The following is a 68,860-nucleotide window of genomic DNA, read 5'->3' as shown; positions in this document are numbered from 1 at the left end:
GCGCCCATCCATTCCTGAAGGGACACAGCTCCTCTACGTCCCACCACCACCCTACTCCCAAGAACAGCAGCATCCGGAGGTGAATGACCGCAGGTGTGGGTTTTAATGGACCCCCTAGAGTCGATGTCCGCGCCCCCACGGAAATCGAATAAAGCATAATAAAATACAAAAAAATCCCCATAAAAATCTATCTCTTTAAGCTAGAGATGGGCTGCGTCTCAATCCACCACATCCGCCGATGTCGTCCACCTGCATCTGCGGTGAAAGGTGGCAGAGCTGCAGCGGTGTTTGTCAGACTATGAGACATCTCGAAAATCGGTCTTCTCACGAACATGTCTGTAACATCCCAACTGTTTGGCCTACAAACTATTATGACCCCTCTATGGAAGGATGACACTCTCATGAACACGATGGTGGTCCCCGATCCCCACAAGCGTCACGTCTGAAGTCGGTACCGCTGAACTGCCAACTTCTGTCTGTAGTGTCCGACTCTCGCAAGTCCGTACGGGAGTCTCAGCGATGGGACAAAACTGAAACTACCAATTTGAATATCACGAAAATTGGGGCAAAAAAGGGGTAAAAAAATAAATCAACAAAATAAAAGAAACATTTATGAAAGTAGTTTAGTGTTTAAAAAAGGGGATAAATATGTGTACAATATACAGTTGAAGTCGGAGGTTTACATACACTTAGGTTGGAGTCATTAAAATTTGTTTTTCAACCACTTCACTAATTTCTTGTTAACAAACTACAGTTTTGGCAAGTCAGTTAGGACATCTACTTTGTGCATGACACAAGTAATATTTCCAACAATTGTTTACAGACAGATTATTATCAGGAGGAATGGGCCAAAATGTACCCAACTCATTGTGGGAAGCTTGTGGAAGGCTATCCGAAATGTTTGACCCAAGTTAACCAATTTAAAGGCAACGCTACCAAATACTAATTGAGTGTATGTAAACTTCTGACCCACTGGGAATGTGATGAAAGAAATAAAAGCTGAAATAAATAATTCTCTCTACTATTATTCTGACATTTCACATTCTTAAAATAAAGTGGTGATCCTAACTGATCTAAGACGAGTAATTTTTTTAACTAGGATTAAATGTCAGGAACATATATATATATATTTTGGGATACCTAAATGAGTCCTAAAATTCTAAATCAAATAGCTAGATCATCCTTGGTATGAGCATCTTAAAACAATTCCATAGGTTAACTTAGTAGAACCCTCCCTCCCGCCCCCCCGGCTTAGACTCTGGTTGGAGGACCAACTTTGGGCCTCCTGCCTCAAACAGAAAGTCACATTGAAGTCATTAAAATTGTAGAATTGTAACCTTTGTATGTGTGTGTGTGTGTGTGTGTGTGTGTGTGTGTGTGTGTGTGTGTGTGTGTGTGTGTGTGTGTGTGTGTGTGAGATGTGAGAGGACATGGCAGGCTATTAAAAGCATGCAGTTCCATATATTTATCCCTTCTCCTTCCGGGCACCGAAGTTGGGCTTGATACAGAGCCTGTCTACCGAAAGTCAAAGGAAAAACAGTCGTGAATTTTACATGCTGCATGCATCGCTCTACTACTGTGTGCCATATTCCTTTGTACAAAAACTGTATGGTCTTTTACTACCCAAATATGGTCATGTCATGAATGGAAAAAAGTAATAAAGAGCTCTCTAAGACCTGACCAGATAATGTTTTGTCATCATTATTTACATGAATATTACTGGTACTCTTGGGAATTACTTCTAGCCTGTTGTCTTATTATTGCACATGACATGAGTCAAAAGAGACTGGAAAGAAATGCATTTCTCAAAAATACAGACTTGGATTTGGAGTTGTCATCTAAAATGTGTTTCTTCCCAAGGCAGTATACTGTATGGAATTCTCCTCCATTATGTTGCCAAGAGTTTACTAAGTACGCAGGCAGGCAAGGTCATGCAGTTTCCCAAGAGTAACTCTAAGGAGAGTAACTCTAAGTAAACATCTACTAACGCAACACCGCTACAAGGTGAACAGAACGTTCGTATTAATATTATGTGATATCTGTGGTTAATAGGATATTTTTAATAAACTCCTTTTGATAGATATTGACTATATGAGCAGACTATAAAGTCCTTTACCAGCCTAGCCCTTTGAGTGTGTAGTGTAGTGTATTTGATGCATGTTTAGCCTGGGCTGCGAGGGGAGCGTGGGAAGAGGAGGGCTGAATCCCAAATGGCACCCTATTCACTTTATAGTGCACTGCCTTTGACCAGAACCCTGGTCAAAAGTAGTGCACTAGAAAGTGAGTAGGGTGTCATTTGGGACACAGAGGAGGAGGGAGATGGGAACCAAGGCAACTCTCAGTAGAGTAGTGTTATTCTAGGTCTATTGCATGGCCTCCACTAAGTGGAGAAGTAGCTGCTGATGTGTAGGCTAGTTTTCGAAAGGAACATTCTACTACTCCTTGTTTACTTTTCCCTCCCATCATTCCTATGGGACAGTAGTAATGTGTTGTACTGAGGAGATGTTGTTAGGGATGGATGAAAATGTACAGAATGGGGCCTCCCGAGTGGCGCAGCGATCTAAGGCACTTCATCGTAGTGCTTGAGGCATCACTACAGACCGAGTTCGATCCCAGGCTGTGTCGCAGCCGGCCGAGACCGGGAGACCCATTTGGCCCAGCGTCGTCCGGGTTAGGGAAGGTCTGGCTGGCCAGGATTTCCTTGTCCCATCGCGCTCTAGTGACTCCTTGTGGCGGGCCGGGCGCATGCACGCTGACTCCAGTCGCCAGTTGTACGGTGTTTCCTCCGACACATTGGTGCTTCTGGGTTAAGCGAGCAGTGCGGCTTGGCAGGGTCGTGTATCAGAGGACGCATGGCTCTTGTCTTTCTGCATCAGTGTTCTAGAGTTAGTTTGTTTTAGGCTATCGATGTGTCCGATGCCGCCCTTCATCTCTGATTCTCTGATTCTGCAGTGTGGTCTCAATGAAATGATCCAATGATGAAATGATCCATAAATCTTGAAGCAGCATCGCGTTTCCCAATCAATGTGAAATGGACAGCTCACGGCGCTGAAAGTAGGCAAGTTTGAATAGGCACAATACATTTAAAACCGTCTTCATTTTAATTCAACTTTACTAAACAACCAGAGGGTTTTGTGTTGGAGCCTACATGTATTTCTTCTTATTTAAGATGGGCCTACCTGTTTAACAGATGATGTTAGGCCATAGGCTGAAATATCCATAGGTTTGTCGTTGATTTCCTCCATCCACCATCCACTCTTTTAAACAGGCTATCTCTGTGTCAGTGAAGGGATGTTAAGTTAAAACCATCGAATTGAGGCAGTATGCGGGGGGGGGGGTATGCCACCTTTTATTGAAAAAAATGGCAAAAAGCACAGCCCTACCCCTTGTTTGCTTAAGATTTTGAAGCAAAGAAAACATCCGATTATATAATAAAATGTATAATAGTTGGATTTTTGCACAATCTGATTGGGTGGGCCTGGCTCCCCAGTGGGTGGGCCTGTATAGACATGCCTACACCCCTGTTATAACAGTACATCGACGGGACAGTAGTGGATAGGGTAGAAAGTTATAAGTTCCTCGGCGTACACATCACGGACAAACCGAATTGGTCCACCCACACACACAGCGTGGTGAAGAAGGCGCAGCAGCGCCTCTTCAACCTCAGGAGGCTGAAGAAATTAAGCTTGTCACCAAAAGCACTCACAAACCTTTACAGATGCACAATCGAGAGCATCCTGTCGGGCTGTATCACCGCCTGGTACGGCAACTGCTCCGCCCACAACTGTAAGGCTCTCCAGAGGGTAGTCAGGTCTGCACAACGCATCACCGGGGGCAAACTACCTGCCCTCCAGGACACCTACACAACCCGATGTCACAGGAAGGCCATAAAGATCATCAAGGACAACAAACACCCGAGCCACTGCCTGTTCACCCCGCTATCATCCAGAAGGCGAGGTCAGTACAGATGCATCAAAGCAGGGAGCGAGAGACTGAAAAACAGCTTCTATCTCAAGGCCATCAGACTGTTAAACAGCCATCCCTAACATTGAGTGGCTGCTGCCAACATACTGTCTCAACTCCAGCCACTTTAATAATGGAAAATTGATGTAAAAAATGTATCACTAGCCACTTTAAACAATGCCACTTAATATAATGTTTACATACCCTACATTACTCATCTCATATGTATATACTGTACTCAATACCATCTACTGCATCTTGCCATCTTTATGTAATACATGCATCACTAGCCACTTTAAACAATGCCACTTTTATGTTTACATACCCTACATTACTCATCTCATATGTATATACTGTACTCGATACCATCTACTGCATCTTGCCTATGCCTTTCTGTACCATCACTCATTCATATATCTTTATGTACATATTCTTCATTCCTTTACACTTGTGTGTGTATAAGGTAATTGTTGTGGAATTGTTAGGTTAGATTACTCGTTGGTTATTACTGCATTGTCGAAACTAGAAGCACAAGCATTTCACTACATCTGATAACCATGTGTATGTGACAAATAACATTTGATTAGATTTACTCTGGTCCACAATGCTGTATTCTAGGAACAAGCTATAAAATACCAGAGAAATACGTTGCTCCGATACATATGGGAATATCATTGTTTAGTTTATTTGACATTCAGAGGCTGAGCTATACAACCTTCTATAGCCGAGGAGACAAAAAATACACTTGGGAAGTAATCTAATTCTGTCACTATCAATTGATTAAGCTATTCCCTTTCTGTACAATAGAAGATATTTAAACCCAAGACAGCTTTTAGGGAAACACTTGTGACCTTCTCTCGTTGGGTTAAGCCACGGAAGAAGAGTAGGCAGCATTTGAAGCGTACATTTTTCTGCGTCGGTAGGCCTACTCAGGCCTGCCCAGACAAACTTTTGAAAGTACCATGCTCAGATTCCTAATGTATAATGTCTCAGATGTAATTATTTGCGAACAGGGACCATTTCGTTGGAAACAAGACATGCCGATTTGGCATCGGAGAAATATGATAAGATGAACACATAGGCCTATCTCTCTGTCTTTTCTTAGCCTGTAATTTCGGTCATTTGTGTGGTAGTTTCTGCTAATATGTCAAATGATATAGATTTTCATGAAATGTTTATAAAAGTAAAAAAAATTCTCGGACCTGCAAGTACGGTGATAGATTCATGCAATGCTTTTACTATCAAGGAGTTTTTCCCACCCTCTACTCTTGTCCATGGTGGTCTGCAAATCCTTAACCATCTGGCCCACAGCCCTGTGCGCTATCAAAAGGATTGTGTTGCCATATAATGCTTGCAGGACGAAGAACAGTTTCTAAAACTGCATACAGTATCTAAGGTTCTGGTCTATACGAGGAGTGAGGCAAAATGGTAGACATGTTCTCTGCTATCCACTTTGTTTTGATTATTACTTTGGGTACAGAGGAGGGTCACTCAGTTTGTTTCAAGCTTTCAGGGGGTGTTAATGTAAATATATATATTGCTGACAGGAGGGCCATCCATTTTCTCCATGCAACCCTTATTATAAATAACGTTCACTTCCTTACTGCTCTTCCCAATATTTCTCTTTACTGTGTACTCATCTAAGATTCATAATGTTTAATGATGGAGGATGAGCATAACTGAGGACTATGGTTTGGCAGAGACAGACTGTTGGCAGTTATTCTGTTGGCACTTCCGAAGAGGAATACAAATTCAAAGCCAGAGGTACACTTCTGTAATGATGGTGTAGAAGGGGGCCCTACCCAGAATTCTTTTAAAATTAAAATAAATATTATTAATGTGAAATGGCAAGCACGATTCCAACATTTTCATTGCCTGTTTGTTTGAAGTCTTTTAAAAAAAATTATTTAAGAAATGTTGAAATTGGTCACAGCCAAATCATTTTTATAGGCTTGTAATGAAGATACTGCAACGTCTAGTCTGGTATTAATTACAGGTTTCTCTCTTTAAAACCTTGTTCATTACAAGCACATAAAAAACCGTGTTGAGCTCATTCAGCAAATGTATTTCCAAAGGGAAAAGTTATGAGCAGGAGACTAACAAAGACCTATTGAACTATTTTAGCTAAGAGACAAATGCAAGAAACATATTTTCTTCTTAGATATCCCTTTATGTGCAGGCCCTATGGTCTGGTGGTCTAGGCACATGTATGCAACCCTGGAGACTGGGATTCAATACCTGTCTCCACCCTTCCTAATCTATCTCCCCTGCTGTTTCTGATCTAAAATGCCCTAAAAATATATATTATCAGAAATCCCTTTATGATTACTGAATTTACTGATGTTTGCTGGGATGACAAGCTGTCCAGCAATGAGAAATATTGCATTGGAGTGCTGTTCTAATATTCATTTGCGATACTAGGCTATTTGTTGCTTTCCATTTTCATTGCTAAACTACCCCCAGTCTCAGATGAAGTAGGAATAGCAAAACTCCTCAGCAAGAGAAGGGGGAAAAGGTCACTTCTTATGTAATAAGGATGAACTAAAGGCATTAAGCCTTATCACCCTATCGCAGTAGACAGAACACCAGGTGAAATGGGATATCTGAGTTGAGAGTTCATTCCATAGACTGAAATATTTGAGTATGAGCAGCCTGGAAGAAGCAACCCTCCCAAAATCATCAAACAGACAGGAATATAAACCACCTATTTACTCCCACAGTCAAGAGGCAATGCCCTCACTATTACCTGCCAGCAGTTGAGTTGACACTGTGTTTTATCACCAGTGAGGCATCACCGTGAAATTATTAACGGCAGCTTCCTAAGGTAACTGACTGTTTTTGCACAGCATGTACAATCAATGTGGATGGTTAAATAACTAGGTGTTTAGAAATTCTATTCTCGCTGAAAAATGTCATTCGTTGCCATGACATCGGAGTAATGGAATGATGAGGGGAAAAGATGGAACCCATTTCCGGCTACCTGATTGGACAAGCCATAATAAGGACGGTACATGAGCTGCGATGGAAAGTGCAAATAAACAAGCTGTCGACAAAGTTATTATAACGAGGATCGTGTAAATCTATCGGGTGTTACTCGGCATGTCCAAGTTGCTAACAGATGTGCTCGTGTACACAAACTGTCACCCATAGACATATCTCAGTCCAACTGTAGATTACTGTCGCTAGATGTGGTCCATGTTATCTAACGGAAGTCTACCTATTGCGTTGTAATCAGTCTCGCATGACGAGAGAAGAAAGAAGGAAACACTTGCAGCACACACTTACCGCTGTTCTATCCATCCAGTGGTGATCCAGTCGCACAACTCACAATGGAACGTTTCTCCCGTGTCTGAGAGATTTGCAGACACACACGTGCATGTGGGTATGTCAGGTCAGCGAGTGCTAGTTGAGTTTTGAACAAAGAAAAAAATATCCTGAGTTGCTGAATTTCCTCTCTTCACTTCAGTTTGCTCCTCAATTCATGCACCTCGGCGAGGTAGCAGCAGAGTTCCCTTCCCTTTGCGCTGTAGGTCCAGGAGGCCCCAGGAGGATCCCAGTCATATCATGGATGAATGGCAGGAGGCAGGAGTCGGCTGATCCACTGATGGCTGAAGAGACCCAGCTGTGTTGGAGCATGCCAGAGAGCAGAGCACACCTGCCTGCCTGTCTGTGGGTCTTCCGCTGCAGTCTTTGTGGAACGGCAATCCCCCTCTATTGGTCTGGGCAGAGAAAAGAACACGAGGCTGGCAGACAAGAGAATCTAGTGGTACTGTAGTAGGCAGGCAGAGGGAGTTTTGAGAGGAGAAAGTGGAGGAGGTGGTGGACCAGGCACTGCCTTCAACAGTTTGTCAGTTCAGAGGAGCTGCTGACAGTGGGCTGTGGTATCTGTGGAGCCCAGCCTCCAGTCCTCCTGCACTCTGCCCCCAGAGATAGATCTAAATTCAGCCATTCCCCATTCCTCTGTCATCCACTCCTTCTTTAATCCACCCACTGCCGAGACCAGCATTTACTTCTTTTCCAACACAGCTTCTCTTCCAAGGCCTTTTTCTTGTGAAGAGTAAGCAGTAGGCACGCTGAAGTGTGTTTCCTCTCTCCTCAAGGCTATCAGGCGGCAGTGTGGCAGTATGTTCAGTGGTGGAGGCTCATGTTGAATTTATGTGTGTGTGTGTGTGTGTGTGTGAAGTAGGCTGTGTTTATGGCCCTTCACAAAAGGTGTTACTGTGGCAACAGGAACTGAACCGGCTTGCCATCACACACAGCCTCCTGTTTTCCCTTTAAAGCAATCTGTTACGCACATACCTTAAACCTCTCCATCTCCTGAGTGTGTGTCTTTGTTTTGTGTGTGTGGTCTCCATCTCTGTTGTGTGTGTGTGTGTGTGTGTGTGTGTGTGTGTGTCTATTCTCCTGTCTGTCTGTCCGTCCGCATGTCTGTCTGTCTTTTGTGTCTGGCCCAGGAAGGCTGTGTCTCATCCTTCAGATCCAAGACTGTAGCTAAAGTGACCAAGGACATTCCCCCCTTAGAGAACTGCACCAACTGAGAGGAAAATACATCTCCTTCCCTTCTAATTTCTACTACTCCTTCCATTCCTCCATTTTATGTGACGGAGACTGGCTAATGCCCTTACACCTGATTAACGTTGTCCACAGACCTGTGAACCAAAAGACCTGGAAAGCGGGCCAGCAATTATGACTCGTTGTGTTGGTGCTGATAGACTGAATAAAAAAAAAGATTTCTCCCTGCGCCAGCTAGCTACAGTGTCTGTATTCACCAGAGCCTCAACTCCACTGTCTGAAGGAGGAAGAATGTGTGTGTCACACACACACACGCGCACACACACACACACACACACACACACACACACACACACACACACACACACACACACACACACACACACACACACACACACACTGAGGCTCGGGTAAAGGATGCTGCAGCTACACTGATGTGGTGTGGTTGTTGTGGCTAGCTCTGGCCCATGGCCCCACAGTCTCTGTGGTGTGGCTGTGGTTGTTGTGGCTAGCTCTGGTCCAGGGCTCCAAAGTCTAAATTTGGGCTCTACCTCCCTCTAGCTAATGGATGGAGCAGCAGGAGGAAGAAAGAAAGTGTATGAATATTTTGCATCTTTCTTTACGCTCTTCTTCTGTACCCCTCAGAGTTTCTAATGCATTCTCTCATCCAGTATATATTAGTGCCGTAGCAAACCGTAGCAAAACATTTTGCAACAGAAAACGTTTTGCAACAAAAATGAGTTTCTTATTGGTCAAGGTCAGGTCGGTGCTCCCCGTTTCAGTCAGTTTTCTTCCATTTGGTGTCTAGTGGATAAGACCTTGATTAGCCAATAACCTACAGTAATTACAAAGCATCTACCTATCAATCAGAACAACTCCACTGTTAGCCTGTTTTTTAAATGTATTTTTTTATTAAATATTACATCATTTAACTTTACCTGTACAATGTCATGTATATGAAAATAATATTCATTATTAGAGAATAAATTACAATTCAGCTAAATTGGAATAATGATAACAAACATTTCAACAATTTGTGACCTTTGAACCTTATAGTCCCACCTGACATTTTGGTCAAACAATGTGTTATTCACACAGAGTTGCTCTTTAGGTGGTCCTTTACATGTGAGATATGTCCCGATTTTGTTTAAAGTCATTTTACGCTGAAAAAAAACAAAAACAACTCTATCAGAAAGCACTATCTGCACAAACACCTTTTAACTCGGTGCTATAAGGTTCTATCTGCGATCCAATCACACAATGCTGGGTTGTCAATCAAAAATGATTGTACGCAAGGTGATAGACTAGCGTATATATAAAATATGAAAGAAGAATTCGCTACACAACAGTTCTGAGATCTGGGATAGGAAAATGTTGACATTCAATTATCTCAGAACTGAGCTTTGTGCAGAGAGAACCGTGTAGTCCCAGGGTCTTGAATTCTTCAAGTTGATACATCAAATCACTTCAAATATGAAAGAGCTTGAAAAGGGACTTTGCTTTACCTTAATAAGATAAATGAAATAGAAATGTGACACTTAATCTTAGTTTTTCTGTGGATATTAACACATGAACAAAATAATATAGAGATACATATAAATAGGAACAGGTTCAAATAAAATACTCATATCAGATGTTTTTTATCAAGCAATTCCAGTCTTGAACTAACAACTGCTTTTGTCAAAAAAGCCATGAAAATAGAAAGCTACTCGCAATTGAGATACTGCATTATATTTACAAACCAGATGAATTCGAGAGAAGAAGAAAAAAGGTGAAAGGAACGCTATTGAACGTAGGCAACTGTGTTTATAGCTTATAGAGTGCGGCAAAACATAGGGACAGACCGGAGAGTCCAACCATTTACATATGTATTGTGATGGTGTGGAACTGTGGGACCTTCAGGCCTTCGCTCTTCTAGGAGCTAAAAGGATCCAGTCAAGTCAAGTAACTGATCAGAGCTCAGTTCTTCAGTCAAAGCCTACTCAGCAGAGTCAGAGTAAGCACATTAAAGAGATTCATCCTCTCGTCCATAGCAACTTGACCAGGCTCTAATGTAGTCAGTGTGATACGATCCTAGGCAGGTGTTCATCAGCTCTCTGGGGTGAAGTTTCCCCTAGGCCACTATAGCGTTGGAATGGCAGCCTTCTGAATTCCCATGACCGTATCGTAGAAGCAGTCCTCGTTGACCACAGAGTTCAGGCTCTGCACACTGAAGTCCCTCCCTAGTAGGGCGTTGAAGTCCACACCCTGGGAGTCATTATCCTGCGTCCCCTGGCCCCCCTGCAGACTGCTCACCCTCTTCTGGACAGCAGGGTGGGGCTGTGGGACCCCCTGTATGAGGTGCTCCTGCTGGGTCCCCGTGCTCCTCGGCCCGGCCTCTTCTGTGAAGTTGAGTCTCTGGAGCTGGGCTTCCAGGGTGCTGGTCAGGGAGCACAGCCAGGCCCTCTTGCCCAGTGTGGTGCCTTCCAGGCTGGGGAGCTGGGGCTCCGTGTGGGTTTCTCCTGGACCAGGGTAGGGGCCACCGCTGGACACACTGCTGTCGTCTGAGTGGTGCTGGTGGCCTGCAGTCCTCCCGGCCTCTGATTGGCGCTGTTGTCTTCTTCTCCTTGAGCCGTCTCTGACAGGTGCAGGCTGGGTCCCGCGGAGGGAGCCTAGGTGCTCTCTAGAACCCCTCTCTGGTAGGAGAGGCCTCCGGGTGCAGTCTCGAAGGGAGCGAAGCGCTTTCACCACACTGGCCTTATTCTCCAAACCACTGGAAAAGACGCATATATGAGATCAAGTCAACTAGGCCATGTTAATTCAAATGTGTATATATTTTTAGTTCTCATGATTGATAAGACATCCATTATCGCTGTCATTTTCATGTAATCTCTCACCTGCTGCAGAGCTGGAATACAGTCTCTGGTCTCCCCTCCACCTGAGACTTGGTGTGGACCAGCTCCCAGACACAAGGGTTCTCTGCTCCTGCTGTGTTCCCTGGGCGGACCTGCACTGCCGACACTGGGATGAGCCAGCGGAACTTGAAGGGGTCCAGGTCGGAGCGTGACGTGGTCTGTAACATACAAAGAAACCAAAATGTACACACGCTTCAGAACTTGTGTGTGATATCCATTGTAATAACGTAAAGCTAATCGGAAGACGTGCGTTTGAGCACAGTGAGACTCACCATCCTCTTCCTCATCTTGCTGCTCTCACGGTACACCAGGATCACTGCTCTCTTGAAAACTGAGGACAGAGGCAGGAGCAACTCGATTTGAGTCCGACAGTTCTGGATTGTTGTAATAAAGATGAAAATATTGACATCATCCTGTCAAGTAATTCGGATTCAACTCGTCATTGGAAAAAGCCCCACTCACCGAACACTGTCAGTTCAGGGTCTTTCCTCATGCGACACAGGGAGGGGAGAGGGTTGAGCCACTTTAAAGAGGAGTGGATGAGGAACTCCCCCATGGAGATCTCTGTCACCTGGAGAAGAGAGAGGAGGACACTTAGTCTGGGAGGCTGGTGGTGGAGGGGTTTCCTCTAATGAACTCACTCTACAATGAGTACATTCATATCGTTCATACAATTATTTGAAAGGACAGAATCAAATATTCATATTATTGTAGTTTCATTTGCCAGTTATGTGTGGTGGTGATTACTGTACTGTACCTCTTTCTCAGGGCCACTCTGCTCTGCCACCAGTTGGTCAAAAACAGTGCCGTAGTCCTCGTAGATCTTCTGCATCTCATTGATGTGGCTGGCCACCTTCTCCATGGCTCTCAGGGCCTCTGATGGATGGAGACAGGTAGACACACAGAGAGGTGCACGTCAAAAGAGCTCACCCCTAACACATCAGACAAACCTGGAAAGGCTGCTGTCTCTGGGTCTTATGGTTTGTGTGTGTGTGTGTGTGTGTGTGTGTGTGTGTGTGTGTGTGTGTGTGTGTGTGTGTGTGTGTACGTACATGTCCCCGTGTGTGTCTATGCGGGCTCACACATAAGCCATGACATTAATAGTCCTACCTGTGAGGTGGCTGTGCTCCTCGCTTTCGGGGTCAGTGAGGGAGACCAGCTCTCGGAGCAGCAGGGGGTACTTGAGCACCCTCTGGACTGGCTTAATGAGGTACGACTCCAGGGTGGAAGAGTGCTGCTTGGTGGGGTTCCTTGCTTCCAGGAACTCCTTGAAAGCCCGGTCCGTCTTTGCTGTAAACAGGAAATGAGGACTTAAAGCTGGCTTTTATTCAGGCATTGATTGGCTGCCTTTTGCACTGGCTTTTCAGATGGCATTTAATGATTAACTGAGCAGGGATTAACTGAGCAGGTCTACTGTACATAAGGTAGGCATCACCCTTACCTCGTTCCAGAACCTTCTGGACTTTGATGTGGTTGGCACAGAAGCCGCTGTAGAGCTTGAAGTGGTCGGCATAGTAGAGGAAGGAGCCGCCCAGCGAGAAGAGAAGTTTCTGGATGCAGAGAGAGAGAAAGAGAGAATGCTTGCTATTCACTTCCTGTGAACATCAAATAGGCCTACCGCTGACTAACACTGCAGTCAGTAGGTTAAGTAACATCCTGTTGATAAAGCTTGAAGATTTTCCACTAGACCTCGAGGCCGCATCCCAAATTAAACCCTATTCCCTATAAAGGACACTACTTTTTGACCACAGCCGTGAGCATACAAAACATTAGGAACACCAGCTCTATCCATGACAGACTGACCAGGTGAATCCAGGTGAAAGCTATGATTCCTTATTGATGTCACGTGTTAAATCCACTTCAATCAGTGTAGATGAAGGGGAGGAGACAGATTAAAGAAGGATTTTCAAGCCTTTGAGACAATTTGAGACATGGATTGCGTATACATGCCATTCAAAGGGTGAATGGGTAAGACAAAATATTTAAGTGCGTTTGAACGAGGTATGGTAGTAGGCACAAGAACTGCCACACTGCTTTTTTTTCAGGCTCAACAGTTTCCTGTGTGTGTCAAGAATGGTCCACCACCCAAAGTACATCCAGCCAACTTGGGTAGTAAGTTGGACATCCAGCCAACTTACTACCCAACTGTGGGAAGCATTGGAGTCAACATGGGCCAGCATTCGTGTTGAACGCTTTCGACACCTTGTAGAGTCCATGCGCCAACGAATTGAGGCTGTTCTGAGGGCAAAAGTGGGAGGGTGCAACTGAATATTAGGAAGGTGTTCTTAATGTTTTATACACTGCGTAAATGGAATAATGTGCCATTTGGCACGCAACCCCAAACTCATGGGGACTCTACCTTGAACTGTTCCGGGGTCTCCAGAGAGCTGAAGTTGGGCGAGGAGGCGATGCGCTCCTCCAGGGTGTGTAGGAACACTCTCTGGAAGTCCAGCATCTCAGGCAGACTGCCAAACAGAGACTCCATCTAGTGGAGGGCGGAGAGAACAGCAGTTAGAAACGACCCATTTCTTTATTTTTAGAAACCCTTTTTTGGCACTACTAAAAAAAAAAAAATCTACAGTGAATAGCAAATTCAAATGCCCAAAAAGTACAGGATAGAAGACGGGAAGAGGTTTACAGCCAATGTAGCGGATGTAGCGGAGGTGGTTGGGAACCACGCTCATGTGATGGTTAGCATTGTCTGAGATCTGACCACTTTTTATTCCCTGAGACCCCGGTTCCAACCCTGGTCAGTCACACTAACATACAGCTTACTAACGAGCCATAATGAAATGTTATTGTATTTAACATGTTTAGACATGTCAAAATACATTTAGACATCTATACGTGTGTCTTTCCATAGTGCCCCCGTCGTGCTCTACCTCGTCATGGCTGAGGAAGGTCTCGCTCTGTAGAGGGGTCAGGTAAATGTCAAACAGACAGCCCAGGTCCTAAGGGACAGACAGGGGGAAACGTCATTAGACTGTGACATCATCACTATTACACCGTCGCCGTCAGAGAAATCATCATTCTCCTCAGCCTGACACGTGGACGTTAGAGTAGCAGGTGGTAAGCATACATTACACTAAATGCTACGAGAGATCCTTAATAAAGAGGCACTTAAGAGACCATTCATTACCATTAATAAAGAGAGACCATCAATTTGACATCCCCGGAGAGGACATTCCAGCACTCTCTTAGATGAGGCAGCAGAATGTGAGTGATCATGACCCGTATTCAGATCCACTCTGTCCATTCATTACCATTTCAAATGCAAAACTGATCCTAGATCAGCACTCCTACTCTGAGACGCTTTGATGATGATAATGTATTTTAAATTATTTAACAAATAATTGTACAAATGATAGCAACACGCTGAATTACAAGTACAATTTACAATGACATTATGAAATATGAAGAATTTTAAATATGACAAAAAAAACATAAATATGGCCAGGTATGTACCTTGACGTAGGACTTCTCTGTGTCTACCAGTTCCTGTATGACCTTACAGAGCCTCTCAGAGATAGACATGTGTCTGGGGCAGGGGGGCTTCTGGACCTGTGGCCCGAGGGGCTCCATTGAATAGGGGTTTCTCTGGCCCTCGACCACCACCGCCCCACGGCCCTCTGGGAAGGTCTGGTACAGCGAGCACACCGTCTCCACATTCTGAAGGAAATAGAAGAGAGACGAATTAGGAGATATTCTCATTTCAGCTCTGAATATCAAATGACTGCCCTTTACACAGGGGTGTGACGATTACAAATCAGCTGGGAATCTACTGTAACAAGCACCTAATCTTAAAGGGGAATATCACAATATTTTTTGCATCCTATGACACGTTGCATCATCATGATGATGTGGATGGAGACACTTTTCTTCTTAAAAGTACAATATCTTGACAAGTTGACTACTGACATGCAAAACATTTTGGGACTGTAATCAATAGTGGACCAATGAAAAAAATACCAAAATATCGTTTTTGAATTAAATTCCCCTTTAATAATCAGTCAGTTTAAATCATCAACCCCTTGTGCAGTATAAGAGGGTGACAAACCACTCCCTATGTATTTATGGAGAGGCAAAGAGTGCAGAGGGTCAGGGTCTACAAATGGCAACCTATTCCCTATATAGTGCACTACTTTTGACCAGCACACTATAAATGGAATGGAGTGCCATTTGAGGTGCATCCCAGGTTTAAGCCATAGGGCTCTGGTCAAAATGTGTGCACACTATTGGGAATAGCGTGTCATTTGGGATGCACACATCATCTAGGAGTATTAGATATTTGTGTTATTACCATAATGATTCAGCCAAAATGAATCAATTCGATTCAATTAGAAAATATTTATTTTGTCAACAATTTTCCATAAACATGAGAGAGAGCGCCTAACAGTGAGGTACCACACGAATAATCTGGTGTCAAGTTTATGAACAAGCATTTCACATCACATACACTTTCACCCTCTCGAAGAAAGTTGGAATCAATCAGCGGTTGAACACACGCACGGGCCGAGGCAACCCTCAATAGCAGATTAAACAGATAGGATCCCCCGCCATGGCTTTGTTCATTTTGTCATCACAACGTCTCCTGTCAGGCTATAATAAAGTGCTGACAAACGAATAAATCGCCTTGGTTAGGACTATTGTGCTGCGCTGCAATCCAGCTTTAAAATACCCTCTGAACTAGAAGCAAGGTCGGACAGAGAATGGGGAAAAGATTCTAAGCGTTAACGTTCATGGGCTTATTACTTCCCGTAACATTTGCTCTCCGTGTGTCTCACATGAGCGTGTAGCCTGTGTAAGATCTCAACAGTAAAAACAGTGCATTCAAAAAAGCTCTTGTTTCTAGGCAACAACATCAAAGCAAAACAACGCGACACTAGTTACGGCACCCATGCATCATCAGTGCAGTGCACCTCAAACACAGAGAGAGTACAGTACAACAATAACTACGATACAGAGAGACACCACAGTACACTAGCTACAGTACTACCAGCAGGGTGATCCCGTCGGCTGCCTGCTCGCAGGCTACGCAGGAGGCCACCTCATCCAGCAGCCCGGCCAGCCTGTCCTTCAGGGACTGCCTGAGAGAGGACAGGGTGAAAGTCCCAGGGATGAAATCCCCCACCCCCACTTCCACCTCACCCTCATCCTCCTGGGGCATTACCCAGCACATAGCCCTGGTCGACAGGGCCACCCGGGGCTGCTTTCCCGGGGTGAACCTCTGGCTGTTGTTGGTGGAGCTGGATAAAAACAACATGCTACATGCGAGGCTGGGCGTTCTGACCTCTGCTGGTAGCCATTAATCCCTGGAAATTCCCATACTCTCCCTCTCTCTCTAACCTCTCTCTCCCTCTCTTTACCATCTCTCTCTATCTCTCTCTCTTTATTTATGTCACTCTCTGTCACACACACTTAAGGAGTAAGCCTGCAGTTTGTCGTACTACACCTCTCTCTCTCTCTCTCTCTCTCACTGTGTCTCTCTCTCTCTCTCTCTGTCACACACGCTTAGGCGGTAAGCCTGGATTGGATTAGCAGTCTACTCAGGGTCATGTGTGCTGACAAGGCTTGGAGTGTCTATGGGCTTTAGGAGCCTTGGAGGAGGCAGGGAGGGAGGCGTTAGCTGGCTGGGAAAGACATTTGGGCGAGTGGATTTCAAGTGAAAGCAGAGAAAGGGATTTATTTACTTAGAGTAATAGAGGATATTGTCTTTGAAGCAACTGCCTTCAAATCTAAAGGACATGACAGACCAATATAAATGTCACTAATGTGCAGCGGGTGGCCATTCTATCGCCTCTGACCACACAACATCGGCCAACATTTTCTGTCCATTACGCAATGATCCTACATGTTGAATCGCCACCATTCGTCGACACCCTAAGGCAGTGTCATTTGATGTGAATGAATTCCTGAAGTGAGGGACTCTTCTCTCTCAGGCCATTGTTCTACCAGAAGAGTCCCTTCATACTTCCAATAGTTGTTGATACCAGTTGATATTGTGTGCTGGTGTCGTTGTCAATGCCACGGCATTGCAGGTGTGTATGACCTGGGCTTGAACCTGAGACAGTACTCTCCTGGCACCTCATCTCATCTTAACAGATGTCCTGATCACCACAGAGTAACCCCTGATCACCAACACACGGCATGGGATCAAACACACCACTCACTGCTCTTAAACCTCCACTGACACACACACACATTGATAGATATTACTGCACTGTTGGAGCTAGAAAGTATTTCGCTGCATGCTGCGATGACATCGACAAATCTCTATACGCGACCCACACACACTCTCCAGGCTCTATTTTCACAAACCTAACGCATTGGTAAATCTCTGGCGGTAAGCACCATAGGTGCCAGAAATATGTGTCAGAAATCTTTTTGGCTATTTTCACAGCGGGAATTATGAGTGCAGTAGCTGGCGGTGGTGTGAAAGGGCTGGGTTTAGATGAATAAATACATTGGAGGTGTGATGAGGGCTTGGCCACTCGCTGGCCAATCAACGCGTTTCATGGCTTAATACTGCTTGCCATTGTCTCAAGTTTTGTAGGTTATTGACAGGCTTTTGCGTTATAATCAACTCCAATTCGGCTCGGGGTACAGACTATTCTCATCATAGTCCATTATGGATTGATACTACAGTTGATTAAATGGCAGAGGCTGCAGTAACTAGTAGCCTAATAGCAGTAAAAAAAAAAAAACATCCGTGTTTGCTCAATATGTTTGGAGTGTTGAAATTGGCTACATCGCACTTCTCCTCAAATAAAAAATCCTAGGCTCCCGTGAATTGTATTGCATGTGTGAGGCACGTTCTCAATAAGAAAGATGTAGCCTAGGGCTACCTTTGATATGTTTGAATAATTTGAATATGTTTGGTGGAGTGAGTCTTTGGTAACCAGACAAGAGGCGCTCTTTGGAAATGGGGGATGGATACCGGCCGAATGGAGTATTCCCTGCAGGTAGGCCTATGTGAATTGTTCACGCAAAAGCATGATGGCAAAAGCCTCACGAGTAGACCATTAAAGGAACCTTTTATTGATAGGCTACTTGGCTAATGCATGGCCAGGATAAGACGCATTGCTGTTGAACCAGCATTCGCTATAGTAGGGTCAGGGTAGCCAACTAAGGTTTTGTTTTTTAATCAAAAAATATTGTTACATGAAAATAACTTACATTGTTCTAAATAGGGTCACCAGTATCAGCTCATCTCTCATTCCATGATGGGCATATGGACATGAGGGGTTTTAAGCACATCCCAAATAATGACAGGAGCTGGCTAAAATAATATACAGAACAAAAGGGGATGTACTCTCCAAACCCTTTATCGAAATAGGAAATAATAACTTGTAGTCTATTCAAGGTTTAAAAAGGCTTCTAAAGTTTGTAATTTCCACTTTAAAATGTCAGACTTGATTTGCCCTAACGAAAAATGTATCAACCCCTACAAGTAAATGTAATAATTCACATTCCCTGTTATTTTTCTGTAGTAGCAAACTGGCTCAAATGTAGATCCTACATTTGTAGGCACTGTATATCACGGCTGGATAGGCTGCGCTTCTGCTGTCAAAATCCATGCCATAACCAATCACGTTACCGCTAAAACCAGCTTTCGGTTAGTCTTAAATATCCCCACCAGCACTACCTGAAATTGGCACTTTTGGCGCACGTTTTTAAGGACACACCTCAGATATTGCTACCCCTTCCACCTCAGCGCAAATTAGATCATACAAGACAGGTAAATTACCAATCCCGGTGGATGTGTTTAAAAATGGCAGAGCGCCGGTCAAATTTACTAACAAGCATTTAATAATTGCGCTGGCTTAATGCCAATCGAAAATAGAGCCCTCCATCTCACCTGGCCGAGCTGCTCCATCTCATCAGCAGGTCGTGGTTGTTGTGACACCTCCCCAAAGGGAGGAGCTACTGAGTTCCCTAGAAGCTCCTGGGGCGGTGGCATATCTGAGAGAGAAGCAGACAGGCCAGTATGATTAAATAGATGGACCACACACACACACACATATCTACAGGTGCTGAGAGAGAATTCCTGGTTAGACCACTGGAGGCAGTTTTACTGGTTAAGTCCACCTGACTGGTGTCAACCAGCATTGATCTGGCTTCATCACTACAAGCCCAGCAGGCAGGAGCAATTCATTATGCCGCACTCCTCCTCTCCCCGGGGTCTTGCACAGCTTACTTGGCATCACACCAACAGGAATAACAGTATCATGCTTTTTAAAGTAAAAACACGCACACACCCTTACACTGCACACATAAACACATCATTAAATCAATATTGCGTAATGTAATCAAGACAATGATGATTGTCCTCCCATGGTGTTATAAATAGCATGTGGCCATTCCAAACAATAGCCTTGCTGTGCAGCCCAGTGAAATATGCCAGCTCTCTTCTCATTTTCTTAATTGAATCAACATGAGGCATTTTAATGTCTCCATCCAGGCCTAAACACCCTGCAGCATTGGCTGGGCAGGATGGCATTCCCCTCAACATGATGTGGCAGACACACTGGCTCTGTGCTTCAAGATACAAAGGCTGGAAAACACTTTGGCCTGAGGCCCTCTAGTGGGGAAAAATAAAACGTATACCCGGTGAGAAAACACCACGTCCTCCACATAGTAAACCAAATGTAATGCGAAGTTAGGAACAGGGTAAAAAAAATAATAATAATCTAGTAACTCAACAACACCTGCAATTTCCAAAACACAACATATTTTTTTGTCTAAGGAATTGTATCTGTGGGAAGGGATGGTATCTTATTCTCTATGTAGTGCACTATAATTGACCAGAGGTCTATGGGCCCTAGTCAAAAGTAGTGCACTATAAAGGGAAGAGTGTGCCCTTTGGGAAGTAGCCTGTATCAAGACAAGGTGAAAATACAAAGTTGTAGTCTCTACCTATAGGCCAGACACCGTGGCTGGGTGGTGGTGGTGGTCCTGGCTGCCAGGGGTCACAGTCTGGCCAGACAGAGGTGTGGTCGCCAGGGACTTGCTCCTCTCGTCTGAGCAGTAGGTGGAGGATCTGGTGGTTGAACATCAGGTGTATCAGCCCCAGGTCCAGATGGGACACACTGGTCCCATTCAGAACCAAGATCTCATCCCCCGCTCTCAGACCTGAGGGAAGGACAAGGAGACATCAACCAATCGGACAGTTATCTCCTCAAAGTGTTGACCACTATGGCCTCTTTCTATATTAGAATGGGACTCCATGTCCTTCTGTACGTTTTTATAGATAGAAATGTATGGGATGGGGAGACAGATGGGATGGATAGAGCATAGAAAGTGAGATGCCGGAACAAGGGATTGAACCGCTTTCTCCAGGGGGAAATGTGTGGCAACACTACCACTAGTCCAGTCCCGGCATACCACTACTGTATGTACTCTTAAGGAAAATGTTTCAATACTGTATTTTTCTATCTCTGATACAAAGTAGATATGTCAAATGTATTCGAAAGATGAGTTGAAGTACCTTCAGTGAAAGCCAGTCCCCCTGGGTTGACCTCACTCAAGTAGACATGGCTCTTCCTGGCTCCGTCTACATGGCCTGTCACAGCAAAGCCTACAGGCGATAGAGATCAGAGGTTAAAACAGAGTAATACATGATATTATACTGTAATAACACAACCCAAGAGTAAATGGGCTCTTTCCTGCAAACACACACACACACACACACACACACACACACACACACACATGATCCCTACTCACCAAAGTCTACTGCTGTGTCAGGGCGGGACAGTTGTATGGTGAAAACATTGAGTGGGAAGACCTCAAGCTCTTCATACACCTGTTCAGAAAAAGCACATAGAAGATTGAAAAAGTACTCATCACATACCTCAATGTACTTACTAAAGAGGCCAGATATCACTGAAACTCTATTCAAATCATGGGTGGATTATGGTTGAATCTTGAAATGTAGCAAGTTGACTCAGTATCGACTCAGAGATAATACAATGAGTGACTAAATCAATGAATGAATGCTTGTATCAGTGATTGGATCCTGCGTTTTCCCATAGTTACTATACGGCCGGGGCCTCACCAGGTCTCGTAGTGGGTCTGTGGGCGCTGGGGAGAAGGTCTCCGTGTCCTGACCCACCAGCCTCCTCACACGCAGGCAGTGCTGGCTCGGGTCTAGGTGCCGCTCCTAGAACAAGATCCAAGAGGATAAGTCCGTGTTCGTCCCAAATGTCTCCCTATTCCCTATGTAGTGCACTACTTTTGACCAGGGCACACTGAGGTTACATCCCAAATGCCACCTTATTCCCTACTTAGTGCACTACTTTTGACCAAAGCCTGACTAGGACCCTTAGACCTCTGGTCAAAAGTAGTGCACTATATAGGGAATACGGTGCCATTTAGCCTCAGTGTGTCAGATATCTTGTGTGCCTTCAGCTACGGTAACTAGCTATACCCCGACTGACCCTGTTCCCGATCAGCTAAAAGGATGCCGTGAGAGAACTTTCTACGGAGGGAAAGCATGAATTATTGAGGTATCAAGAGCAATTAAACTAGTATCTGTTCTGTACCACCCCTACAGCAATCTCCTCCTATCATTTCCTCTTTGCCTTTAACAACCATATCAGTCACTGGAGAATTCACGGCAAAATGCTGACATGGGAGTTATGAGTTAGGAGAGTGTTGAAATGTATGAATAATTAGGCGATAGATGCAGTATGCTTACCTTACAGGCCAAAGATTGCAAGTCCGATACGAGGAAATCGGGTTTGATGTGCAGAGTAATGCTTTGGCTGTCAGGCATATTCACACAAACGGGAGTTTCCAAACTGCTGTACCAAGGGTTGCCTTCAGGTGGTGCTATCAACTGCATTTTGGCAAGAGCGTCCAATCTCTGTTAGACAAAGATGGAGAATAATTTATTAATAATTTATTCCGGTTTCTTAACTGATAATACGTTCTTATATTAAACAGGTTACTAAATAATTATGTCAAGAATTTAACATCTCTCTCGGCAATGTTTGTGAAAAGTTGTGTTTTCTGGGACGTCTGCCCCCAATGATGCAAATGTTTATACACTATGACAAAAAACGACAACTTTCATTACATCTGTTCAAAATCTATCAGTCAAAGATGTTTAATTAAAACACCACAAAACCCCCAATCTCAGCTGACGTACTATTGAACTGAAGTCAAAAGACAGTGAAAGTACATAGCAACAGGTCTGTGAAAGGAGAGGTCGGGTGGTGTCTCCCATTCACGGATAGGTGTCCCCATTCACTGATAGGTGTCCCCATTCACTGGCCGTACAGAGGGATTAACATCGGTTGACAATAGAATTCTGGGAGAATAAAGACCCTCCGTCGGCCTAACCCTCCCCAGCCCCCGGACCCTCGAACTCAGCCGCCTCACGCCTGCCTGTTTGCATGGAGCAGTGTCATCAGATCAGCATGCTGTTGAGACAGCTGTGCTAGCCCCGACCCTGTGTGAATAGAAATACCCCCACCTCCATCCCCCCACCCTCATTCTCCCCTATAAAAGGATTAGTCTGAGGCTGAGATTGATCGACTACAATACTCCTCGATTACGTACCGAATGGCACCCTATTCCCTATATATTCCCTATATAGTGCTCTGGTCACTATGGGCCCTCAAAAGTAGTGCACGCTATAGGGAATAGGGTGCCATTTTGGATGCATCCCGCCCTAGCACCTGGTTCTAGTGCAAATTTAGGGGCAATTTTAGGAGACTTTCATCAACAAAGAGGAAAAGTTTGACGAGGCCTGACAAACAGGGTTGGGTAGGTTACTTTCTAAATATAATTTGTTACAGTTACTAGTTACCTGTCAAATTGTAATCAGTAACGTAACTTTTTAGATTACCAAAACTCAGTAACATTACCTAATTACTTTCAGTTCATTTTGGATTACTTTCCCCTTAAGAAACATTAGAAGAGCACTTAAAGGATCCCACAAACGCATTTGGTGTGCCATACTGGTCTCTGACTTGTAGTCAGACTCGCTCAGGTGGAACAAACTGAAACTTGTGCCTTTTTTCAATGCGGAGTTGAATGTCATTGAGAAAACAGAAAGGTGTCACAATGTATTTTTGTCTCTCGCAATCATCCTTTCTGAATTTAAAAGTAATCCAAGAAGTAATCATCTAGTTTTTCAAAAGTATCTGTAATCTGATTACAATATTTTCACTGGTAACAACTGACTAAAGGTATTTTTTTTGTAATCAGATTACATGTAATCGGTTACTACCCAACCCTGCTGACAAATGTATCAATGACAACTTAAAGTTATTATTGAATAGAATATTTTAATGCAGTTACCTGGTGAATTATGATAAATTAGCCATATTTCCACTGGTTGCAGGAAATTATGAGGTAACATGTTGGGGGAAAAATCCTGTTAAAGTGCTTACTGTACCTCTGAGCTGCAGTGGTTGGGGATATGCCCAGCAGGCACTCCAATACTTTGTCCTTCAAAAACCTGGAACATGGAAAAAAAGCACATGCACATTAAGCCTACTCAGTGACTCAGGAGAAAAATGCACACTAAAAAGAACTAACTCAGTCTATATTTACAACGTAATACATTTAATTAAAAACTATCTATCTAAAACCAAAGGCTTTGATACTATTCGGATCCAGATTGAGGTCGAAATAAGACTTGGAGGATCCATGGGAAGAAATAAGGGGTTTGGTGATGCTGAAATTACAGGTCTGGCAGTGAGGCAGATGGAACGGCTCTCATCAGGCTGGCGGGGATGGAGACTGTCTCCTCTCCACCCAGATACCAGTCTGCCCTCAGCAGAGATACCGCTACCAATACCACCGCCCTCAGCCCACCACCAGTGGCAGGCAGGACCACCACAGAGACAAGGGGTCATGCCTATGTCAACAAATGCCAACAGCTTACTGGAACTTAACAACAACCAACTCAGAATGCACACAAAATGCTTGAGTGCTGCATAGTTGCATGATTTGAGTCATTTTTCATCTTTACCTATTCTGTTTCCAGAAGAGGGGGTTGACTAACACTCACTGATTGACTGACTGACTGACTCCTCACCTTGACATCACAGCTCTCTGGAAGCAGTAACAGGGCTCTTAAAGTGACAACCCCCCCCCAATCACCCTACAATAAAAATACATTGCTGGGCTGGCGGAGAAGGGGGTAAGAGTAGAGTCCCTTCAGTAAATGTGGGGCTGTAGGACGTTTAGTGGACAGCGGGGTGGTTTACACAGACCATCTGCTTGTCGCTGCTGGCATGCTGCAGCTTGCAACAATTAACCACATGTGGCTTCCAGTAATGTCTGTTCCATCTCGGTTCCATTGAGTGGTCTAGCTGGCCTCTCTATAGGGAGATTAGACTTTCTCTGACTCAGGCTCATAACAAAGAACTTCACTGCTCGGAAATCTCTCCCTGTCCGCCCCGTGAGTAAGGAGGGAATCATGTAAGTATTTGGGCACAACATTTGACCTGTGTACAGAGATCTATGGACCGTCATCGTATATGTGTGTATTGTATTAGACAGCGGTGGTTCACATGAGACATAATATGTATAAGCATGGTGTATGTGTGGTGTTACAGCGGTGGATCCGGTTATTACCCAGACACCACTGGGCGTTACCAACGTATGCCGTTAAGCATATGGATATGCCACGTGAGTACACAGACGCCAGGCATGCCTGTGACTACGACTGTGCGATGTATCTTTCAGAATGTCAACACAGAGCATGTGTTGACCATGTCTATCTTATTATCCATCCCATTATACAATACAGCCAGTCTGCCTAATGCAATGTCACACTGGACAGAACTAAACAATGACGGGAGAGCAGAGGGGCCCAGTGTGGTTTGTCCTTCGCTGAAGTCCTAGGGATAAATGATCCTATCAACATCCCAAAATAGACTGCTCTCTGAGTGCTGTTTATCAACTGTTTATCAACAGAGACAGGGCCAGAGCCAGGGCGGGTGGGGCTTGGGCTGGCATAGGGGTTGGGTCTGGGGCTAGCTCTGGGACAGGGGTTGGGGTAGGGACTAAGACAGGGCCAGTGGATGGTACAGAACTGGGACTAGGGGCTGGGACTGTTAGAGAGACTGACTTGACTTCAATGACTGATGAGAATTTGTGCAGATTGCTAGCTCTGCCCCTGACCGGGGAAAACAAATCATCTGCCTCACTCATCACCTCTATTTGGAATGTTCCCAAACGACGTACAGGAAGGATAGTTTCGCGACGAGCAACCCCCTGACTCCCTCCCGCTGGAAAATGTAGTAAGTTCAACTCCCTCCGTCTGCTTAATTTATGGGTCCCGGCTCGTGAGGAGTCAGACAGTGCTTAAAAAGCATTCCAGGAACCAACCCGCTTCTTTTTCTCTGATGGATTTATCAAACATGCTCTCCGTTTAAAACAGAAGGGCTCCAGAAACGTGCCATTGGGTTGGGAGCCAAGAGGTCCCTTGTAAAGGATTGTTTAAAAGGAGAACAGGCTAAAGGCAAACGGGAGAACCTGCACAGATCTTTTCCCAGTTGATGGTGCAGTTCACCTAATTAAGGGGGGTGGTTGTATGGAGGGTGGTTGTATGGAGGTTGTAGAAAGGTTGTAGGGCGGTTGTTATAGGGAGTTTGTAGGGCAGTTGTAGGGCGGTTGTGGGAAGGTTGTAGGAAGGATGTAGGGCGGTTGTTATAGGGAGTTTGTAGGGCAGTTGTAGGGCGGTTGTGGGAAGGTTGTAGGAAGGATGTAAGGAGGCTCTAGGGAGGTTATACAGTACCTGGGACACGGACTCCCTCTTCTCCTTGCTGCGTTTGGTCAAGCTGTCCAGGCCCTTGAGGGAGGAGAAGAGGCCTCTCTTACTCCGAGCCCCTCTGGAAAAAGATCGGCAACGTCTCCGCAGGGTCGCCTCGTCACGGGTGCAGATCTGAGAACAGACATTGAAGACATCCCTTCTGTGGTTAGAGACTCTAAAGAGCCCAAGACTCTGTATTACAAATCTGACCAGAGAGGACGCTGATGTTTTCTGATCATAGTAAACATAGATGGCATTCAATAACATTGCTTAATTGCACCTAAGGGGATAAATAAAGGTGTTATCAATGGAACTGTTCCAGAGAATGTGTGAAATCCAATGTCCCAAGCTGAGGGTGGATATGGATGTAAAGCCTTAGGGAGATCAGGTCTCACCAGGGCATGAAAGGAGGAGACAGAGAAGATCCCCAGGCGTCCCAGAGCGGTCTTAGAGGGGCGTCCTGCCACGGCCAGGAGACTCTTGGGGTTAGGGAGCTCACCGCCCTGCAGGCTGGCCAGGTAGCAGCGCATCCGGAACAGATCCATGTGGAACTTCTCCAGGTTCTGCTCCCACTGCTGGATCTGGGGAGGAACAGACAGGACAGGCACCCAGGGTTACACCACAGTACATAGGGTTACAGTCCCCTTCAAGGTGACAGAATGGCCTCTCCACCCTCTCATTGACAAAGAGAGATCAGGCGGGGCAGGAACAGACTCACAGTCACAGCCAGAGCCATGTAGAGTTTGGCCAAGTTTGACACAGTTTGCCACGTTAACGCCTTCATTCACACATTTTTGGTGATGTGACCATACGAGAGCACCTGTATGTGAGGGTGACAGAATGGCCCCCCACCCTCTCATTCAGAAGGGCGTCTCCAACTACAGAACGAGCCACATGTCTAATTGGAGTGACATAATCACATCTAATCACCCTCATCTCTCTCTCTCGCTCTCATTCTCCCTCTCTTCTCTCAATCCCCCATTCTCGTTCTCCTTCACAGAGGGTGAATGTGTTATAACGGTGTCGTTGTTTGTGAGATGAGGATTTCAATCTAGAGAGGTTTAAGAGGTTCACTTCAAATGGCAGAGAGAGCTAGTATCACTTTCAGAGAGACCGACCGTCAGACATCAAAGTAGCCGGTGGGCCTGGAGATGAGATGAGACCAGCTGCTGTAGAGCTCAGTAGAGGCTCTGGGGATTTGACCCCCCCCCCCCCCCCTCTCATCTGATTACCTCACAAACTGGGCATGATGACCCACCCCCCTCCTCCTGTCCTGCCATTAAGAAGAAAGGACACCTAACTACCCCTAATGCTGCTACCGGGAAACACTGCTGTCTGTAAACACATCGGCATTTGGTTTGTTACGCTATAAAATATCCCCCTCATCTGGGTTTCCCATTACAACAGACTTCTATGAGGAGTGGATAGAATGTGTTGATGGTACTAGTCTATTAGACTGAGAACATCTGGAATAAAATGTCATGGTGGCAGGGAACTTGGGTCGGAAAGATTAAAACTCCAGTTTCAACAAATGCTGCTGCCAACACATATACGCTCATGTCAATATGTTCCACAACCACAAGGAAGGTTGTTATATCGTAATGATTTTTGCCATTACATGGAGGTTGTAACTAGCAGACTATGGACAGAAACAAGAAGATGTCATGCAGGTGTTAAATTATGTATGGTTCTACAGGAATAGAATGGTCTGGTTTGCATTGGAGCTGAGACACTAATGACCTAATAGGCCAATTGAACTAACTGCTTGTTTGACTGGCTCAGTCTTAGGATGGCCCTTGATCTTAAGACCACGGCCATTTTACCCAACTAGCACGAAGGGCACATGCACAAGGCCGCCGACCTCTAGGGGGCCCCCAACCAATTTTTTGAGGGGGAGTTGTGGGCCCCATGGTGGTCAGGGAGTTGTGGACCCCCATATGATAGCAAAATGTGTAGAATTGTAGGAAATTAGCTTTATAACTGCACAACTTTCTCTCAGTTTCATGGCAAAATGTGAACAATAGCTATAAAACTGCACATTTTTCTTTCTGACCCATGGCAAAATGTGAACAATAGCTATGAAACAGCACATTTTCTCTCTGACCCATGGCAAAAAGTGTAGAATAGCAGGAAATTAGCTTTAAAACTGCAACATTTTCCTCATAGCCTCATGACAAATGTGTAGAAAAGCATTATAAAACTGTACATTTTTTCCAAATGCAGTAGTCTGGCCCTCACACACACACACACACACACACACACACACACACACACACACACACACACACACACACACACACACACACACACACACACACACACACACACACACACACACACACACACACACAAATCAAAATCAAATTTATATTGCTATACTTGTGGTGACCAAATAATTGATTCCCATCCAAAATCCTATTTTCCCTAACCCCTAACCCTAAATCTAACCCTAACCTTAACCCTTTAACCTAACCATAACCTTAATTCTAACGCGAGCCCTAATTGTAACAATAAACCTAACCCCTAAGCCTAAAATATATTTGTCTGAATTTTCCTCATTTTACTATCCTTGTGAGGACTTTTGGTGCCCACAAGGATAGTTAAACACAAACACACACACACAGCCACTAGACCATCTCAGTGCCTCACCTGGCTCTCGATGGCCTTCCTGTTCCTTTGGTCACTGATGACAGACAGCTGCAGCTCAGCCATCTTCTTCATCTTGCTGTCCATGTCTACCTTCTGCAGCAGGACGCGTGTCTGGCTCCTCAGTAACCGCACCGTGTCTTCCTTCCCCTGTCTCTTAGCCAGCAGAGAGGCGCTGGCAGAGTGGATGGCCGTCACCCAGTTCTCCAGGTCTGTTTGATTGGCAGCCTGCGGGGAGGAACAGGGCTAGATGACACAGTGCCACGGTTGGGCGGGGGGACATGGGGCCAGGTGACAAAATGCCAGGCCAGGGGAAGGGCAGGAGAACATGGCTCTCATTTCCCGTCTTTCTTTCTCTTTTCCCAGACGCCAGGGATCCTTAAGTGCCAGACAAAAGCCCGTTTACATGTTCGTGACTACGCTAAGAAGTTTCACTTCCCTCAGTTTCCCCCTCGTTGCCATGGTGCGTTGGGTAGATACAGCCCTGCAGTGTGATTTGTGTGTCTAGTAAACACTTGGTGAATGAATCAAATGAACGTTACTCTCTGGGAGGAAGGTGTTTTCAACGATTGTAAAACTGAGTACGGAGAACATTAAAGAGAGACAACACTTTCCCTCTCAAAATGTGGAAAAAGAGGACAACAACCCTACTGCCAAACAGACACACAGGATGCATGCCAAATGGAACCCTATTCTCTACACAGTACACAACTTTTGACCAGGGCCCATAGGGCACTATATAGGGAATAGGATGCCATTTAGGGCGCACCTATACACAACTAGTCTACTCAGACCAGCCAGTAGGGATGCTTTTCCCAACCATACCCATTTGACCCCTTTATAGAACGTATGACAATGGAGCTCTAAAGCCGACAGTGCATCCAGACAGGACATAACCAACACCAATATAGTCATTACCAACCAGAACAGCGGCACATTCCATCCTAAAAAGCAGACGTTCAGCCCAGTCCATACTCGTGGTTGTCCCATAGCATATGGAGTTGTTCAAATATATAACCCTTCTAAAAAAGAATTGCAACAGACTGAGTTGAAAAAGCACAACTCCATCACAAGGGGTCCATGAGGCAGGAGCAGGGGCATACAGCAGAAAACCCTAAAATGTTCCTTCTTACTCATTCACACTGTGCTCAACGAAAAAGAGATCCACCTACAAAACAAAACCAGGGACAAGCTTACAGCACTGCAGTGTCCGATTTGTAAAGAATGCATGAAAAATGACGGCGTACTGCAGATCTCAAACGACAATAGTGAATGAGGACCTCCCTGACAAGTGCCTCCGTTGACGGCACAACGGTCTGTGTAGAACTAACCTCGTCCCCAGTCTATTCCACAGGCACATACAGGTACTTCCGAGCTTGAGAATCCTGGTGAGCGAGCCTAGGGTAGAACGTACCTGGAACAGATAGACATCTCCGTAGGCGTTGCTCAGACAGAAGACGTTCTCCTTCTTGGGGTGTTCGGGGACGGCCTGGACAATGCTGTCCTCGGCCAGCAGGGCGTAGCGCGGGGACAGCTCCTGCTCGGGACAGCTGCTTTTCCCATAGGTCTCATAGAACAGGAGGGTACACCCTGTATGCACCAGGGAGGAGAGGAGGCTTTAGCTAAGACACCGCTCTAGAACCATATTGTGAGACAATGACCCAATGTCAAGGGGAATACCTACAGAACATAGAGTGCATTCGGGAAAGTATTCAGACCCCTTGTCTTTTTCCCAATTGTTTTACATTACAGCATTATTCTAAAATGAAAAAAAAAAAAACATTCTCATCAATCTAAACACAATTACACCATAATGACAAAGGGAAAACAGGTATTTTGACATTTTAGGACGTGTAAAAAACATACGACAAAAATAACTTATTTACATAAGTATTCAGACCCTTTGCCATGAGACTCGAAATTGAGCTCAGGTGCATCCTGTTTCCATGGATCATCCTTGAGATGTTTCTACAACTTGATTGGAGTCCACTTGTGGTAAATTCAATTGATCGGACATGATTTGGAAAGGCACACACCTGTCTATGTAAGGTCCCACAGTTGTCAGTGCATGTCAGCAAAAACCAAGTCATGGGGTCGAAGGAATTGTCCGTAAAGCTCAGACAGGATTGCATCGATGCAGGATACCAAAAAATATCTGCAGCATTGAAGGTCCCCAAGAAGACAGTGGCCTCAATCATTCTTAAATGATAGAAGTGTTTTGGAACCACAAAGACATTTCCTAGAGCTGGCCGCCCAGCCAAACTGAGCAATCGGGGGAGAAGGGCCTTGGTCAGGGAGGTGACCGAGAACCCGATGGTCCCTCTGACAGAGCTCCAGAGTTCATCTGTGGAGATGGAAGAACCTTCCAGAAGGACAACCCTCTCTGCAGCACTCTACCAATCAGGCCTTTATGGTAGAGTGGCCAGGCGGAAGTCACTCCTCAGTAAAAGGCACATGACAGCCCACTTGGAGTTTGTCAAAAAGGCATCTAAAGGACTCTCAGACCATGAGAAACAAGATTCTCTGGTCTGATTAAACCAAGATTGAACTCTTCGGCCTGTTCCAAGTGTCACATCTGGAGGAAACCTGGCACCATACCTATGGTGAAGCATGGTGGTGGCAGCATCATGCTGTGGGGATGTTTTTCAGCGGCAGGGACTGGGAGAGTAGTCAGGATTGAGGGAAAGATGAACAGAGCAAAGTAGAGAGAGATCCTTGACAAAAACCTGCCCCAGAGCACTCAGGAGCTCAGACTGGTGTGAAGGTTCACCTTCCAACAGGACAACGACCCTAAGCACATGGCCAAGACAACGCAGGAGTGGCTTCGGGACAAGCCTCTGAATGTCCTAGAGTGGCTCAACCTGATTGAACATCTCTGGAGAGACCTGAAAATAGCTGTGCAACGACGCTCCCCATCCAACCTGACAGAGCTGGATAGGATCTGCAGAAAAGAATGGGAGAAACTCCCCAAATACAGGTGTGCCAAGTTTGTAGCGTCATACCCAAGAAGACTTGAGGCTGTAATTGCTGCCAAAGGTGCTTCAACAAAGTACTGAGTAAAGGGTCTGAATACTTATGCTAATGTGATGTTTCCGATTTGTACGAAACTTGCAAAAATGTCTAAACACCCGTTTTTAAATCTGTAACGTAAAACTGTAACGTAACAAAATGTGGAAAAAGTCAAGGTGTCTGAATACTCTCCGAATGCACTGTACAGTATATAAAACAAAATACATGTAGTAGCAGATGCTGTTCTGTTAACCTTTATTTAACCAGGTTGTCCCATTATGGTCAGAAGACTTCTTTCCCAAGGGGGACCTAAGAGGCATCCCAAATGGCACCCTATTACCTTTATAGTGCTCTAGGGTTCTGGTCAAAAGAAGTGCACTATATAGGGAATAGGGTGCCATTTGGGACGTAAACCCAATTGGCTGTATGTAGCACAGGTTATTTCGAGCGAGTGCAGGTAGAAGGAGGAGGGAGCCCTACCTTTAAGTGTGACCCAGAACTGCCTCCACTTCCTACGGGCCACCAGCTCCAGCTTCCTGTCCTTGTGCAGGGTGAGGATGGGTTTGAAGTAGAGCCAGCCGGCTCTGCGCACCACCCCCTGTTCCTTCTCAAACAGCAGGTCCAGCTGCTCCAGGGAACCCAGGGAGCCACTGCCACTGCTCTCCCCCTGCTCTCCCTCTCCTATTCCCCCCCTCCTCCCATCTCCTCCTCCTCTCCCTCCTCCGAGGGCTCAGTCCTCTCCGGCCCACTGTTGCGTCCTGTCTCCAGCTCCTGCATGAAGTTCTCGTAGATGTTCTGGCGCAGAGCGTCACTGTGGCACTGTTGGCCCTGGGTGTGGGTGTAGGCCTGGGTGTGGAGGGGATTCCACAGTGGACCAGTTAACTGGGAGCTAGAGTTACCTAACCCAGGGTCCACTCCACTGCTAAAGCCCTCACTGGTCTCACTACCGTAAGGCTCCTAGGGAGAGAGAGACAGAGCAGGGTGGTTGGAGAGGAAAGAATGAATAAATAGCTTGCTAGACCTTAAAAAGACCCGTAAAAGTTGAATGATCGTCTAACAATATGGCAATATCAGGGACACAGACGAGCCACATTCTCATGTATTTCTCGATTGACCATTTCCTGGACAGGATGCCATGATTTTCTGTTTGTATTAGGACATAATATGAGATGTATTGTGAGATACTCTAACATGATATGATACAATCAATCCCTGGAATGTTGCTGGTACGAGTAACAGAAGACATGGATATTATACAGACCAATCTAGAGCAAACATTCTTAGGACCTGGCCTTGGCTTGTGCTTACCCAGCTAGCACATTTGGTTCCTTGGAAGTTGTGGGTTTCGGTTTCCCATTGGTTCTGGGAGTGAAAACAACACGTTTCCTGTCCGGTAAAATAGAAAGTTCTAAGAAAGGAAGTGAACATTTTGCCTGTTCTGGGTTGCAGGGAAGTCTCGGGAACGTATTACTATGGTTCCCTGAACATTTTCCTGGGAGGTTTTATTAACGTTCTGAGAACAGAAATGACAGGTTTATTTGAAGGTAATTAAATAACATGCTAAGAACACGCCTCAATAAGACTTTTAATAACACTTCTAGCTTAGGCTAACTGTTTTGAACTCCAAACACAGAAACACATGGAAATGAATTTGTTTCGGTATTAATCATGCAAACACATTTATAGTTTTAAATCTGGCGCGGCGTCAGTGAGATTCAAACCGGGATCTTCTGTTTTCTATCCGTGGAATTAGTCGATGCCAGCTACCTCCCGTCTGGTTCGGAGGAGCATTTCCCGGGGACGAGGCCTACCCCAATCTGCTTAATAAAAATGCCATATTGCATTCTGTCTTTGTTGTCCATTCAGTTAAGCCTTACGTTCTCGGAACTATTTTCGCAAAAAATCCCCAACGTCAAACGAGTTGGAGAGCGTTACCACAATTGAAATGAAATGTAACCATGTTTGAACTTTTAGGAAATAATGAAATACCAATGTAATGTTCTCCAGCAGCAAAAAGAGCGGGGGAGGTTTCCTTTCTGAACCGACATCATCCATCTTTGAAATCTTTCCAATGTAAATATCATAGAATTCTACACAAAGTCTTAGGGAGACTGAACTATAGTCTTACATAATATCTGTCAAAATTATATAAGGTTCTGAAAATGTTCCAGCGGGTAACTATTGTTGGAATAATTTATTTTGTGGTGCCTTTTCCTTTCATAGTAGTGTTTATCGCAATGGCTTGATGTTGTTTATTAAAGGACAAGCTACAAAAGTATCTCCAAGGATCCAGTCTGTCAGATATAAGTCTGAGGGTGTTTCATCAACCATAGGATGACGTGTGACAGAGAGACATTCATGTGGCACTGCAATGATCTGCATCGTCAGACTGGATTTAAGAGCCAACGGCCATCAGCCAATTACGTTGACCCAAACAACCTAAACAATGAGATTACCACCACACAGACTCAGCGAGCAGTCTTTTCACATCGCTTCGACAACTGGGGACACGTCATATGATAAAGAGTCTACACTACATGCCCAGTCTTCCCTCCTTCGCGGTGTACCCTTCCCTCCTCCCCTCCCCTCTTTCTACCCCTTTTTCCTCACCTGTAGTCTTCTTTTCTTCCTGCTCAGACTTCCCGTCCAGTCGCCGAGGCGCCTGATGCGGCTCTTCAGGTTGTCCTTTCTGCTGTTACCGACCACGATGGCGGAGGGCTCGGTGGCCACCGTGGCAGTAACCCTCCTGCATGGCAGCGTGCGACTGTGAGAGGAGTAGCGCTGGTCGTACAACCCCGAGCTCTCCTCCTGGATGACCGCGTCCAGGGTCAGTAACGAAGTGAGCGACCCCCGTTGCTGGGGGACTTCCTGGAACTGAGCAGTGGGGAACACAGCCGCCACGCTGGGGTTAGAGTAGAGGTCCGACAGGGACACAGGAGGGGACATGAGGCTAAACGGACTCTTCTCCGGATGAAGGATCATGGAGTCCCCGATGCCACTGTCCTCAGTGCGGCCCGAAGAGCAAGTGTTATACCCGTTGCTGTTAAACCCTCGGCTTGTATATTGACCGTTACCATCCACAGTCTGGAAGAGGAGGCTGGGGTTGAACCCCGGGGAGATGTCCTCAGTGTGGGCGGACGAGAAGGTGTTGAAGCCGCAGCCCGTCTCCTCGGTGCGAGTGGAGGAGTAGGTGGTGTAGCCGCTGCTGTTGTCCCCCGCTACGGTCTGACTACAGGTGAACACATTGTCATTGAGCTCCGTGGGGTTCCCCCAGGGAGAGTCGTACCAGGAGCCCTCGGAGCTCAGGGAGCTGCCCTTGCTGGTCCTAGTCAGAGAGGGCTCTGGGGCGGCTACCACAGGGTGGCTGTGGCCTGACAGATCCTGGGGCTCCAGCGACATCCGCATGGTGTTGGTGAACTCAACACACATGCTGCCATCCTTACGGAGAAGCACCTTGGGGCTGCTGCGGCTCTCTAGGGGAACCCTGTGCTCACATGGAGAAGTCCTCTCGGGGGTACGCTGTCCATTAGCCCCGAGACCGTTAACACTCTCCCCACTACTCTCCAGGTAACTGTAACCTGTATGACAGACGTTTTTCCTGGTCACTTGGGAACTGTCCCCTCTGCCACACCTCTGTGGAGAGATGGGCTTCAGCTTGGCTCCCGGGGGCCCCCCCAGTTCCCTGCCCTCCTTAGTGATGTGGTGCTCATAGTGTTTCGAAGAGCCATAAGGCTGGTTGTGAGTGATCTTGTGCTGGGGCAGGCAGACCCTCCCCCCTTTGCCTCTGGTTCTGTATCCCTGGCCGCTCCCCTCGCTGCCCCTCCACCAGCTATGGGGGGACAGGGCCTCCTCTTTAGCGGAGTAGAACTTTAGAGAGCAGGATTTGGATTTCCCAGGGACGTTAAAGCTGCTGTACTGGCTGTCAGTGTTTCCCATTCTGATCTGCTGGGCAGAAGACAAAACATCAGAATGAGAGATAATCAAAACAGGATGTATTTCATTGTAATGAAAAAGGAATTTGTTGTTAACTGACTTCCCTGGTAAAAAAAAAATATGACAGGAAATGAACTCACATGAGGTTAAACAAAATAAAATCACGTAAAGACAATGTTGAATAAAATAAAATGAAATCACACGAGGTTAAATGAAATGAAAGCACATAAAAAACAATTGTATGCACATCAGCTGTAAAGTTATCTTACCAGTTGTGGTGTCTGTCCTCAGGACAAACTTAGATACTACTCTGCATACTCCTATGAGTTACGTCTCAGCAGCGCTAGCTAGGCTCTGTGTCGTTGTGTGATCTCTTCAGGACTGAGCACCTCTCTCTCTCACACACTCACACAGCTGCTCTCTCTCTCTCTCTCTCTCTCTCTCTCTCTCTCTCTCTCTCTCTCTCTCTCTCTCTCTCCGACTCATCTGTAGGGAAACAGAGGAGGGAGGGGCTTCGGTCAGTTCCACACACAGTCTGCCTTGTGTGTGAGCCTACTGTGGTTAGAGCCCCACCCCAAATCTAAACACCCCTTCTTCCTTGGCTTGGCCATCCCCCCACTCCACTCAGCCTCCTTCCATGACATACTGCTACTGAGCTGCTGAAGGGACCTTTTTAAAAGCAGACTTCATTCTGTCACATGTTTATTTTGGTTCTCAGGAATTCCGAGCAATTTTCTCTTCTCTAAAAAAAAAAATATCCTCCACTGTAAAGACGGTTAGAAGTCATCAGACAAGGCTATTTGGAGAGTCACCACAAGCAATGTCTCTTGAGTTCTTCATAGAGTCAGATTTAAACTTTCAAAAACGAACACAAGTTAGAAATCTCGAGTCAGATCAAGTTCAAGCCAAAAAGAATGAAAGAGAACATATCCTTAAGGTAAAACAATTAAGGACATTTTGAAATACAATATGACACTGATGAAAAATGACATCAACCCCAGTGTTTCCTGAAACAGATAAAGCCTCAGAGACTGTTTACATCTTGCCCAGAGTTGTTTTTTTCCCTGAGAGACAGAGAGGTTACAGTGGCCCGAGGTTCACTGTGTTCCGCAGTAAACTAAAGCAGCACTACGCCTTTCCTGTCCTGGGCTCATTCATACTGAAGAGGGAGGAGAGGAGTGGAAAGGAAGAGGAGTAGAGGAGAGGAGGACGGAGCCCTGGCTTCACAAAGCAGGGTGAGAATACATCACACTGCTTACCCGAAAAACATTAACAACCCTTGACCCCTTCATTTAAACCCAACAGGAAGCACCGATGGAGAAACTTTGGATGCCGAAGCACCCAGTCAGACGGCAGAGAAAAGAGCAACCGGTTGTCTCCAGTCATTAAGCTAGAATGTTGAGGAGGACAGAAGAACGGCCATCAGCGTGACAGGTTGTATTCCACACTCGCTGTGTGTGTAAAAAGTAGACAGACCCTTTCAGCCGGGGCGCCAGACTATGGGCCTGTGCAGTGGGCTGGGCGGAACCGTGGAACAGAGCACTTTGTGACACAGTTGTCGGTTTGCGCTGCAGACAAGTAAGCCGTGAATGGCTAAAGGTAGAGGCGGTGGTTGACACTTTTGTTGTGCCTCTCCGATAGGCCATCTGCTCCCTCGCTGGGGAAGCCCTGTCACTCTCGACCCTGGCATTCTTCAAGCACAATGAGCCCCCCACCCGTGCAGAACTCCAGGCCAGCCATACTGCAGTGGAAGGCATCAGGGCTGAAAATGAGAATGTGCTCCTGTGGATGGCTGAATGCTCTTGTTTGAAGTTTGTTTTGGGGGGGGGTGCGTGGAATGCCACCTACCCTTGACATACACAGTCACATCCTATTTAGTCCATGACATCAGAGCGGTTCAAAACAAACAGTTCAAACCTTTAATTTCTATTTCAGTGAAGAACTTCATTGTCTTTCCTTTTGTTCACCAAATGCAGTACTACGAAACAAGTTCCCTCTGAATCCCCCTTTACTATCTTGCTCGCTCTCTTGTCCCAGCAAGAGTCTCTGCCTTTCTCTTCCTCCTCCTGACCCCTTTCCTGTTGCTGTGCTTACACGGGCCTGCTAAACACTGACTACGTCCCAAATGGCACCCTATTCCCTATATAGTGCACTACATTTCACCAAGGCATGGGCCTTGGTCAAAAGTAGTGCACTATATAGGGAATAGGGTGCCATTTGGGAAGCAACCATTGTATCAGCCAGGCCCCACATACTTCACACAACTTTCCATAAGGGGATAAAGGGCTGGCACACACAGAGAGAGAGAGAGAGAGAGAGAGCATCCTGACAGTGTTCTAAAACAGACCATTAAAAAAAGGTACAGGCCCTTCTCTTCATCCACTTTATGTTTGTCACATGAATGTCGTTAGAGCACATCTGCTGCGGCCAAGAATTCCCAACTGAAAATCTACCGCTATGATCTAATATTGTAATAACCCAACTGCCCAAGTTTATGACTACAGTACATATGAGTCATCGTACAATGGAATTGTTCATTGTAAATGGACACCTTCACAGCAAAATTCAACATGATTAAATAAAGTGACCTTGTAATGTTTTTTCAAACAGATCAAAACTGTAGGAGGCATGAATGTAAATGTTTTATTTAAGGAAAAAGAGGTTCAGTAGATTCAAATCCCCACACTGTGTCAGCAGCAGCATGTGTAGCCTACTAAGGATGGAGCCAAAATCCAGTGCATCATTTCTCCTTCAGCAGCCGGTTAGAGGAAACAGGAAGAACAGCTAGATCATAAAGAGAAGGAAGCAGAGACACCTACCTCCCTCAGGACTGACACTATGCTATGGTGGCAAGTGCGAATGCAAGAACATACCAACAACCCAATGCAACGCTATCTCTCTCTCTATATATATATACACACTCTCTCCCTCTCTCTCTCTATACAGTATATACTCTATATATATATATACTCTCTCTTTATATATATATATACTCTCTCTCTCTCTCTCTCTCTCTCTCATGGGCATGTAGGAGGGCTGAGGCTGGTGGTTATTGGCAGCTGGCCACCTTAGAGCTGGAGCCGTGACTGGGCCTCTTGTTCGACGAAGCATACCATACAAAGTCCCACGCCACACTCAGGAAGGAATGCAGAGGAGAGCAAGCACATGCAGGCAATAGCGCAGTCGCGCACATACACACGCAGACACTTGGAGGAGGATCAGGGAGTCAGAGGAAGTAAAATAGAGAGTGAAGAAGGGGGGCCATTGTTGTTGTTTGGCTGTGATGGTTTAGATCAGGGGTGTCAAACTCATTTTGCCCCGGGGGCCGCATTCTGTCTTTAATGAGGTCCCGAGGGCCGTCTTAAAAATTGTTTGTATTTCCTCGCTGTCAAAATGAATAGTCCTCTATCCATCGTTTTGGGGATTTCCGATGCGCCCTGACTGTCTAGCTTTCCATTAAGTGATTATTAGCGAGCTGGACACAGCCAAATAACTGTATGAATATATTAGTCATTTTAAAGTATATTGAGGTTGTTGTCCCGCCATACACACACACACACACACACACACACACACACACACACACACACACACACACACACACACACACACACACACACACACACACCGGTTGAAAGTTTTTGAACACCTACTCAGGTTTTTTTACTCAGAATAATCAAAACTCTGCACACTCTTGGCATTCTCTCAACCAGCTTTGTGAGGTAGTCACCTGGAATGCATTTCAATTAACAGGTGTGCCTTGTTAATAGTTAATTGGTTGGTCTAGTGTGCTCTGGTCTGTCTTGATAAAACTGTTGATCTAGTGTGCTCTGGTCTGTCTTGATAAAACTGTTGGTCTAGTGTGCTCTGGTCTGTCTTGATTTGTCCACACATCAGAATTTGACTGCTCAGGCCAGATGTGGTCTGGTGTTTTTATTCATACTCACATAGTGCCAGATTCAGAGTTGAGATAAGCACATGCAACTTAGATTTAGGCCTAAATTGTTCATTGATATCATTGGGATTTAGAGACTTATTGGGCTCTATTTTCGTCTGGCGCTAAGGAGGGACAAGTGTCAAACGCACGCTAGTTTGCAATTTAGTCATGTAAAAACGAGTGCACTGGCATTCTCCAGCCCTAACGCCAGGTTTGGCCATTTTTACCTGTCTAACATCAGCTCGCTTGCGCTGAGGAAAAAAAATGAAAATTGAAAATGAACCTCATATTTCGAAACATAAAAAATGTTTGGTTACCCCCATTTAGTTAAATTTTATTTAAAAAACAAGCACAACCTACCCTCTCCTTAATCAAGGCCGGTTTAGCAGCATTGCATTGTCTTTTTAGTCTGGTCATTAGCCAGGTAGCCTATGAATGAACAGGTTTTAAATGGTCTACTGAGAGGGCTTTGAAGTATTTCAGGTTTTTCCCCTTTTTTAAAATTATTCACAATTCACATAACTGCATTCCACTTGTTGAATTAGGCTATCCGTCCCCATTTTCAAAGAACTGCACCTTGTCTGATTACCAAAGACACACTTCCGGCTCCAAATGATTCCCTCCTCCTATAATGCCATATCAACAGTGGATTAAAAAAATTAGAAAATCTGCCTCGCACATAGGCAACGCTAGAATTGACAGGAGTCTAGTATTTTGTATAGGCATACGCATGTTATGCATAATGAATAGGCCTGTGTGCACCCAGTGCCATGGAACAGGATAAGTCATTTATGATATTGCACTTCTGACCCCACCCTATTTAGAAATATTGTTGCTGGTTTAAAAAAACAGATTCCTTGTTTTCCATTTCATATGATCAGAAACCAAGCCCTCCATAGGCTACCCTAGGCCTAGGCTACTATAGCAAAGGCTGGTTCAACAGCACTGCATTTTGTATTTTTTATCATGGCCTTGTAAAGTAGTCTATTTTTCGTCAGAGTGCATTGAATTGAAAATATATTGTACGTCCTGAAACATACACACATATGCCCACTTGCATACTTCATTTTGCCTGGTCAAATATCCATCCCAATCCCCAAAGAGTGCCTCTCATCCAGTTACCAAAGACGCGCTATCCTCCAAACTTATTTAACATTTTCAGTCCTATAATGCAGTATCAAATGTAGGCCTAGTATATATATCTTGCTTACTGAGAACCTGCCTCACACATACAATACAATTTACAGGAGCCTAGTATTTTTATTTTACGAGAAGTGCGATGTGTAAAGACACGTAGGCCAGGCTTATTGACGTCAATTACAATGTTGACCTTTTTTCTCTCTTCTGTTGCTATGCCTATGATATTTAACAAACTGTATTGTGTTATAATCAACAATGGACTAGGAGGAGAATATTCTGTGCCTGCCAGAAGAATTGGAGTTGATGACAACAGAATAACCTACAGAACTTGAGAAAAACGCATGCAGTATTAAGCCATTGAACGCGTTGACTGGCCAGTGAGTGGCAAAGCCCTCATCACACCTACAACTTGTTTATTCATCAAAACACAACCCTTTTGTGTCGCTGCCAGTTATTGTTCTCATAATTCTGGTTGGACATATAGCGCCACCGCCAGCGCATAGATTTACCATTACGTTAGATTAGTTCAAATAGAGCCCATGGTTCACTAGTGTGCACTGCTTCTCTTATTCACGTATTCATCCTCAGTTCGCCAAACAGTGTTACCCCATTGTCTGCTAACCCGACTATATTTGACCTGGTATTAAATGAAATGAAACAAACTCTTTAGCCACCTCCAGCCCATTTCCACCCTCTACCTCAATCGGTCAATTTCTAACTAAGTTAGCTGTCAATTAGAGTTGGACCCATTGATCCATCACTGCAGCTGAGCATTCTGTTGTTAGCAAATATACCGGGGAGTGTTTTGAGGACAGGCTGCTGTAACGTGTACGCTGGGAGTCGGGAAGCAAGTGCAGGGAGTGAATCATTGAATAAATCAAACGAACATGGAACAAACAAGAGACTCGAATAGGGTACAGACGTGAAACAGAAACAATAACACCCGAGGAAAGAATCAAGGGGAGTGACACATATATTATGGAGGTAATCAGGAAGGTGATCGAGTCCAGGGGAGTGTCATGTGGCGCAGGTGCGCCTAACGATGGTGTCGAGCACCGGAGGGGGGAGCGGGAGTAAACGTGACAGTATCACCCTATTCCCTATTTAGTGCACTAATTTTCACCAGGGCACATGGGCGTTTGGCCACTTCTATGTGGCGACTTCCTCTGGCACATTTGGGTTAGGTTAGTTGGTACACCGATGGATGACACCGACTCCAACCCTTTGTCACGCACACCTCTTTATATTGCGTCTGTATGTCCTATACTGTCAGTGGATTGTGTGTAGAACGTAGGTTTTTGCCTTGATGTGACATTTTGGCGCTGAACATTTCAGACTAGTGAGAAATACAGTGCGAAATGATCCTAAAAGCCATCTAGATGTAAATAACTAAATCTTCATACCCTTCACAGGGAGAGGGGTGATATGGATGGTAGTTGTGCTCGTGGGGGCAGGGCTCTTTCATCTCTCTCTCTCCACTGAGCACACACTCTTTTCTTCCAGCTCCATTGTCCCAGAAGAGAGAGAAAGAAAGTGAGAGAGAGGGGGCCAGAGAGGGCCACACAAAGCAGAGACGGCTGCCTGGCGCGGGCTCTTCTGTTCAGCCTCTAGTCCAGATGCCAGCTTCAAGCCCCTTTGCCCTTCAAAACATCCATCAATAAAATTATAATAATACTACATGGTACTTTTCAAAGACCCAAAGTTGCTTTACAATTGTAAAACCTAAACAAAAAGCAGAAATCTAAACAAGGCCAGACTAACAGCAGGTCGAAACAGAAACATGAGTGAACGAACAGGTGTTGTGGGTGTGTGTGTGTGAGTGAGTGTGAGTGTGTGTGTGTGTGTGTGTGGGGGGGGGGGGGCTTAGGGGTAGGCCAAGGTGAAGAGGTGGGGCTTTAGGAGGGACTGAAAGATGGTGAAGGGCTCAGAGTCACGGATGGCTGGAGGGTGAGAGTTCCCGAGCCTAGGAGCAGCCCTGGCGAAGGCCCTGTCACCGAAGCTCCGGAGCTTGGATCTGGGAACGACAAGGTGGCCTGCTGTGACAGAACGGAGTCAGCGTGTGGGTTGAAAGGGGAAAAGAAGGTTGGAAAGGTAAGCGGGGGGGCAAGATGGTGAAGGGTTTTATAGGTCAGAAGGAGGATCTTGTAGTTAATTCCCAAGACTCAATATCTATCCATGGAGACCCATAGGAACTACAGCTTAGTGAGGTTAAAGGCAACCCTCAGACATTCAACACTGTGTACACAATGCCAGTCTCACTGAGAGAGAGGTGTGCCACAGTGTTGCTGGTGACAGTGATGACGATGGCTTGTCAGTGTCTTTGAAAGGAGGAGCCATATGTTGGCAACTATACTTTCAATGAATAGACTGTCGCTGGCGATTGAGTCCATTTCAGGCAGTTTTGTGAATGTGCGAATAGCAATTGGAACAAAAACCTGCTAGGAACCACTTAAATGCCAGCAGCACCCTCAAGATGTGCATTTCTACACTCTTAGAAAAAAAGTTAGTATCTAGATTAAAACCTAAAAGGGTTCTTTAGCTGTACCCAAAACCATAGGATAGGGGTCCCCAACTAGATTCAGCCGCGGGACGATTTTTTTAGTGAGCGGATGGTCAGGGGGGCGGAACATAACTAGAAATAATTTGTACTCTGCAAATTGACGCAAGAAGCATAAAAACATAATCATTTCAAACCTTGATTACATTGGTACACGATCACATATGTCTCTCTATTTTATGAGTGGGAATACTTCGGAATAGATTTCCTAAATAAAAATACATTTGAGCTGAGTTCCTAGTGATTTTACAGTCTTTTATGTAGAAAAATGAAAATCCCCCCCAAATTTGGTTTTTTATTCTTATTTTTTGGGAGGGGGCAATTAAAAGCGTCAGTGGAGTTATTTTATGCTATTCACTTCGACATTTATTCAGGTTTTCAACACCCGTAATAGCATGACCATGATAGTCTTTCGGTTACAATATGGTGGTGAAGGGCTATATTTGGCCCATTCATCTCTGGTCAGAGTCAGAGTGAGGCATACTGGGTTTGCTCCAGCAATAGCTTAGCACCTGGGTCCGAGCTGTGTGGCGCTGTGTACCACCACACACGCTAATGAGCAGGATGTGGTGGTTAAGGCTAAGTCCATGTAAACATAGGGATTCCACAGGCAAACCCGATGCATTCCCTCACACACAAATACACACACAAGAACGCACACACACACACACACACACACACACACACACACACACACACGAACACACACACACACACACACAATCACACTTACTCAACCTAAGTACTTTGGGCTTTGAGTTGATTCAGTATTCATTTTCTCTGTGGAGCAACGACAGTGTTGCTGGTCAGTGAAGTCTTAAAGGAGTGCATTAACAGCATTGATCTGCTGTTTGGATGCCAAATGAGAGAACAAAAAGTGTTTTCTTTCCAGTGCAACCAACAGAAAACAGGACAAAAAAGGCCCATTTGTACAACTAAGTGGATTTATTGGCTTAAAGTTGAATACTATTTGTTCAGAAGGTCACTGGTAAATACCCATTTAGCCGTAGAGGAATGCCGTAGACTTTTACAGTAGACTTGGTAACGTGCTGTAAAGCAGCTGAAAACAACTAAAAACCTCTGGACCACATCCCCCTATTGTATGCTGGGTTTTATTTTCATAGTTCATAGTTTCTATTGTAGACGGTGCAGCCTTAGCGTGGCAGTATGGCTGCCAGAGTTCCACAGCCATGGAAATGATGCTGATCTGAGAGGGCAGTAGGGCCCAGCCCTGTTCTCCTTGTTTGATCGGCTATGCAAAAACACCTCTGACTCACACTGAAGACCAAGGCACGCAGAGTCGGATTGGCTTCCAGCCGGACACACACTGTGCACACACAGCTTGGGAATTCTGCTGACCTGTCACTTATGAGAGGTGAGAGGTGAAGCCGGACAAATCCATTCTCTTGAGTCTTTCTCACGTGCACTGCAGTGCACACAATCCTACATGTCCTAAAAACGCACCCAGGCACACAAGCACACGCACACCACAAGGCACGCAGGCACACACTAACTATACTTTACATAGTACACACAACATACACACTCAGGACACACTCAGGACACAGTCACTTCCTTAGTCAGGCTAGGGCTATTTCCGCTCAGATGGTCACTCACCAATAACAGGGCTCCATTCTTTTTTAATGTGACTCACAGGTCTCAGAAGGTCAAACATCCCGTCCACTTGTGTTCCTGTGACGCTATCATTGTAGTACTGTAGGGTAAAACCTGGGAACAAAATCCAACTGAAGCTTTATCTGAATAGCCTACATGAGAACTACCACAGACCCAGTACACACAGTGCACCTATTCCTGCTGACTGCTCTGAGGAATTCAGAAAAACATGTTCAAGATTTCAGAATTATCTTTCAGGTTCTGTACTGAAAATTGAAAAGTGCAGCAGCACTTCGCCAAGTTGTCCACTGACTTCAGGATCTTCTCTCATTTGAGGGGAACATGTAAACAAATCCTAAACCAACCCCTTCCCTGGTTTACATAAGAGGCCGCCCATTCAGGGAGTCACGGAGCTGAGCTCACCAGGAACCACAGCGACTTAGTCACAATTCTCCACCCTGTTTCATAAGTGTGCGCGTGCACACTCCCCATCGTGGATTTAAAAGCATCTGATTGCCGTAAACATTGGCTGGAGTGACTTTCCACTATTGCTAGATACACGCAAGAAAGTGTGCAAGTGTAAAGTTTGGCAGAAGGGCGGAGAACCCGGGACTCAGGAGGGAAGTCAGGAGCGCCTCACTCACTCCTCTGTTACGCAACACAGGGAGAGGCTGCAGATCCAGCCGCACCGAATGGAAAACAATGAGGGCTGGAGCCAGAAACCGTCAGGACAAGCTGCCAAAAAAATCAACTGAGAGAGAAACGACAGTGTGTGCTGCTGGAGAAGTAATGAGAAGAAGAAGAAGAAGAAGAAGAAAGAGAGGGGGGGGGGGACACACAGGGGAAACATACACTCTGACTCACATACACTCGTTCATCCACTTCGACACAAAGTATTTATTTATTCATTTATTCAGGTGAATAATTTAATAAAATAACCCTTTGCATTTATTGCATGGTTTGTACCGAGCATTGAAACATTTAACTCTCACCACCCCAGTGGTGTTCAAATGCAAAAGAGTCATAAATGATAGGTCAGGGAAGGTTCCCATGAATCCACTGTGGGAAGAGTGAGAGAGAGGAGTAGGAAAGGGAGGAGGGGTGTGTTCTATACACATTCAATCCATAATCTGGAGGGAATTAAACTCATGAGGCTACCCAGTATTTCCCCCCTCAGGCTAAACCTCTGTTCAATGAGAGAGCAATGTCTGGGAGCTCCATCCTTACAGGGCCACTAAACCCTAACCCTGTCTATGAAGCAGACAGCACATAACACACCCCCACAGCTAGGCTAATCTAGGCTGTCCAAAATGGAACCCAGATCCCTATGGGCCCTGGTCAAAAGTACTGCACTACATAGGGAATAGGGTGCCATTTGAGACACACACCTCTCTCCCTGCCCCCCTCATCAGTAAATAGGCGTCTCTGCTGGGGTTGGGGAGACAGATGACTGTGTTGGGCGACCAGAGAGATCGGGATATTAACAATTGTGACATTCTGTGTTTCCATATTAAAAGGAAATACGTTTGAGGATGTATTCTTAAGTGGCACAAAGAGGCTATGAATATGAGCATCTCTTTTTGTGCTCTGAAGTGTGGGTGTTCTCGTAAATGTGTGTTTGTACATGCCTGTGTGTGTATGTGTGGTGAGTGGGCGGCAGGTAGCCTAGCGGTCAGAGAGCCAAGCCAGCAAGAGGAGGGTTGCCAATTCGAATCCCGGGTTCCGAAGAGAAGTGAGCTGGCAACCGGAGGGTTGCTGGTATCAATCCTAGATGCTATTGCCTGCCTTTGTGCCCTTGAGCTAGGCACGTAACTCTCCACAACAGCAACTCCCCTGGCACCCTGTGTGGAGTCCCCCTGCACCTCTCCATATTCAGACCCCTTGACTTTTTCCACACTTTGTTAGGTTACAGCCTTATTCTAAAATGTATTATTCAATCTTAACACAATACCCCATAATGACAAAGCAACAACAAGGTTTTAGATTTTTTTTGCTAATTTATATATATATTTTTAATATATCACATTTACATAAGTATTCAGACCCTTTACTCAGTACTTTTGTCGAAGCACCTTTGGCAGCGATCACAGCATTGAGTCTTCTTGGGTACGACGCTGCAAGCTTGGCACACCTGCATTTGTGGAGATCCTCCCATTCTACTCTGCAGATCCTCTCAAGCTCTGTCAGGTATGATGGGGAGTGTTGCTGCACAGCTATTTTCAGGTCTCTCCAGAGATGTTCGATCAGGCTCAAGTCCAGGCTCTGGCTGGGCCACTTAAGGACATTCAGAGATTTGTCCCGAAGCCACTCCTGCGTTGTCTTGGTTGTGTGCTTAGGGTTGTTGTCCTGTTGGAAGTTGAACCTTCGCCCCAGTCTGAGGTCCTGAGCGATCTGGAGCAGGTTTTCATCAAGGATCTCTCTGTACTTTGCTCTTTTCATCTTTGCCTCGATCCTGACTAGTCTCCCAGTCCCTGCGGCTGAAAAACATCCCCTCAGCATGATGCTGCCACCACAATGCTTCACCATAGGTATGGTGCCAGGTTTTCACCAGATGTGACGCTTGGCATTCAGGCCAAAGAGTTCAATCTTGGTTTCATCGGACCAGAGAATCTTGCTTCTCATCTTTAGGTGCCTTTTTGCAAACTCCAAATTGGCTGTCATGGTGTGTGTGCCTTTCCAAATCATGTCCAATCAATTGAATTTACCACAGGTGGACTCCAATCAAGTTGTAGAAACATCTCAAGTATGATCAATGGAAACAGGATGCACCGGAGTTCAATTTGGAGTTACATAAGTATTCAGACCCTTTGCTATGAAGTTAAGGTATTTCAAGTTGTCTTTCTTTTTTTTAAGAACCTGTTTTCACTTTGTCATTACGGGGTATGTTGAGCAGACTGCTGAGGAAATGTTTTTATTTAATCAATTTTAGAATAAGGCGGTAAAGTAAACAAAATGTGGAAAAAGTCAAGGGGCCTGAATACTGTCCTAAGGCACTGTACGTATTGTGCGTGTGCCTTTCAGAGGGGTTTGGTCTTGGGTTAAAAGTCCAATTTTAGGTGATTTTAAAGGGCAATTCCACCACCTTTCAAGCACAATACTAGTGTGTACATGTTTGAAAACGGTGCATTTGTCGAAAAAATATATAAAGTTAAAAAGTTCTACCCGGTGACATCAAAAGTTCAAACATTTTAAAAACAGTGTTTTACAAACACTACCATACATGCAATGACGTGGGAGCAAGAAAACACTTTCCTGGCTGGAAAGTCGGCGCAGGTTTTTGAAAATCACCGTTTCTCTTACTTTTAACCCTGTGATGTCACAGAGAAGCATTGTTTAGGACCTTTCTTCTTATCTTTTTACCCACGGATCATAGAAACACGCCGTTGTCATATGTAAACATGGGTATGGTCCTGGAGATAATGAATATGACGTTGAAAAGTGGTGGAATTGACCTCTAATCTTGATCTTAAGAGGCGAGGGGACTTATCTTGTGTGGGAACAAGGGAGTAGAGGAGATTGCAGAGCATAACGTAGAACTAATAGATCAGTAATGAAATGCAGCTGTGGCCCAGTCAGGCCCATAAAGCCCTGGGGAAACATAAAGCCTTGTTATTGGACTCTCATTAGTGCTGAGTGATTAACCGAAATGTTGGTTATTTATCTTCATTTTTTTGTTGTTGTAATTGGCCAACATCAGTTCAATTATTTTCTGTGAGCTCAATGCGCACATTAGCAGTTTCTTTGGAGATAAATCAGATCAAGCCTGAACTGTGCGATGTAGTAGGGAGTTGTAGTTTCCAACAGGCCAATATTGCACATAGTCTAGTGCAGAAAATGTGGTTATTAGCTACAATGACCATAATACATTGCGTGCCTACTTGTCCAGTGTGTGTTTCTTTTACGCCTGCTACGTAAAAGAGACAGAAGACAGCAGTTGCTTCGCAAGGCATCTCTTCCTGAAAATACATGATCTAAGTGATTGATAGTTTGTATTCAGCAGTTATAAAAGTATGCAGTCATAAAAGGAAGAACTACTAAAATAGTGATTTTGTCGGACAGCATTGGCAGCAACTGTATAGAGATGAGATGATGACTTTGATTAAATAATAAAATCTTCAAATAAAACCAATGTAATATACACAACAACTGAAATATTTTATAAAAATAAAGTAATGCGAATAAATGATCATTAATAAGTGATCAGCAGTAAATTGGCAGTCACTACTGTCATGGGACTTTTATTAATTGTTATATTCTGTGTTGTTACAACACTCCACCCATTCCCCCTTGGGTTGTGCCATGACGGAGATCTTTGTGGGCTATACTCAGCCGTGTCTCAGGATGGAAGTTGGTGGTCGAAGATATCCCTCTAGTGGTGTGGGGGCTATGCTTTGGCAAAGTGGGTGGGGTTATATCCTGCTACCTTATACACACAAGTGTAAAGGAATGAATAAGAATATGTACGTACGTAAAAATATATAAATGCGTGATGGCCGAACTGCAAGATGTAGTAGATGGTATTGAGTACAGTATATACATATAGGATGAGAAATGTAAACATTATATAAAGTGGCATTGTTTAAAGTGGCTAGTGATACATTTATTACATCAATTTTCCATTATTAAAGTGAATAGAGTTTAGTCAGTATGTTGGCAGCGGCCCCTCAATGTTAGCGATGGCTGTTTAACAGTCTGATGGCCTTGAGATAGAAGCTGTTTTTCAGTCTCTCTGTCCCTGCTTTGATGCATCTGTACTGACCTCGCCTTCTGGATGATAGCGGGGTGAACAGGCAGGTTGTTGTCCTTGATGATCTTTTTGGCCTTCCTGTGACATCGGGTGGTGTAGGTGTCCTGGAGGGCAGGTTGTTTGTGCAGACCTCACTACCCTCTGGAGAGCCTTGCGGTTGTGGACGGAGCAGTTGCCGTACCAGGCGGTGATACAGCCCGACAGGATGCTCTCGATTGTGCATCTGTAAAAGTTTGTGAGTGTTTTTGGTGACAAGCCGAATTTCTTCAGCCTCCTGAGGTTGAAGAGGCGCTGCTGCGCATTCTTCACCACGCTGTCTGTGTGGGTGGACCATTTCAGTTGGTCCGTGTGTACGCCGAGGAACTTAAAACTTCCCACCGTCTCCACTGCAGTCCCGTCGATGTGGATAGGGGGATGCTCCCTCTGCTGTTTCCTGAAGTCCACAATCAACTCCTTTGTTTTGTTGACATTAAGTGTGAGGTTATTTTCCTGACACCACACTCCGAGGGCCCTCACCTCCTCCCTGTAGGCCGTCTCGTCATTGTTGGTAATCAAGCCTACCACTGTAGTGTCGTCTGCAAACTTGATGATTGAGTTGGAGGCGTGCATGGCCACGCAGTCATGGGTGAACAGGGAGTACAGGAGAGGGCTGAGAATGCACCCTTGTGGGGCCCCAGTGTTGAGGATCAGCGGGGTGGAGATGTTGTTACCTACCCTCACCACCTGAGGGCGGCACGTCAGGAAGTCCAGGACCCAGTTGCACAGGGTGGGGGTGAGACCCAGGGTCTCGAGCTTGATGATGAGTTTGGAGGGTACTATGGCATTAAATCCTGAGCTGTAGTCGATGAACAGCATTCTTACATAGATATTCCTCTTGTCCAGATGGGTTAGGGCAGTGTGCAGTGTGATTGCAATTGCGTCGTCTGTGAACCTATTAGGGCGGTAGGCAAATTGGAGTGGGTCTAGGGTGTCAGGTAGGGTGGAGGTGATATGGTCCTTGACTAGTCTCTCAAAGCCCTTCATGATGACGGAAGTGAGTGCTACGGGGCGGCAGTCATTTAGCTCAGTTACCTTAGCTTTCTTGGGAACAGGAACAATGGTGTCCCTCTTGAAGCATGTGGGAACAGCAGACTGGGATAAGGATTGATTGAATATGTCTGTAAACACACCAGCCAGCTGGTCTGCGCATGCTCTGAAGAAGCGGCTGGGGATGCCGTCTGGGCCCGCAGCCTTGCGAGGGTTAACACGTTTAAATGTTTTATTCACGTTGGCTGCAGTGAAGGAGAGCTATCAGGTTTTGGTAGCGGGCCGTGTCAGTGGCACTGTATTGTCTTCAAAGCGAGCAAAGAAGTTGTTTAGTTTGTCTGGGAGCAAGACATTGTGGTCCGAGACGGGGCTGGTTTTTCTTTTGTAGTCCGCGATTGACTGTAGACCCTGCCACATACATCTCGTGGCTGAACCATTGAATTGCGACTTTACTTTGTCTCTATACTGACGCTTAGCTTGTTTGATTGCCTTGCAGAGGGAATAGCTACACTGTTTGTATTCGGTCATGTTTCTGGCAACTTTGCCCTGATTAAAAGCAGTGGTTCGGGCTTTCAGTTTTGCGCGATTGCTGCCATCAATCCACGGTTTCTGGTTGGGGAATGTTTTAATAGATGCTGTGGGTACAACATCACCGATGCACTTGCTAATAAACTCGGTCACCAAATCAGCGTATTCATCAATGTTGTTGTTCGACGCTATGCGGAACATATCCCAGTCCACGTGATCGAAGCAATCTTGAAGTGTGAAATCAGATTGGTCGGACCAGTTTGAACAGACCTGAGCACAGGTGCTTCCTGTTTTAGTTTCTGTCTATAGGCTGGGAGCAACAAAAGGGAGTCGTGGTCAGCTTTTCCCGAAAGGTGGGCGGGGGAGGGCTTTATATGCGTAGTGGAAGTTAGAATAACAATGGTCCAGGGTTTTGCCAGCCTGGGTCGCACAATTGATATGCTGATAAAATTTAGGTAGCCTTATTTTCAGATTAGCCTTGTTAAAATCCCCAGCTAGAATAAATGCAGCCTCAGGATATGTGGTTTCCAGTTTATAAAGAGTCAAATGAAGTTCCTTCAGGGCCGTTGATGTGTCTGCTTTGGGGGGAATATACACGACTGTGATTATGATCGAAGACAATTCTCTTGGTTAGATAATGCGGTCGGCATTTGACTGTAAGGAATTCTAGGTCAGGTGAACAAAAGGACTTCAGTTCCTGTATGCTGTTATGATCACACCACGTCTCGTTAATCATAAGGCATACACCCCCGCCCTTCTTCTTACTAGAGAGATGCCTGTTTCTGTCGGCGCGATGCGTGAAGAAACCAGGTGGCTGTACTGACTCCGATAGCGTGTCTCAAGTGAGCCATGTTTCCGTGAAACAAAGAGCGTTACAGTCTCTGATGTCTCTGTGAATTTAAGTATGCTCTCTCTTTCTCTCTTTCTTTCTTTCTCTCTCTCTCAGAGGACCTGAGCCCTAGAACATTTGAACATCTTGGCCATGTTCTGTTATAATCTCCACCCGGCACAGCCAGAAGAGGACTGGCCACCCCTCAGAGCCTGGTTCCTCTCTAGGTTTCTTCCTAGGTTTCGGCCTTTCTAGGGAGTTTTTCCTAGCCACCATGCTTCTACACCTGCATTGCTTGCAGTTTGGGGTTTTAGGCTGGGTTTCTGTACAGCACTTTGAGATATCAGCTGATGTAAGAAGGGCTATATAAATACATTTGATTTGATAATGCATAGTGCATTTAATGTTTTAAATTTTTTTAGCAAAATCTGTTATTATTTTTTTTAGAATCAAACCGTAACCGAACCAACCTCAAAAAGCCTAACAGAGTAGCTAGGACCTGTCCTCTGTCCCTCACTTCTGCACAACAACAACTTGAATGCACGAAGCAGTGTAAGCCAGCAATCTAGGCTACCTTTGAGTATGAATGGAGGTTGGGGTTATATTTTGAAAAGCACCTTTTTTAAAAGTGCTCTTGTATTCTGAAACTCGGCAGCATTAAATGATAGGAGAGGATGACACGCTTCCCTGAGAAGAGGGAGCTCTCCTTATACACACTGAGGAATAGAAGAATTAACATGTTTGCTAGGGTCAGTCAACTTGACACTAATTTCAGAGATGAAAACAAACCTCCTTGGCCCATCTGTGGTCTGGTCTGGGCAAGCAGCTGCCGTGTTAAGAGGGGGTTACAGCGCTGCAGCTGGACGAGATTCAATTCTGTTCTAATGCCACACATGCATGCGCACAAAGAGAGAGCATTGGGTTTGCAATGGATGCCCATTATCCCGTATGGGAGATTGATAAGGTCACATTTGCCGCAATCCACTCTCTCCCCCATTCAGGTCTCCAGCAAAGCCAGTGTGCCCAGTGGTGGAGACCATGGAGAGAGAGGACGACCTAAATTACAGCTGTGGGCCACAAAGGAACCCACATTATCATGAGTTATATGTTGGTGATTTCCTCTTTCCTGGAAATAATGTATATATGTGTGAGGGAACGGTGTATATCAACGAGACAGGGGGCTGGCCTGGAAATCCATGTCTATGTTTTGAAAATGCAGATTATCTAAGCATGCTTTAGGCATACTGTAGACTCTTTGTCTCATAGTTGAGCGAGAGTGCATATTATGAACTACACTGAGTGTACAAAACATTAGGAACACCTGCTCTTTCCATGACATAGACTGACCAGGTGAATCCAGGTGAAAGCTATGATCCCTTATTCACGTCACTTGTTAAATCCACTTCAATCAGTGTAGATGAACGGGAGGAGACAAAATATTTAAGTGCCTTTGAACGGTGTATACATTGTATATACATCAAAGGCACTTAAATATTTTGTCTCCTCCCGTTCATCTACACTGATTGAAGTGGATTTAACAAGTGACGTGAATAAGGGATCATAGCTTTCACCTGGATTCACCTGGTCAGTCTATGTCATGGAAAGAGCAGGTGTTCCTAATGTTTTGTACACTCAGTGGAGTTCATAATATGCACTCTCGCTCAACTATGAGACAAAGAGTCTACAGTATGCCTAAAGCATGGTAGGTGCCAGCCGCACAGGTTTGAGTGTGTCAAGAACTGCAACACTACTGTTTTTTTTAACGCTCAACAGTATCCGGTGTGTATCAAGAATGGTCCAACACCCAAAGGACATCCAGCCAACTTGACACAACTGTGGGAAGCATTGGAGTCAACATGGGCCAACATCACTTTCGACACCTTGCAGAGTCCATGCCCTGATTAATTGAGGCTGTTTTGAGGGCGAAAGGGGGCGCAACTCAATATTAAGGTGTTCCTAATGTTTTGTACACTCGGTATATATAGTTACTGACTGCATAACAACTAGTGGCAATTTTAGCATGTAAATCTTGGTGGGTGAAAGAAATATGTACGCGTACCAGCAATGCCACTAGACAACACAACACTAAACAATACAAAAATTGCACTGTAATTGTGAAAAACCGTGCCCACAAACTGTTAGGGCCTACATAAAGCTGTCCCAACAGCAGAGTCCCAACAGCAGTCCCAACCCCTTACCACTGCAATACCTGGCTATCAGCGGAGCCTTGTCTGGCAGCGAAACAGTTCATTCAGCCTCATTTACTGGCTTTTTAAAAAACATAGCTGCTATGGCTGACTTGTTTAAACAAATGTGCTAAGTGTCAGTATAGAGACAAAGTAGAGTTGCAATTCAACGGCTCAGACACAAGAGGTATGTGGCAGGGTCTACAGTCAATCACGGATTACAAAAAGAAAACCAGCCCCCCAGTTGCGGACCAGGATGTCTTGCTCCCAGACAGACTAAATAACTTCTTTGCTTGCTTTGAGGACAATACAGTGCCACTGACACGGCCCGCTACCAAAACCTGCGGACTCTCCTTCACTGCAGCCGATGTGAGTAAAACATTTAAACGTGTTAACCCTCGCAAGGCTGCAGGCCCAGACAGCATCCCCAGCCGAGTCCCCAGAGCATGCGCAGACCAGCTGGCTGGTGTGTTTACGGACATATTCAATCAATCCTTATCCCAGTCTGCTGTCCTCTCATGCTTCAAGAGGGCCAGCATTGTTCCTGTTCCCAAGAAAGCTAAGGTAACTGAGCTAAACGACTACCACCCCGTAGCACTCACTTCCGTCATCATGAAGTGCTTTGAGAGACTAGTCAAGGACCATATCACCTACACCCTTACTTGACACCCTAGACCCACTCCAATTTGCTTACCGCCCTAATAGGTCCACAGACGACACAATCGCAACCACACTGCACACTGCCCTAACCCATCTGGACAAGAGGAATACCTATGTGAGAATGCTGTTCATCGACTACAGCTCAGCATTTAACACCATGGTACCCTCCAAACTCATCATCAAGCTCGAGACCCTGGCCTTCGACCCTGCCCTGTGCAACTGGGTACTGGACTTCCTGACGGGCCGCCCCCAGGTGGTGAGAGTAGGTAACAACATCTCCACCACACTGATCCTCAACACTGGGGCTCCACAAGGGTGCGTTCTGAGCCCTCTCCTGTACTCCCTGTTCACCCACGACTGCGTGGCCATGCACGCCTCCAACTCAATCATCAAGTTTGCAGACGACACTACAGTGGTAGGCTTGATTACCAACAACGATGAGACGGCCTACAGGGAGGAGGTGAGGGCCCTCGGAGTGTGGTGTCAGGAAAATAACCTCACACTCAACGTCAACAAAACAAAGGAGATGATCGTGGACTTCAGGAAACAGCAGAGGGAGAACCCCACTATCCACATCGACGGGACAGTAGTGGAGAGGGTAGTAAGTTTTAAGTTCCTCGGCGTACACATCACGGACAAACTGAATTGGTCCACCCACACAGACAGTGTTGTGAAGAAGGCGCAGCAGCACCTCTTCAACCTCAGGAGGCTGAAGAAATTTGGCTTGTCACCAAAAGCACTCACAAACTTCTACAGATGCACAATCGAGAGCATCCTGTCGGGCTGTATCACCGCCTGGTACGGCAACTGTTCCGGCCACAACCACAAAGCTCTCCAGAGGGTAGTGAGGTCTGCACAACGCATCACCGGGGGCAAACTACCTGCCCTCCAGGACACCTACACCACCCGATGTCACAGGAAGGCCATAAAGATCATCAAGGACAACAACCACCCGAGCCACTGCCTGTTCACCCCGCTAACATCCAGAAGGCGAGGTCATTACAGGTGCATCAAAGCAGGGACCGAGAGACTGAAAAACAGCTTCTATCTCTTCGTCCGCCCACGTGCTCTCGCACACCCCGAGAGCTTCTGGTCAGCGGGGTGGTGGCACCGGGATCCTCATCTCTCCCAAGTGGTCATTCTCTCTTTCTCCCCTTACCCATCTGTCTATCGCCTCCTTTGAATTCCATGCTGTCACAGTTACCAGCCCTTTCAAGCTTAACATCCTTATCATTTATCGCCCTCCAGGTTCCCTCGGAGAGTGAACTTCCCCCCCCTACTCACAAGGCAGGCAATACGCTCGACCTCATCTTTACTAGATGCTGTTCCTCCACTAACCTCATTGCAACTCCCCTCCAAGTCTCCGACCACTACCTTGTATCCTTTTCCCTCTCGCTCTCATCCAACACTTCCCACACTGCCCCTACTCGGATGGTATCGCGCCGTCCCAACCTTCGCTCTCTCTCCCCCGCTACTCTCTCCTCTTCCATCATATCATCTCTTCCCTCTGCTCAAACCTTCTCCAACCTATCTCCTGATTCTGCCTCCTCAACCCTCCTCTCCTCCCTTTCTGCATCCTTTGACTCTCTATGTCCCCTATCCTCCAGGCCGGCTCGGTCCTCCCCTCCCGCTCCGTGGCTCGACGACTCATTGCGAGCTCACAGAACAGGGCTCCGGGCAGCCGAGCGGAAATGGAGGAAAACTCGCCTCCCTGCGGACCTGGCATCCTTTCACTCCCTCCTCTCTACATTTTCCTCCTCTGTCTCTGCTGCTAAAGCCACGTTCTACCACTCTAAATTCCAAGCATCTGCCTCTAACCCTAGGAAGCTCTTTGCCACCTTCTCCTCCCTCTTGAATCCTCCTCCCCCCCCCTCCTCCCTCTCTGCAGATGACTTCGTCAACCATTTTGAAAAGAAGGTCGACGACATCCGATCCTCGTTTGCTAAGTCAAACGACACCGCTGGTTCTGCTCACACTGCCCTACCCTGTGCTCTGACCTCTTTCTCCCCTCTCTCTCAGATGACATCTCGCGTCTTGTGACGGCCGGCCGCCCAACAACCTGCCCGCTTGACCCTATCCCCTCCTCTCTTCTCCAGACCATCTCCGGTGACCTTCTCCCTTACCTCACCTCGCTCATCAACTCATCCCTGACCGCTGGCTACGTCCCTCCCCGTCTTCAAGAGAGCGAGAGTTGCACCCCTTCTGAAAAAACCTACACTCGATCCCTCCGATGTCAACAACTACAGACCAGTATCCCTTCTTTCTTTTCTCTCCAAAACTCTTGAACGTGCCGTCCTTGGCCAGCTCTCCCGCTATCTCTCTCAGAATGACCTTCTTGATCCAAATCAGTCAGGTTTCAAGACTAGTCATTCAACTGAGACTGCTCTTCTCTGTATCACGGAGGCGCTCCGCACTGCTAAAGCTAACTCTATCTCCTCTGCTCTCATCCTTCTAGACCTATCGGCTGCCTTCGATAGTGTGAACCATCAGATCCTCCTCTCCACCCTCTCCGAGTTGGGCATCTCCGGCGCGGCCCACGCTTGGATTGCATCCTACCTGACAGGTCGCTCCTACCAGGTGGCGTGGCGAGAATCCGTCTCCTCACCACGTGCTCTCACCACTGGTGTCCCCCAGGGCTCTGTTCTAGGCCCTCTCCTATTCTCGCTATACACCAAGTCACTTGGCTCTGTCATAACCTCACATGGTCTCTCCTATCATTGCTATGCAGACGACACACAATTAATCTTCTCCTTTCCCCCTTCTGACGACCAGGTGGCGAATCGCATCTCTGCATGTCTGGCAGACATATCAGTGTGGATGACGGACCATCACCTCAAGCTGAACCTCGGCAAGACGGAGCTGCTCTTCCTCCCGGGGAAGGACTGCCCGTTCCATGATCTCGCCATCACGGTTGACAACTCCATTGTGTCCTCGTCCCAGAGCGCTAAGAACCTTGGCGTGATCCTGGACAACACCCTGTCGTTCTCAAATAACATCAAGGCGGTGGCCCGTTCCTGTAGGTTCATGCTCTACAACATCCGCAGAGTACGACCCTGCCTCACACAGGAAGCGGCGCAGGTCCTAATCCAGGCACTTGTCATCTCCCGTCTGGATTACTGCAACTCGCTGTTGGCTGGGCTCCCTGCCTGTGCCATTAAACCCCTACAACTCATCCAGAACGCCGCAGCCCGTCTGGTGTTCAACCTTCCCAAGTTCTCTCACATCACCCCGCTCCTCCGCTCTCTCCACTGGCTTCCAGTTGAAGCTCGCATCCGCTACAAGACCATGGTGCTTGCCTACGGAGCTGTGAGGGGGAACGGCACCTCAGTACCTCAGGCTCTGATCAGGCCCTACACCCAAACAAGGGCACTGCGTTCATCCACCTCTGGCCTGCTCGCCTCCCTACCACTGAGGAAGTACAGTTCCCGCTCAGCCCAGTCAAAACTGTTCGCTGCTCTGGCCCCCCAATGGTGGAACAAACTCCCTCACGACGCCAGGACAGCGGAGTCAATCACCACCTTCCGGAGACACCTGAAACCCCACCTCTTTAAGGAATACCTAGGATAGGATAAAGTAATCCTTCTCACCCCCCTTAAAAGACCTAGATGCACTATTGTAAAGTGGCTGTTCCACTGGATGTCATAAGGTGAAAGCACCAATTTGTAAGTCGCTCTGGATAAGAGCGTCTGCTAAATGTCTTAAATGTAATGTAATGTAAATGTAAGGCCAGCAGACTGTTAAACAGCCATCACTAACATTGAGTGGCTGCTGCCAACATACTGACTAAACTCCAGCCACTTGAATAATGGAAAATGTATGTAAAAAATGTATCACTAGCCACTTTAAACAATGCCACTTAATATAATGTTTACATACCCTACATTACTCATTTCATATGTATATACTGTACTTGATACCATCTACTGCATCTTGCCTATGCCGTTCTGTACCACCACTCATTCATGTACACAACATACAGTTAGTATTACTTTCTTAGCTACAGTATACATATCTCCCTGGCATATTACATCATTTATGCAACAGCATACAATACATGGTTGTGCAGTGCTCACTTCCTTCCAAACAACTCATTGTTGAATTTGCGATTTCCAACTGTTGTGTAATGTTTATGTACAATGGCCGATGAGCACCGATACGTTTTATCTATAATTTCCCTTCATTATTTATCTTCATATGACAGGGATGGAAAGGATTTGCCAGTAGATTGTCAACTTGATTCATAATGATGACTGCTAGCTAAGATTTTGAAAGCATGATGTTGACATGATCAGTCCAATCAAAGCTACTATAGATATAATGTGATTTGACGTCATTTCATCTGTGGCCAATGACCTTGAGCCTTCTTGGATGGGCACACTGTAACTATGGCAGCACCCAAAGGGCTTGACTTTTCGAAGTCTACCCTTAGACTTCGCAGTGAGGAAGTGTCCCCTTGAGTGACAGAACACTGAGCCAATCACAGCACAACGCTCTGTATTTTCTGCTGGCTTGCCCCATCACCACAGAAAGCACTGAGCTAGGCTGCATTTTGGAGCTGCCTCACTCAAGAAAACAAGAGGCCATATTTGTATGCGGCTTCATTAACTCAATGATATAAAACTTTTTTTTAAACATTATTTGCAAACTGATATGTGACACGTATTAATGCCAAAATAATGCAAAAAAAAAATGTATTTATAATTTTTTGCTAAAAGTATGGGTCTCAAAACAGGTGGGGCTTAGCCCCAGCTGCCCTGAATGACGGGTCGCCACTGATGACAGCATACAGGTAGATGCCAAAAGAAAACGCTCTCTCCACTGGCTTCCAGTTGAAGCTCGCATCCGCTACAAGACCATGGTGCTTGCCTACGGAGCTGTGAGGGGAACGGCACCTCAGTACCTCCAGGCTCTGATCAGGCCCTACACCCAAACAAGGGCACTGCGTTCATCCACCTCTGGCCTGCTCGCCTCCCTACCACTGAGGAAGTACAGTTCCCGCGCAGCCCAGTCAAAACTGTTCGCTGCTCTGGCCCCCCAATGGTGGAACAAACTCCCTCACGACGCCAGGACAGCGGAGTCAATCACCACCTTCCGGAGACACCTGAAACCCCACCTCTTTCAGGAATACCTAGGATAGGATAAAGTAATCCTTCTCACCCCCCTTAAAAGATTTAGATGCACTATTGTAAAGTGGCTGTTCCACTGGATGTCTTAAGGTGAACGCACCAATTTGTAAGTCGCTCTGGATAAGAGCGTCTGCTAAATGACTTAAATGTAATGTAAATGTAAAACGTACCCCTTGAGTAAATGAAGGATACAAAGTATATTGAAAGCAGCCCACTGCAAAAACTGGTTGAATCAACGTTGTTTCATGTAATTTCAACCCAAAAACTCTGTGATGACTTTGAATCAACGTGGAAAACTGATTGTATTTCCAAAAAGTCATCAATGTAAGGGCATTTCCTCTTTTTTCATCCACCGTTTAACAGTAAATCCAATGACATGGTGGATTTGATTGTTGATTTCCCGATGAATTCACGTTAGTGAAATCAAAACTAGACATTGAACTGACGCTTGTGCCCAGTGGGAGGTGCTTCCACACAGGTGTGGTTCCTGAGTTAATCAAGCAATTAATATCCCATCATGCTTAGGGTCACGCATAGGGTCATGCATAAAAATGCCCAGTTGCCAATTATTGTGGCTACCGTGGCTAGAAGAAGAGATCAGTGACTTTGAAAGCGGGGTCTCAAAGGAGCATAGGGGGTTTAAAGGATGTGTGTGTGTGTGTGTGTGTGTGTGTGTGTGTGTGTGTGTGTGTGTGTGTGTGTGTGTGTGTGTGTGTGTGTGTGTCTCAGTCACCAGATCTCAACCCAATTGAACACGGCGACTGAAACAGCGTTTTCCACCACCATCAACAAAACAGCAAATTATGGAATTTCTTGTGGAAGAATGGTCCCGCCAATAAAGACATTTTATGTTGGTGTTTCCTTTATTTTGGAAGTTACCTGTAGCTTGAAGCACTTCACTATAAGCAGCCATAGTAACAGAATCTTAGATTGCCTGTTGCATGTTAAAAGGATGATATGTTGAAGTGAGAGCGCAATTACATATGACTAATTCATATTTGGGTCCTTTAAAGTCGGGCTCTTTGTTGCTGTCAGAGATTCCCCACTAGGCTAATGCCAGCCTCTGAAATGACTTCAAACACTGAAACACTCCATTCAGCTGTATTCACAGCAACCCGCTTTTCCATAACAAAGAAAGGAGAGTGTTTGGCCAATAACAGTATTTGCGTTGTTTTATTTGGATGAAGGTGTGCTCTCTGACAGTACCCTTCCCTTCCTCTCTATGTTGACTTTCAGCATCATATTCTCTATGACGCTCAATGGGTTCTTTGGTTCCAAGAATGTGGGCTTTTTCACCTACCTAGAGCCAGACACTTGCCTTTGGCATAGCCAGCACGACTGAGCAACGCTCCACTTTAGTCTCAATTTATATCAACGTTGGTTATCAACATTGGGTAGAACTTCTTGAATTGTCCATGATGTTAACAACAAGACAATGAATAACCTTTGTTCTTCTATAAAGATGACTCCCCAAGAGAAATGATAGATTTAAATGATCATTGCTGTCTGATTTTGACCTTAATATAACAATCTAATATTTTTTTTATTTGTATTATTCATTCCAATGTCCGACCTAATTGAGGTCAACAATTAACTATTTTTTTCTATTTTTAAGAAAACCTGAATCCAATTATGTTTATTGGCCAGGGGCATTTTAATAGTATAATAGTTTTGCCTTCCATAATTGAGTTTTACATGAGTGAAATAAGATGGTATCAGGGCTGCTCTCGTGCCTTATAACGCCCCATGTATAACGGGTCTCCATTGTGGGATTACAAGGACTCTTCATGCTCGGTACACCCAGTCTTATTGTTGTGCGCAAGAGGATTTAGCGAAAACAACAAAACCCAGGACAGCTAAGCTTATATCGCATTCTTCCATCGTAAAAAAGTGCCGGCTTGCAAGACAAAATATGGGTTAATTGGGTAGAAAATCCACCGCACATTCCACACGCCAGCAGTTCAGATAGCTGAACACAGAGGACCCTTCTTCTTCCACCAGACCCACAAAGACATCAAGGCACTTTACCACTAGATCTGGGCTGGATGAGGTTACTGGGCTACATGCCTGTGATGACTACCACTGGAAAAATGTACCCACTACCCAAGGACTTCACCTGTTGGTGGATCTTACTGTCTTTATATGTTTATGTACCACAAAAAAAGTAATATCTGAGAAGGAGCTCTTAGGAGCTCTCACATAGGAGAACTTCAAGAACATATATGGTGCATTAGGAAAGTATTCAGACACTTTCACTTTTTCCACATTTTGTTACGTTACAGCCTTTTTCGAAAATTGATTAAATAGATTTTTTTCCCCTCATCAATCTACACCCAATACCCCATAATGACGAAGCAAAAACAGGTTTAAAAATATATATACTACATTCATATAAAGACCCTTTACTCAGTACTTTGTTGACGTACCTTTGGCAGCCATTACAGCCTAGAGTCTTCTTGGGTATGTCGCTACAAGTTTGGCACACCTGTATTTGGTGAGTTTCTCCCATTCTTCTCTGCAGATCCTATCCAGCTCTGTCAGGTTGGATGGGGAGCGTTGTTGCACAGCTATTTTCAGGTCTCTCCAGAGATGTTTGATCAGGTTCAAGTCTGGGCGCTGGCTGGGCCACTCAAGGACATTCAGAGACTCCTGCGTTGTCTTGGCTAAATGCTTTTGGGTCATTGTCCTGTTGGAAGGTGAACCTTTGCCCTATATATCAGGGATAGGGCTGGAGGCCTCCCGGGTGGCGCAGTGGTTAAGGACGCTGTACTGGTGCGGCTGGCTTCCGGGTTGGATGCACGCTGTGTTAAGAAGCAGTGCGGCTAGGTTGGGTTGTGTATCAGAGGACGCGTGACTTTCAACCTTTGTCTCTCCTGAGCCCGTACGGGAGTTGTAGCGATGAGACAAGATAGTAGCTACTACAACAATTGGACACCACGAAATTGGGGAGAAAAAGGGGTAAAAAAAAAATTATAATAATCTCATATCCCGTTGTAGGTAATTTCATATCACGATATAGCACATTTTCTGAAAATTTTATTTATAAATAGTTTATATAAAATTACCACATGACAAGATAGTAGCGACTACAACAATTGTAGTAGCTACTATTACATTTTGAATTATACTCAACAAATAAAAAGGTACTTACTCATAATTGATTATTTCTTTCATTTAGAACCTGTGCAAAATTTCAATTAAGCATGTAACAAAATATAAAATATAAATGTATAAAATCTTAAAAGGTCAATAGAAAACAATTCAACTATAGTTGCAAACAACTATATATTTATTTGGGGGCTTTCCTGTTTTGCATGTTATTTTGGCATTAATACGTGTCGCATATCAATTTGCATTTGGTACCTTGGACCGAGTATTAGCACCAACTCACGAAACCCCCATTGGGGCCATGTCATTGGGGCCATGTCTTTGCAGATGTAAGTTGTAACAGCAGCTGTTATCTCCTTTCATCTTTGTGATTCTTTGCCATATGGTGTGCCGCGGGCAAAAGCCTCTTGCAACGTCTGAGTCTGGGGTTTGTTTGTTTGGAGCCCTCGACTGTACTGTTGGGTCTCATCTTGTGTAGGTGGTAAAATAGGTTATTGGTGTTTGAGCCTGTTGTCGGGACCGGCCTGCGGCATATTTTTCAGTGGACGGTTTTCTGGTATGTGTCAGACATTTCATACCCAAACCACGTCCATGCGACTGAAGTTGCCCCTTTTTTAGGTACGAGCACCGTGTCTCTGTGCTCTGTGTCACATTCACTCTTCCATGTTTGTTTGTGTTTCAAAGTGCCGTGTGGAAGAACACAAAGCGTCATCCACAACTGACAATAAATATTGCCGTAAAGAGTGTGATTTGCGACAACGAAATAAACGATAGAGCACAATATGAAACGATAGACGTTTTTCTATCGTCACACGATATATCGTAATATAATCAAGGATCTCTCTGTACTTTGCTCTGTTCATCTTTCCCCCGATCCTGACTACTCTCCCGGTCCTTGCCGCTAAAAATATCCCCACAGCATGATGCTGCCACCACCTTGCTTCCCTGAAGGGATGGTATTGGCCAGGTGATGAATGGTGCCAGGTTTCCACCAGACGTGACACTTAGCATTCAGGCCAAATATTTAAATCTTGGTTTCATCAGACCAGAGAATTTAGTCTGAGAGTCTTTAGGTGCCTTTTGGCAAACTCCAAGCGGGCTGTCATGTGCCTTTTACTGAGGAGTGACTTCCGTCTGGCCAAACAACCATAAAGGCATAATTGTTGGAGTGCTGCAAAGATGGTTGTCCTTCTGTCCACAAAGGAACTCTGGAGCTCTGTCAGAGTGACCATCGGGTTCTTTGTCACCTCCCTGACCAAGGCCCTTCTCCGCCGATTGCTCAGTTCGGCCAGGCGGCCAGCTCCAGGAAGAGTCTTGGTGGTTCAAAACTTCTTCCATTTAAGAATGATGGAAGCAAATGTGTTTGATCACAGACTGAAAATGTTGTTACTATGATCATCTACTACACTCTTAGAAAAAAGGGTTAAAAGAGTTATTCGGTTGTCCCCATAAGAGAACCCTTTTTGATTTCATGGAGAATCCTTTTTGGTTCCAGGTAGAACTTTCTGTTGAAAGGGTTCTACATGGAACCCTAAAAGGTTTCACTTGGAACCAAAAAGGGTTCTTCAAAAGATTCTTCTATCCGGACAGCCGAATAACCCTTTCTAGGTACTAGATAGCATGTTTTTTTCTAAGAGTGTACACAACTGTAAAACTCTGAAAAATGGTTTGTGTTTCACATTCCCAGGAATCTTGTTACAGGATGTGTTGTCTTGTGTGTACAGACCAGGCTTCTGCTGTAGGCTTATTGCATGAATCACTATTCCTGTTCACATTGAGCGGAGCACCATGCTAACTCAGTAAGCAAACATTGACAAGTATGTAGAAGAAGGTCATGGTTCAGAATCAAGTACCCACCTACCCAGCCAGAAAAGGTCCTGATGAAAACTCAGACAACACTCCTTTAAAATAGATACTTACTGACTGTAGCAAAGGATACCAATGCATTTCTATTAGTTAGAAGGTGGCGATTATTTAGGGGTTCACAGCGTAGATTTTTTAAAACGTTTTCCCCAATTTGGCACACTGAAACTAGAGGCCATGAGTAACTTGGTCAAAAAGAAGGGCCACGATTGGCCTATAGGGGGCGCGGTTATAAGCAGTCTTAAAGGAAAGGGGGATACCTAGTCAGTTGTACAACTGAATGCCTTCAACTGAAATGTGTATTCCGCATTTAACCCAACCCCTCTGAATCAGAGAGGTGCGGGGGCCTGCCTTAATCGACATTCACGTCTTCGGCAACCCGGGAACAGTGGGTTAACTGCCTTGCTAAGGGGCAGAACGGCAGATTTTTACCTTGTCAGCTTGGGATTTGATCCAGCAACCTTTCGGTTACTGGCCCAATGCCACTAAGCTACCTGTCGCAAACCCTCATATGTCATCCCGTTTGACCTAGAGACTTTTTGTATGTTGGTGTCATTCCTCATGCTGAACAAATTTGACTCAAGGAACCATAAGGTCTGTCAGGATAGATTTTCCACCATCTTCGACAGTTTGGAAAACATTTGAAAAAACGTATTATCATGAACCATAATTTCAAATAACATCAACAAATTCAGTATGTAGGCCCATGGTACATCTCTTAAAATCAGCTCAAATGAATGTCACAGATTGTCTTTCTTTTGTCTGAACAAGAGTCCTGACAAGAGAGCACATTTTTTTCCGCCAGGAAAAGTCTCGCATCTTAAGCTTATTGTTATGGATGTATCCAAATCAATCTTAACTAGAAAACAGCTTATGCAAATGCTGCTACTTTGCTTTTATTCTGGCTGCACTTTTTGACGTGACTGTAAATTAGCTGTAATTGGCTACCTAGCAAGCAAGCAAAGGGATAAGAACGTTGCCAGTCAGTATGGCAATGGAACATCTAGAACGAACACTGCTGGGCTTTTCACTCTCAATAGTTTCCCGTGTGTATTAAGAATGGTCCACCACCTAAACCACATCCAGCCAACTTGACACAACTGTGGGAAGTATTGTCGTCAACATGGGCCAGCATCCCTGTGGAATGCGCTCAACACCTTGTAGAGTCCATGCCCCAACTAATTGAGGCTGTTCTTAGGGCAAAAGGGGGTGTACTCGGTGTACATAAGGTTTACATACACATTTCATGGCCCCATGTGCATTGGTTCAGTTCGTATAGCGCTGATGTGACATGGTGCCATCTATTGGTGTAGCATGGCCGACTTTGAATGCAGCAACAATTTTTTCCTAAAATTCATTAGAGAGTAATTAATTGGTATATAGACTCAATCTGACATATGGTTCATGAGGAGAAGATGATTGCAGATGATTTTGAGCATTAGCATTACATATAATTAATAGTTTCCTTGTTTGTTTTTTAGATATCAATACCAAATTCAGTGTGGTTCATCTTAGGGATTCCCATGATACCAATGACAAGTTTCAAGTTGATAGCTAACTGTGGAGTGGATTTACAGTTGTTTGAATGGACACATCTGATTATTGATTTGTCAAAAACTCAGCCATCTTTTGACCAATCCCTTATGACAAACTAAGTCAAGACATGTACTATGAGCTTGCATTCCAACCTCGATGTCATTTGGTCCTATGGCTCATCATTTCTGAAGTATTTTTTAGCATATTTTAGCATATTAGCATATGTGTTAATAGCCATCTACTGGTATGAATGCATCAACGTTATTGTCTCAAACTCTTTAGGGACTATTGAGATGGGTCCAATGACCACATTTGGAGTGAATCTGACTTTTAGTCCATGGGAATGTCACGCCCTGGCCTTAGTTATCTTTGTTTTCTTTATTATATTGGTTAGGTCAGGGTGTGACATGGGGGATTTATGTGTTTTGTCTGGTCTAGGGGTTTTGTATGTTTATGGGGTGTTACCTAGTCTAGGTGTTTATGGAAGTCTATGGTTGTGTTACGCCCCTGAAAACAGGGGAGAAATAATCACGACAGTGATACGGTGTTGTATTCTCAATTCAACGTATAGTTCAATCATTTCACAAAAGTAACACTTTACAAAATAACAGAAAACCCATTATACAAATAACACAGCAAAATATCTTATTAACAACGCGCATGTTCATTCACAATCGTCATAAAGTGGCAGCTACTCTCAGTACGATGCTATTCTTCACTTCAACCGAGCAGGGCTAATATTACTCTCTTCAAACTTAACTCTAACTTCCTCAAGACGTTACTAAAACACACTTTAAACACTCTTGACATGTTAGCAAGTTATAACATTTCAATTACTATTTTTATCATCAATAAAGTACCTGAAAACAGGGGAGAAATAATCACGACAGTGATACTGTGTTGTATTCTCAATTCAACGTATAGTTCAATGAGAAAAGACCGCGATTTTCACCAGGACTATGGGTGGAGACCAGAGCAATCGATCTCCGGCTCATAGATTAAGAACATTTCGTAGATCACAGATTAACACTTTTAGGCACTACAAAATAAAGTAAATATAACGTTTACACATTACTCTCACAATTCGTACCCTTTGACAGATTTTAACTTTAACACAATTATATGAATGTTATCAATCTCTATCAACTAATACTGAATGCATCTTTTTAACCTTAGATGTTTTAAGATCCTCACATACTATGAACTTACTAATACTTTTTAATGTATAACAGGCTATGAATATTTCCTTTAACCTGTCACAGTTGCCTGGATTGGTTCTCAATTAGAGGCAGGTGTTTATCGTTGTCTCTGATTGGGAACCATATTTAGGCAGCCATGTTCTTTGGGTATTTTGTTGGTGATTGTCTTCTGTCTTTGTGTCATTGCACCAGATAGGACTGTTTCGGTTTTCACATGTATTGTTTTGTATTTTGTAGTGTTCTCGTTGATCGTCTATATTAAAGATGTTGAACACTAACGACGCTGCATTTTGGTCCTCCTCTCCTTCAGCGGAAGAAAGCCGTTACAGAAACACCCACCACAACAGGACCAAGCAGCATGGTAACGGGCAGGAGCAGGAGAGGCAGCGATGTCAGGATTTCTGGACATGGGAGCAGAATCTGGACTATACAACTTGGGAAGAGATAGACAGGTGGGCGGTCGACCCAGGGAGAGTGCCGGAGCCCGCCTGGGATTCGCTGGAGCAGTGCAAAGAGGGTTACAGGAGAATGGAGTTGGAGAAACGAGCACGGCGGCGCGGTAGGAAGCCCGAGAGTCAGCCCCAAAAATGTATTGGGGAGGGCACACAGGGACTGTGGCAAAGCCAGGTAGGAGACCTGCGCCAAATTCCTGTGCTTACCGGAGAGCCAGAGAGACCTGCGCCAAATTCCTGTGCTTACCGGAGAGCCAGAGAGACCGTGTTATGCTGTGGAGCGCACGGTGTCTCCAGTGTGGGTGCATAGCCCTGTGCGGTACATACCAGCTCCTGGTATCGGCCGGGCTAGAATGGGCATCGAGCCAGGTAAGGTTGGGCAGGCTCGGTGCTCAAGAGCTCCAATGCACCTGCACGGTCCGGTCTATCCAGTGTCACCTACACGCACCAGCCCTCCGGTGGCAGCCCCCCCGCACCAGGCTTCCTGTGCGTGTCCAGAGCCAAGTACTCCCTGTTCCTCCTCCCCACACTCGCCCTGAGGTGCGTGTCCTCGGCCCAGTACCACCAGTGACGGCACCACGCACCAGGCTTACAGTGCGCCTCGCCTGTCCAGAGCCGCTAG

At 45.3% G+C, this 68,860-nt stretch overlaps 1 protein-coding gene across 1 annotated transcript; it reads right to left on the bottom strand.

Annotated features, from left to right (window-relative positions):
- Positions 1 to 9,363: 9,363 nt before the first annotated feature.
- On the bottom strand, positions 9,364 to 45,298 carry LOC115139632 (rho guanine nucleotide exchange factor TIAM2). The gene is given in 26 exon segments (XM_029677235.2): positions 9,364 to 11,227; positions 11,352 to 11,527; positions 11,642 to 11,700; positions 11,832 to 11,940; positions 12,127 to 12,245; positions 12,480 to 12,659; positions 12,811 to 12,919; positions 13,729 to 13,854; positions 14,252 to 14,320; positions 14,835 to 15,038; positions 19,228 to 19,331; positions 20,286 to 20,501; positions 20,857 to 20,946; positions 21,096 to 21,174; positions 21,427 to 21,531; positions 22,069 to 22,236; positions 23,776 to 23,838; positions 26,128 to 26,274; positions 26,538 to 26,723; positions 28,792 to 29,016; positions 30,203 to 30,378; positions 32,278 to 32,481; positions 32,484 to 32,754; positions 34,408 to 35,739; positions 36,000 to 36,216; positions 44,982 to 45,298. Coding segments are annotated over 24 exon segments (5,142 nt in total). The 5' UTR covers positions 35,734 to 35,739; positions 36,000 to 36,216; positions 44,982 to 45,298; the 3' UTR covers positions 9,364 to 10,596.
- Positions 45,299 to 68,860: the final 23,562 nt, after the last annotated feature.

This window comes from Oncorhynchus nerka, linkage group LG13 (assembly GCF_034236695.1).
Source record: "Oncorhynchus nerka isolate Pitt River linkage group LG13, Oner_Uvic_2.0, whole genome shotgun sequence".
NCBI classification, from domain to species: Eukaryota; Metazoa; Chordata; class Actinopteri; order Salmoniformes; family Salmonidae; genus Oncorhynchus; species Oncorhynchus nerka.
Note: the sequence above shows the minus strand (reverse complement) of the source record. Positions and strands in the feature narration are given on the sequence as shown.